This window comes from Adiantum capillus-veneris, chromosome 13, assembly GCF_014529385.1.
Source record: "Adiantum capillus-veneris isolate H3 chromosome 13, ASM1452938v2, whole genome shotgun sequence".
Taxonomy (NCBI): Eukaryota; Viridiplantae; Streptophyta; class Polypodiopsida; order Polypodiales; family Pteridaceae; genus Adiantum; species Adiantum capillus-veneris.
In genome coordinates this window covers 111,498,488-111,570,576 of record NC_140943.1, presented here as the reverse complement: position 1 = coordinate 111,570,576, position 72,089 = coordinate 111,498,488, and the positions used below count along the sequence as shown (strand labels likewise).

At 42.9% G+C, this 72,089-nt stretch overlaps 2 protein-coding genes and 1 pseudogene across 3 annotated transcripts; 1 reads left to right on the top strand and 2 right to left on the bottom strand.

Annotated features, from left to right (window-relative positions):
• Positions 1-18,295: 18,295 nt before the first annotated feature.
• On the bottom strand, positions 18,296-19,290 carry LOC147444656 (uncharacterized; annotated as a pseudogene).
• A 993-nt stretch (positions 19,291-20,283) lies between these two features.
• Positions 20,284-59,634, top strand: LOC147444655 (dynein beta chain, ciliary protein). The gene is made up of 3 exons (XM_086527190.1): positions 20,284-20,469; positions 58,927-59,054; positions 59,152-59,634. Exons 1-3 carry the CDS (start codon positions 20,322-20,324, stop codon positions 59,416-59,418), a joined length of 543 nt encoding a protein of 180 aa, XP_086383316.1. The 5' UTR covers positions 20,284-20,321; the 3' UTR covers positions 59,419-59,634.
• Positions 59,635-61,789: 2,155 nt separating this feature from the next.
• LOC147444654 (uncharacterized) lies at positions 61,790-65,743 on the bottom strand. Of its 2 annotated transcripts, none has more exons than XM_086527188.1 (4): positions 65,262-65,743; positions 63,834-64,383; positions 63,377-63,564; positions 61,790-62,427 (listed from the first exon to the last, which is right to left on the bottom strand). In XM_086527188.1, exons 1-4 carry the CDS (start codon positions 65,457-65,459, stop codon positions 62,095-62,097), a joined length of 1,269 nt encoding a protein of 422 aa, XP_086383314.1. In that variant the 5' UTR covers positions 65,460-65,743; the 3' UTR covers positions 61,790-62,094. The 2 variants fall into 2 exon arrangements, with proteins under 2 accessions (XP_086383314.1, XP_086383315.1); XM_086527189.1 differs by having other exon boundaries at positions 61,790-62,394; positions 65,262-65,739.
• Between the last annotated feature and the right edge of the window lie 6,346 nt (positions 65,744-72,089).

The window sequence follows — 72,089 nt, the reverse complement described above, 5'->3', positions numbered from 1 at the left end:
GTGATTTTTATTGTAAGATAAGTTGTACTAGTTGTGAATGATTCTCCCTCTAATGCAATAATGGTGTCATAAGTATCTTCTATTTTAAGTACATCTAAGGGATAGATGTTGCTAAGTTGTTCTTTAAAATATTTATTGTTTAAACTGAGAATATCGTCCATGTATCTTGTAGTATGTATAAATTGTGTAGGTTTTTTGTATGTCTTAGAGTTATGTAATTGTTTAATATACCATTTGTATTCAAAGTAAGCTAAATAAAGGTTACGTAGTACTGGTGAACAAGAGAATCCCATAGGAATCCCTTTTTGTTGTTTAAAACAGTTTGTTCCAAGTTGGATAAAACTATTGTTGAGTAGCCAATGAAGGTGAATTATCAAACTAATTTGATTAAAATGAAGATGGGTATTGTGCGTACATCTTTAAACCCAAGTTGGTTCTTTGATGAGAACGATAGCAAAATAATGGTTTTTTGCTCTATTTCTAAAGGCAAGATCAATCAGCTCTTCTAAGATCGAGAGCAAGTCGTAAGGTCCAAAAATAAGAATGTTTTCGTAGCATTGTCTAACGTCTGTTGAATAGACATGTGTAATATGTTCTAGGATTAGAAATAGTTTGATACTATCCACTTGTTTTGAAGGAAGAAATGGGAAGCATTTTGACACTTTAGGAACCATTTCTAAAAGAGTGGACTCACTAAACGAGCATAAGTCATGTTGAAGATTCTTAACAGCTTCTAGTATCGCCAGATTGCGACTGAAGATACTGCTTGTCACATTGACTGTCAGAGCAGCCGGTGTCATAATGAAGGTTGGGTTGAGTCTGCATAACTTTTTGAGAAAATTGGTTAACTCTGCACCAGAGGAGAAGAAGGTAGCAAGTGACTGTGTGTGCAGTTTTTGAAGCAATGGAAGCTATTTTAAATCCTCTTCTAAAAGTTTAAGTCCTTCTTTCTTGTTTTTAACCAGAGCTACTAAGAGTTTGTTCCAATCGTTAAATGAAAGAAGTTGTAGTAAAGAACCATGAGAATAATTCTCTAAACTTGTTGATCCAATAATAAGTTTAGATGCAGCTGCATCTTCAATGCGCCGTAGAACATAAATACTTGCTTTAGAAGAAGCACTCGACTGGAAATTCCAAACCAAGGGCCAAGGAATCGATTTGAAAAATAGATAAATCATCATAAATTAGAGGAAAGTAGAAAGAAAGCTAAAAAAAGGTTTTTACAACCAAATTTGATTTTTTTTTGGCAATTCTAGCAAGGAAAGGTTTGTATCTATTTGCTGGAAACATCAAAGGATGCCTAAGGGTATGTTTGTACAATTTGGCACATGCCAACCTCAAAAATTTTATTGATAGCTTCTATATTTTTTGGGGAGTTAAGAATCCGCATTTGGGCAGTGTATTGTAGGGTTGAGATATCTGACAAAAAATGGAGTGGATGAAAAATTAAAGAGGTAATACATACAACCTTTAAACCAATCAATCCTAGGATATAATAACTGTCTATATGTATCCCAATTAGATAATCAGGTCAACACCTAATAATCTAATTTTTACGTATCTTTGCTATACTCCTGGACATAAATTGACAAAGCAGTTTTATGCTATTGTGCCTATGTGTGTGTGTTGGAGTAGTAATCTATATATTTTATTCACAATTTGAACAGTATATTCAAAAAGAGACATGACAAAGATTAATAAAAGTGATTACATACATATTTTTTACCAAAAAACTATGTACATTTGAAATGGAGTTTTTATGTTTTATTACATCTAAGAAATAAAATAAAGTAGCAGCAATAGAAGAAGTATCCTTGCCAACAAACTGTTCAAACAACACTTGAATTCAACGATAAAAGAACTCGGAATCCTTACCTGCAGCCATCATGCAGACAAAAAAATCGTCAGCAATTTTGTTTAAACATGGAATGCAGATATAGGGCGGATCCGACAGTTGTCATCCATGTCCCTTTTGTCCTTGCATTCAAACAATGTTCAATGACAGCCGTGTATCAAGGAGTACTCACTAAAGATTAGTTTGAAAGTGTAAGAGGGTGAAAGCTTGGTAAAGATCAGGGATAGGTCCTTTTTTTAAAAAAAACCTGCTACTTAACTAGCCAAAGAGCTTTAAAAGGACTAAGCTCTTATGGAGATACAAGCAAAGATTTAAGTAGGCATTTAGAGAATCAAATTGAATTAAAACATACACACTATCATTGAAAATGTACCAGTATGTAAGTACCCTTCTATGAACATCTGTGTTTGTCTAAGAATTAGATCTATTTAACCACTTTAAATATAGTCTTATTTGGTTTATGAGTCATTTTAATAGTATATGGCAATTCCCATAACAGAAAGCAGTGAAATTGCTACTTCTATTATCAAAGATAATATATGCCAGTAGGGAAATGAAATTTTCTTTAGCTTGTCAAGATTATGCCAATCTATGGATTTTTTTATATACTAGAAACAGGTTTGAATGTATAAAACTAAATAGAGATTTAAAAATGAAAATTATATTTGGTTCCTTACGAAGCCAAAAACTAAAAAAATGTGAGGACATAATCCACCTGAGGGAGGAAAATTAAGAGTATAACCGCAATTAGCAACGAGTCTAAACATATTTAGGTATTTTCTCTCAGAAGTAAATATGAGTATCGACATAAAAGGAAATTCAAATTTTTCTATGTTCCTAGGTTACAGTCGGGCTAGTAATGCTCTGATTACACTATCACTTTTTGTGTTGACCTTTTGTCTTGTGTTCCCTCCTTGCACCAAGGTGGAAGCTCAAAGTCAGTCGCAAATTAGGCGCAATCCCACCCTTTGCTCTTCCTACAACCTTCTACGTTTCTTGCAGCTTTCCACATTGGCAACTACAACGACACTTGAGTGCCAGCCCATGTTTCCATTCGGCTACAAATGGTGGTGAGCAGACCAACTAATCGGACCACCTGTGCATGTGCCCTCCCCTATCTAGTAGGAGGAATCAACGATCTAACATCTTGGAAGAGAATATGAAGGAAGGATAAGACTTTGGAATGATATTTCCTCCATGTGGCAAGCAGTGAGATTTCAAAGTTTTTTTGGGCACATCAAGCAGTTGCATGCCTAGTAAAGCACCTAAGAGTCTAGTCTCTGCAAGCCCCATGTAAGAGAATGAAAACGCTTAGTAGGATCACTTCCCCCTGTCATTGGATCTTCACGAGGATCAATCTCCTTGTTGGGTGGAATTGCGCCTAGTCTCAAAGATCACCATTCTCAACTGGAATTTGTAAGTGTAAAAGGTCAATTGTTCCTTTGCCTTCTCCAGGTCAACAACACCACCAAGCTTGATGTCTCTCAACTTTAGATCAAGCATTTGAGTGCTAACAAATGGTTTTAAGTAACTTGATATTACAAACCAGCTTATTAGAACCCACTCACTACACCTCTGCCAACAATAAATTTTTCCATTCTAACTTATTGTATAGAACACACCCAAGAGTTTAATAATAGCTACAAAATCAATAAACTTAGGAATTCAAGCTTACTATAGAGTTCAAGAAAATTGGGAAGGACTGTCAAAGGAAAGTGACTAGGTAGGCTTGAGTTAGGTATGTGTGAACCTGGCTAAAGAGACCAAGAATTAGCTAAAGGCAACCAACCAAAGTTACAACAAGAATCTATTCGTGAATCAAAGAGAAGTACAAAAATACACACCAAAAGGGATTACAAAAGCAAAGGACTCCTTCATTCTACTGGGTACCAGGGCTTGCGCTAGCCATTAGTATGTAGCAGGCTCTATATCTACGATATTGGATTATCCTCAAAGACTTTGGAATGTTGTACTACTCTTAACATCCACTGAGAACCCTCAAAATCCAAACAGATGAAATTACTATTCATCTTTTGATAACAAGCTTTGAATGTATGCATAAGATCATATGAAGCCTTCTTCAACTTTTAGACATGATCCTCACATTCATGAATGGAAAAACTAGGGGGTCATTCTAGGGTAGAGGGGCCAGTTAAAAGATGGCCCCCTTTTTAGAGGCATGTCTTACCCCACAATTTTTTACCCGTAGACATGAGTTTAGAGATAGCAAGCCATGAGTATTTCCATGGATAGTGCAACTTGGCTGATTTATTGATCGTCTGATTTGTGTTCGATCTCCATTGGCAGCATTGCCTCTAACTAGGCCCTCGGCAATTTTGCATTCGGCCCTGCTTTTTGTTGCACGCAAAATCACAAAACAACATCGTTCTGTGTCATCCGACTGATGCTCAAGATGGCATCTTTGTTGGAGATAGCTGCTATGCAGAGTTTTCAAATGCACATCTTGTTCAAAATTGGTGTAGCAGAGCCGCCACAATTCATTGGGCACCTCTAAACTAGCTCCTCTACCCTACATACTCTTCTTCCTCTAAATCAACATTCAAAAAAGCAAACTTGACATCCATCTGATAGGTAGATCATTTATAGTACACAACAAGTGCATTCACACGATGTATATTAGTGAATCATGCAAAAAGTCAATAACTTCCTTCTAAGCACAACCTTTAGCATCAAGAGGATCCTTGTACTTGTTTAAAGAACCATAAGAACGAGCCTTAACTTTGAAAACCTGCCTCACACAAATTGACTTCATATGAGGTGGATAAGGGACAAGCTTGCAACTATCATTGTCTTCAAAAGACATCTCAACTATCATAGCCTCATGTTACAATCATAATAGAAAAGATTTTGTGTATTGGCTTTTCTCTATGAAAGATAAAGACACAAGTACGATGGAAAACCTCAAAACTTAGGAAGAACTAGAATATGTCCATACTAATAAATACCAGCTAGCTAATTGACTAATAAAAAATGCGTCATCATGTGGCTCTAATAGGTCTTGGTTTTGTAGTTAACCTTCTCCATCATCTCGACTTAACCATAAGAAAGAATTGAGGAGTTATGGTCATCCCTAGAAGCTACATGTGGGGGCTATATGAGTTCTTTCTCAAGATATATCCTACCTATCAATCTATTGATTCACTTAAAAAAATATTTGGATGGTCTTAGTCTCTTATTTTAGTTTTTAGCCCTCCAAATGATCATGAAAAAAAGTGCATGCTTCTTAATAGTCTTGTTATAGAAGGCCACTTTATGGCGACTTTCGCTGCAATCAAAGATGGTCGGAAAATGAATGTGAAGAAATGGTTGTGGTTCTAATTGTGAAGATGGGAAGGAATTATCACACTTGAGCAATATTTACCATCAAAGCTCCTCTCCTCAAAGATGCTAGGAAGTGCACATTCTGTAAGAACCTTGGTCACACAATTGATCAATGCTTTAAATTATTAGCCAAGTAGTAGGAGAAACAACATCCTAATCTCATTCCTTTGACAGATGAAGAAGAAGCCTCTCCTTTAGAAAATGATCAGGCCATGATCATTACAACGGACTCGCTTCCTAGTGAGGAAAGTTGGCCTTGAGATTAGGACGTTTGCAATAAAATCAAAGAACTTTTCCTTCCATGGTTTTTCCTATATAAACTGCATCTAGTTGTTTTTTGTATGACTTTTAGACATTGCCCATACTTTATGTATGTGGTAAGATTTCTTAATGCACTTCCATGAATTCTTCCCTTTGTAATCAATAAAATCAACGTTAGATGTCTCAAGGGATGTAAAAATCTATGGCAGTTTCTATCTAGGGGGGAATCCTTCTGTAGATTTTCATTTTCTTGAAGGTCATGGAAACTCAACCACTATATTTGGAGTCCATGACTTTTGATTAGTCTTTGAGCCATGCATGGTGCTTCCAAAGCTCCTCTTAATTTTGAATCCTTTTTTTCACTTTTTGTGTCATCCCATAGGTTAGTTTCACCTATGTGATGAAGAGGGAAGGTTAGTTTAAGTCTCAACTATCTTACACGCATGCTCCTCGCTGACCTAAGTAGTAAGGTCAATGAAATTGTCTCTAGGGCTAAGCCTCAATTGTCTTACACTCATGCTCCTCATTGACCTAAGCAGTAAGGTCAATGACATCGTCTTTAGGGCTAAATAAGCCATATTCTCATTGTACATTATCTCTCCCTCTCTTATTATTTATTGTTATATTGTTGTGTTACCTTCTTTATCTCTTCTTCTAGTAATCCAACAATGCCACCTTCTTCACTACCTTGTTCTTTCTTTCCACAACATCATTCTGCTAGGTGATATGGGAGAGAATGTTGACTTTAACTTCCTCTAGACAAATTTTCCATCTCTTTTGTGAGAAAGTGGTTGAGTAGGGAAACCAATGTAGCCAAGAGTAGAGAAATTGACATAAACCACAACTTCAACCTAATATGAGGGAGAAAGAGAGACATGATGCCACCTCCTTCACACTCTTGTTATTCCACTTTTAAACAACACCATTTTGTTGAGGTTTGTAGATGAGATATGTTTGCCTTTGATATTTTTTAGATGAGAGAAATCAATCAATAATCTAAAAATCACCTCAGTTTTCAATTATTAAGATAGAGACTATAGAGTTAAATTAGTTTTCAGCTTTGATTTATCCCCTCTTAAAACTGAGAGAGTGCATCAGACTTCTTAGCAAGCAAAAATACCTATATCATTAGCTAGCTTGATGTTTTGAATGCCATCATTGAGCTTCACTTTTCCACGAGTATGTGCATACATAGAGAACCAATCTCTATGAGGTGTCACATGAAAACTAGCTCAAAAACCTATGACCAATTCTGATGAAAGCTAGCATCTTTCGCAATAAGAGCATTTGGACTAAGATCTATTGTAAAGACTAGAAATCTGAGAAAGTTTGAACCTCAGGTATATCTACAATCTTAGGAGACTCTTGCACATTGAGATCCTCAATCTTAGTTTTTCCCTTACTATCATTGTGAGACTTATTGTTGTCTTGAGACTTTTTCTTGTCTCTTTGCCATGTTCGACAATCTTTCTTTAAATGTCCTTTCTTGTGGCACTGGTAGCACTCGAAATTGTGCAAAGAACCTCTAGATTTTCTTTGAGAATTCTCGCAATCCTTACTTTTGACATGCTTATGAGTGCGACCTCTCTGACCTTTGCTACTAGCAACATATGCATCATCTTGATTTGTAGGCTCTGTATCTCTTCACTAAGTAGACTGGAAACTGCACCATCATAGTCCAACTTGCCTTCACATGCATGATTTCTAATGGCTATGCAAAGTATATCCCATGAAGAGGGTAAGAGCACAATAAGAAGATGGACAGTTCATTGTCAAACTCCAATCCTTGTGATGTCAATTGACTAAAAAGTACATTAAACGCATTCAAGTGCGAAAAAATTGTGTCACCTTCTTACATACGAAGCTTAAAAATATTCTTGATCAAAAGTAAACTTTGTTACTTGTACTTTTGCTCTCATATGTATTGCATAGCTTGTAGATTCATCCACTATGATGAAATACATAGATTCAACTAAGCAAACTCGGAAGGGGGGACGGTTAAGGAGCGAGCTCAGCGAAGCGAGCTTTGGAGCGAATTTTTTTATTTTTTATTTTTTTCATCCCACCACCACTACCTCCCATTGCCGCCCCTTAGCAACCATCACCACCCACCACCCTAGCCCACCATTGGTGGTTAGTAGTGCTAACTTACTACCACCATGTGCCGCCCCTACTCCCACCACCACCGCTAATTGCCGCCCCTCTCTCCGGTGGAGTAGCCAAGGACCTCTCTCTCTCTCTCTCTCTCTCTCTCTCTCTCTCTCCTGCTGTCTTCCCTATGTGCATGTGTCTCTCTCTTGCCTGCCACCCCTCTCTCTTGTTGTCTCCCCCTCCCACCCCCTACCCCCCTCCCTTCTCTCTCTCTCTCTCTCTCTCTCTCTCTCTATCTATCTATCTATCTATATATATATACTTTTCTATAATGTTAAAATTCTCCTCTCTTTCTCTCTGTCTCTCTAAAAAAACCTAAAACATTAGCGATTTTGCTAGTGCCTTTCGTTTTTTTTAAAAAAAATCAGACCCTCTCACCGCTCCCCTTCTCTCCCTCTCATGATCCCTCCAACCCATTCCCCCCTCTCTCTCTCTCTACAGCCCACCTCTTTCCTCTCTCTGGCCCCCACCTCTTGCTCTACGTCCGCCCTCTTCCCTAGCTCCGATCCCCCCCTCCCCTTATGTGTGTGTGTGTGTGTGTGTGTGTGTATGTATGTATGTATGTATATATATATATATGTCCTCCTATCTTGCTCTCCCTATCCCTCTCTCTCTCTGCCCCCCTCCACTTGCCACCTCTCTCCCCACCCCCTATTCCTTTTCTCTCTCTTTACTCCCACCACACCACCCCCCCTTGAGTCCCTCCAACCCAAGAGAGAAATGAAACGAATGGAATGAAATGTTGTATTAAGGATTTTCATAAGGTAAAAATGACATATGAAACCAAACTGATATAGTCTTGGTGGATATAATACAATGCATGGGTACAAAGGAAAATGAGAGAGAAAGAGGGGAGAGAGAGAGAGAGAGAGAGAGAGAGAGAGGGGAGGGAGGGGGGGGGGGGGGGGGGGGGGGGGGGGGGGGGGGGGGGGGGGAGGTAGATAGATAGATTTGTTTATCGTATGACATATGGGACCAAAGTTACATGGGACATATGGGATATGACATATGGGACCAAAGTTACATGTGATATAGTATTTGTGTCGCTGATGAGTGATTCTTGATGGTCCAAAATTGAGGTGATGAAAGTCGCAATGGAGAGGCCACACTATGGCTGGGAGAGGAAATTGTGTAGGTCTAGGTCATGACTGAAAATGTGAAGGAAGCAAGTTTACATGTGACCAAAAGCTGAGCACTCTAGAAGTGTGTGGTATTCAGACTCTCGAACTTGCAGTGAAAGGGGGGGGGGGGGGGGGAGAGAGAGAGAGAGAGAGAGAGAGAGAGAGAGAGCGGGGGGGGGAGGGGAGGGGAGAGACTGTGAGAGGGGGGGAGTGGAGTGTAGTTTTTTTTTTTGTAAGGGAAAGAAAGGGAGAGAGAGGAGTGCTTAGGCCCCCCAAAAAAAAATAAAAAAAACCATGCAAAGCAATAGAGGTTTTTTTTTGGGGGGCCTAAGCACTCCTCTCTCTCCCTTTCTTTCCCTTAAAAAAAAAAAAAAAAAAAACTACACTCCACTCTCCCCTCTCACAATCCCCCCCCCCCCCCCCCCGTGTGCCCAAACCTTCCCTTCCCTTGCGGACCCCTCTCCCCCCTTCTCTCTCTCTCTCTCTCTCTCTCTCTCTCTCTCTCTTCTTCTTTCTCATTTTATTTTATACCCAGACATTGTATTAGATCCACCAAGAATGTATCATTTTGATCGCATGGGTCATTTGGGCCTTTTGATGACAGTTAACATAGAATTTCATTTCATTTGTCATTAGGATTGGAGGGGCTCAAAAAGCGACAATGTGATAGGAGGCAGAGAAAAAAAAAGGAAGATACAGTGGGAGAGAGATCGATCGATAAGGGGAGAGAGAGAGAGAGAGGAGAGAGAGAGAGAAGGGGACGGCAAAATTATGAGGGAGAGAGGTGAAGTGTATTGGTTTTTTTTTTAAAGAAAGACGGGCTCACCCTGTACCCCCCCCCCCCGCGCTCGCTTTCTTTCTCCCTCCCAGTCTCCTACTCTCTCTCCACCTGCCACCCCTCTTCTCTTGATATCTCTCTCCCTCCCAATGCCCCCCCTCTCTCTTCCCCTCCCGCTATCACTCTCTCTTTCTCTCCCCCTCTCTACAAAAAAACGGAGGCACTAGAGATACTGCTAGTGCTTTGTTTTTTTTAAATAGCTCTCTGCACCCTCTCTCTCTCTCTCCCTCTCTACCCTTGCCACCCTTCCCTCTCGTCCTAGTGTGTGTGTGTCAGAGAGAGAGAGAGAGAGAGAGAGAGAGAGAGAGAGAGAGAGAGAGAGAGAGAGAGAGAGAGAGAGAGTCTACCCTTGCCACCCTTCCCTCTCGTCCTAGTGTGTGTGTGTGTGTGTGACAGAGAGAGAGAGAGAGGGAGAGAGAGAGAGAGAGAGAGAGAGAGAGAGAGAGAGAGAGAGATAAGGAAAGGGGTTATAGAGCAACTAAGAAAAGAGAGAGGAAGAAGGGAGTAGGAGATAGGAGGAATTTAGGGAAGGGATGGTGGTTTCTAGAGGAGGAGCTAGAGGAAGGGAAGGTGGTTAGAGGAGTAGATGGAGAGAGGAGGTGGAGGAGAGGAAAGATTTTGGAGGAGGAGGCAGGGAAGAGGAGGAAGCACATGGGCGGCACGAGGAGGAAGGGGAGGTAGAGAGGGCGGCACTCCAAAAAAAAAAACTCGCTCTGTTGAGCTCGCTCGAAGACCTAACTCCTCGGAGGGATTTGCATCGCCCCCCCCCCCCGTTCACATAAAGGTGGCATAAGAGATTTAGCTTGGGGAATGTTCACACGGTAGCTCCAAGTTTGAATTATCTATTAACAAAAGGAAGTATTAATTATCCAATCATAAAAAATAATTAAGTTTGATTATACTTGAATACTAGAAAGCCAAAAAGGCAAATTGCTAAACTGATTTGAGATTACAAACATCAAAACATAAAAACCATGGTGTAAATCCCAACCCTTATTACAAGCGCTCAAGTGGAAGTTGATAACGATGACTCATCAGACACATCATCACCAAAGACTTGTTGTACTTTGTTCTTAGCATATTCTTGATACAAAGATCTTGCAAGATTTTCGTGGCGATTAGCACCTGAACCAAGGTCATTCGCCACTCCTCCTTGAACACCTCCTTTATCGCCTCTGCAAGCACACTCAATTGCCTCCTCTGCCCTTGTGGAACGAAGAGCTTGAATTTCCACCATAGAGCTTGTTGTGGTTCTTTCGTATTCTTTGAGTGAATTGCCAACAAGTAGGCTAACTTCGGCCTCACGTGCCCATTCCATATCAAAAGCATCACCGTGCCGTATACAAATAAATTGTAACACGAGGCATGCTGCCACCAGATCAGGCAATTGATTTAGATCCATGTCACATCTCTTTAACAAGATGTGAAACCTTGCCTTTACCATGCCAAATGCTCGCTCTACTAGCATTCTTGTGCTAGATTGTATGAAATTCCAATGAAACTTCTTGTGCGATAAGCCTTCCTTGCACCGTTTGAAGGACATTGACATAAATGGTCGAGCTAGATAAGCACAATCACCCACCAAACAATAATTCCCAAGCTCACCTCTAGCAGATGTCTCACCCAACTCACTATGAGTGAAGCTCAGGGAGTCATGGATTGACCGTGACCATCCAACATCATAGTTCCATATGGAACAATCTGCTACCACTGTTAACTGTAACAAAATTGAATGAAAGCCTTTTCGGTTGAAGTAATCCACATGGTTCTCCTTTGGTGCAATGATTGGAATATGTGAACCATCAATAGCACCAACAACATAGGGTATTCCTTGGAGGGCTTCAAATTCACTAGCCAGCTTCTCGAAGCAGGATGAAGAAGGCCAACAAATGTAGACATCTCTTAGACGCGATTTCATGATGGCCTTGCAAAAAAGCAAAAATCTAGGACTATGCCACATGATGTGCTCTTTGCACACCCATTCAAGTCACCCAAGACCTCCAAATGTGTGCTAGAAGCTAATCTGAGCATCGCAATCACACATGTGTAGGAAGGTCAGATTTCTAACCCAACTCACTACGAGTGAAGCTCAGGGAGTCATGGATTGACCGTGACCATCCAACATCATAGTTCCACATGGAAAAATCTGCTACCACTGTTAACTGTAACAAAATTGAATGAAAGCCTTTTCGGTTGAAGTAATCCACATGGTTCTCCTTTGGTGCAATGATTGGAATATGTGAACCATCAATAGCACCAACAACATAGGGTATTCCTAGGAGGGCTTCAAATTCACTTGTCAGGACAAGGGCAAGGCCGGACTAGACAAGGGCAAGGCCGGGCTAGGCAATGTGGAAAGGGAGTCCAACTAGGGCAAAGGGCTAGGAGCCATGCTATATAGTGGGTGGTTGGGAGGTGGACTCCGAGGTTCTAGTTCCCCTTGTCTAACATTGGTATCAAGAGCAAGGTTCCTATTTTTGGGAAAGGACAGGAGTGGTGTTTGAGAGCCACAGAAAACTTTGCATGCTTTGCATGCCAGGGTTAAGAGCACCGTGGAGCTCATCCCCTGTGAAGAGGACGACGAAGAGACTGCGTGGGCAACCCCGCTTGCGAGGAAATGGGTCAAAATTCTTCCTGCACCAAAGCTTCCCCTCTCGGGCTTGACGGCATCGTGCGGCCCCTCTGAGCACTTCCCGTGCCTGTGTAGCAGATGCTTTCGACCACCACCCAAGGCGTGGTGAGCAAAAGCTCACACCTCGCGCTGCCTGCGAGCCGCCATCTCCTGTGTTGAGTTTTTTTTCATACTCAGTGGGCGCCCAACCCTTTCGATTAGTGGGCACCCTAAGTTTTTTCACAAACAAGGGACGGTACCCACAGCAGGGTACCCCCCCTCCCTCTTGTGAAGCTTCGAGCGAAGCTTGGCATACCGACAGGGCCAAGCAAGGGCAAGGCCGGGAAATACCAAGCAAAAGTTCATGTTCTGCTGCGTATACTGCATATAATTTCTTCCAAAAATATATTCAAGTCGTCTTCAAGTTATCCAAAATACAAAGACCACTGCAGTACGAGTGCTCAAGGCAAAGACACCTACACTATCAGACTATTTTCTTGGAAACCGGAGCAAGATTACATCCTCAGCGGCAATTGGAGCACGAACGAAACTAGCAAGGCTAATTACCGATATCAACGGGATTCTTTATCGGTATTTACCGGTTGCGGTACATCATGTATTTTTCTTGTTATTCCGTGCACTACACTGGGTCGCCATGGATTCAGATATCAATATGACTTTTGATTTCGAGCAAAATACACCTGATCCTACCCATGATGGCTCGCGGCCGGATGCTCTCACGGAGAGTGCCCGCAATGCTACAGTAGGTGACGACACTTATGAACTACTCGATATTCAAGAATTTCATGCACTTCAGACACGCATATCAGTCATGGAAGGAAATTTTTAATCTTTAAATGAAAACGTCACTAAATTATCAACGTTAGTGATCCAGTTAATGCAACACTAGTCCAAGGGTCCTATTGACATGCACATGCATGAGCACGTTGCTACACAAGGGCAAGGCCCTTCTGATCATGGACAAGGTCCATCTGCCGATGCTTTGCACACTCTCACTGCAAAAGAGGTGGATGAGTTGTTGAAAAACACCAAACCACCAACGTTTAAGGGAGAAGACCAAGACCGCAATAAGGATGCAGTGAATATCTTTCTTAGCAAGTGGGATGGAATTCACGCCTTACGGCGTACTCTGGACGCAGTCAGAGCACTGCAAACAAGTTTAACTCTTGAAGGCAAGGCCTACAAATGGTGGATGTCTCTCAAGGAGAAGAATATCATACCACAGAGTTGGGCAGCTTTTGAGACTATGTTTCACAAAAAATTATTGCCTACAAATGAGGCAGATCGGAATTGGACGGCTTGGGACACGTGTTCCATGTGCCAATACCCATCATTACTTGAATATATATCTCACTATCGGGATGTTATCCTCAAGTTGGAAGGCTTAGATACCTTTCGGCAAGTACGGGGGTTTATACATGGTCTGACACCAGAGCTTAAGAAGCACGTCAAGACCCAAGACCCTAGTGAAAGCACATATTCACGATGATCTAGATGAAAAGAAATCACATCATAATCACGTGCCTGCTAATACACATGGTAATACACGCACACAATATGGGCACAATAAAAGAAAATTTATAGTAGCCAATTCAGAAGCATCTGAAAAACCCAAGGGGTCCAAAGGTCCTCTCTCTCATGAGGACTTTGATAAAGCTAAGAAAGAGAAATTATGTTTTAATGTTTAGGAAGCTGTCATGGCAAAAAGGATTGTCCCAAGGGGAAATCTGCTGCTCATGGCAAGGAGAAAGCAGTGCACACGGTGCAACTGCTACCTCGTGAGTCTTCCTCACGATTCTCCACAATGGAAGTAACACACACCGAGGTGGTGCATGAATGCTGTCTCACAGCTTCCATGTGGCAATAGACCTTTGGACCACATGAGTTAGTACGTATGCACGAATCTCTGCAAGGGCACAAGGTGCGCATCTTGGTAGATGACGGTGCTACTCACAATTTTATCAATTACGGATTGGTGAAAAAACTCAAATTGCCTCAAACTCCGAGTAACCACCGCTACAAGGTAGCAACTCATGAATGGACATGATACCGAAATCTGGGATACTCAAGTCCGAGTTGTTCCGTTGGAAGTACAAGGTTACTTCACATCCTTGGATTTTCAGGTTATGAACATGGAGAGGGCAGACGTGGTCCTTGGTAGGGAATGGTTGCATAGCCTAGGACCATCACTGAAGCATAGCTATGAGCACAACAACTTGATATTCGAATCCCATGGCGCATATGTGTTGTTATTAGGAGAGAAGGATGTACCTTCTTCACTATTAATATGTATAGTTGAGCTTATGAAGTTCGTTTCTGATAATGAAATAGATCAAGTTTTATTGGGTTACTCATTGTCTCATTTTGTCTCTAACATTAAATCTGTTGAACATTTCTCAACTCCGCATGCTTCTCTCTCATCTCTTCCACCAATGGATACTTCCAAACAAGCAAAAGTTGCTAGTGAGTTACAAAATTTATTAAAGGAATTTCATGATGTTTTTCCTAATGATTTGCCACTAGGATTACCGCCGACACGATCGATGCAACATAGCATCGATGTGGTTGCAGGCAGTAAACCGCCCTACCGTATGAGTTACTTTGAAGCTGTTGAGGTGGAATGTCAGCTTGCTGACTACCTTAGCAGAGGGTTTATCCAACCCAATTCTTCACCATGGGCTTCTCCTATCCTATTAGTGAAGAAAAAAGACGGCAGTATGCGCATGTGCGTAGGCTACCGTGGCTTAAATGCGGTTACTGTTAAGAACAAGTATCCATTGCCACGCATGGATGAGTTGTTCGACAAACTCACTCACGCTTGTATTTTTACAAAAATAGACTTGCGGTCAGGCTATCACCAAGTCCGTATTCGATTGCCTGATATACCCAAAATTGCATTCTAACAAGGTTTGAACACTATGAGTTTTTGGTTATGCCCTTTGGGTTAACCAATGCGCCCGCAACATTCATGACACTTATGGATAGTGTCTTGAAGCCGTATTTGGGCAAATTTGTTATTGTTTTTCTCGATGACATTCTAGTCTACAGTGCTTCGGAAGAAGAACACTTACAACATCTGAGGCAGGCATTCGAATTGTTACGAACAAATAAATTATATGCCAAGGAATCTAAGTGTGATTTTCTGAAATAAGAAATTCACTATCTTGGGCATGTTATTTCAGCTAATGGGCTATATATGGATCAATCCAAAGTAGATACAATCCGCAGTGGCCTTCTCCTAAAAATCTAGAGGAGTTACATATTTTTTTACGATTTGCAAGTTTTTATCGAAGGTTCGTTAAGAACTATGCTAATATTGATGTTCTCATGACGGATCAACTGAGAGGCAAAGGCAAAGCTTTTCATTGGGGACCCGCTCAACAGCACAGTTTTGATACGCTCAAGGATGCATTAGCTACAGCTCCCATACTAGCTATTGTAGATCCTTTGAAACCGTTCGTTTTGGAAACGGATGTCAATGACCGTGCTATTGGAGCAGTCCTGTTACAAGACGGACGACCAACTGCATTTGAAAGCAAGAAGCTTGATGTATCTCAACAAAACTACTTTGCTTATGAGCGCAAACTCTATGCAATAGTGTCTGCCTTAAAAACATGGCGGCATTATTTGTATGGTGCTCAGTTTGAGATTGTGTTTGACCATGAAAGCATTAAATGGTTTACACAACAAACGGATTTGAAGGGTTGGAAAGCCAGGTGGACCGAGATTCTTCAGGAATATGATGCCAAGCTTCGGTATCGTAAAGGACGATACAATGTGGTGGCTGACACTCTAAGTCGTATGCCGGAGATCAATTCTCTCTTGTTCACGGAACTTTGTAGTGAATTTTTGGATTCTCTAAAAGGCAAGTATGAGCATGATGAAGCATATTCCAAAGTGTGGATCCATGTACAAATGAGGGATCCTTCTCACTCCAATGATGGTAGTGTAACGTTAACCTCCACACATAGTTCTCCTCTATCGAGTGATGAACTACAGCGATGGAAGCATTTCACCATCGACAATGGGTACCTACTCCATAAGCGGAGAGTTTGTGTACCGACGGACATAGACATTCGGCACCAAATTCTTTATGATTGGGTCATGATAGTCCAAGTTCAGGGCACCTGGGTATTAGAAAGACTTATTCTCTCGTACGACGACAATTTTACATGGCTTTGTTCAAGCTTATGTCTTGCATTGCCAAAAATGTCAAGTTAACAAAGCAGAGCGCTTGAAAGCAGGAGGACTCTTACATCCTTTGGAGATTCCCAATGGAAAATGGGAAAGTATCTCTATGGACTTTATTGTGGTTTACCAACCACTGTACGAGGTCATGACTCGGTATGGGTGGTCGTAGACCGGTTGACTAAACTATGTAAGTTTATTCCAAACAAATCAACGATTAAGACTCCAGAACTAGCCAAGTTATTTGTGGACAATCTATACAAGTTATATGGGTTGACAAGTAACATTGTCAGTGATCGTGATCCCAAGTTTAACATTCATTTTTGGAGGGCTGTGTTCAAATGATTGGGTATACAACTAAACCTTAGTACAACTGATCATCCAGAAACAGATGGTCAACTGAAAGAGTTAACCAAGTGCTAGAGGATATGCTAAGAGCATACGTTAGCAAGAAACAATCAGATTGGGAAGAATATTTACCTATTCTCGAGTTTGCTACAATGGTGCTAAGCATGTCACCTCTGGATTTAGTCCTTTTCATGCTCATGTATGGTTTTCAACCTAGGTCACCTGTTACAGTGGGGTTGGCAACCGAACATCTCCAACAGGTTAAGGATTTTCTCCAAGACCACATGGATATGCTGAAACTCGCTCGTCAAAATGTCCGACAAGCGTAGGATCAATATAAGAAGTACGCCGATGAGAAACGTCGGCAAGTTATCTTTGAAGAAGGGGAGGAAGTATTTTTTTACGTCTGCCAGAACATTCAGAAAGTTTGAAAACTGGGCCAACACCTAAATTATCTCCAAGATATTGTGGACCTTTCAAAATACTCAAGCGAGTAGGTGATCGTGCCTACAAATTATTGCTACCTACACATTCTCGTTTTCATTCGGTGTTTCATGTAAGCCCTTTACGTAAGCGGTTACATGGGGACGACAATGTCATTGACCAACAGATTTTGGTTGATTTCGTTGAACCTCCTACCTTACCGCATGAACCTGAACGCATTCTCGACTATCATGATTTACGTACGCGTCATCATGTACGTCAACAAGCCTTAATCAAGTGGAAAGATCTACCTGAGGAAGGCGCCACTTGGGGAAACATTAGTGTTCTTAAGAAGAAGTTCCCCACTTTTGTTTTCGAGGACGAAAACTGTTCTTTAAGGGGGGAGTAATGTCAGGACAACGGCAAGGCCGGACTAAACAAGGGCAAGGCCGGGCTAGGCAGTGTGGAAAGGGAGTCCAACTAGGGCAAAGGGCTAGGAGCCATGCTATATAGTGGGTGGGTGGGAGGTGGACTCCGAGGTTCTAGTTCCCCTTGTCTGACATCACTAGCTAGCACTATCATTTCTCTATGACCTAGGCATAATCAAAATTAACACCTTGTTTTCTTTTTATTACTTCACTATTACTAATCCGTCAGTTGAGATTACGGAAAAAAGGGAAGAAATCTGTTTGGAGAACAATTTGGGAGAGAGAAGTAGTTGAGTGATAGGTGGAATGAGAATTAAAGTGGTGTCGAAAACTTTCGTCACATTTCATCTCTATTTCGAGGGGTACTTAGTGACAACAAATACCGCAAATTACTCTCCATGTCATCGCCTAAAGTTATCAAATAAAATGAGAGGTTTCATTACTGAAATATCTCAGTCCAAGGAAAGGTGGCTACCGAGGGTTTGAATCTCTCCCTTTCCTTCCTATTTCAATTATACTTTCTTTGGATACTTTTGTCTATTCCTTGAAATGTAGTTGAACAATTATCTTGGAAAAGATGATCGAAATAAGAGTTTTAATTTGTTTTTGGATACGAATAAAAAGAAGTTGAAAGAATACTTCAACAAGTAATACGAGAAGATAGAGACATTAAAGGACAAAAGCTTTGAAGACCATAGGAGTAGCTCGTCAGTTGTTGTCATTATTGGCATGCTTAAAGAACCGTGCATGATACGAAAGCTAGCCAAAAAATCCAAGTGCTTGTTTTCAAGCGCCTCTTACCGGTTGGAGTTATCTTTCAAGTGGTCAAGCTTTGTTTGCCCTTTGTGCCAATGACTCCTCGACCTTTGGAGTAGACCGCTTGTCATTGGTGGTGGCTATGGCTTGACTTTTGATTTGGGAGGCTTTGGAGTCTTCTTCCCCTGGTACCTCACTCATGTTAGTATTTTCGTGGTGGTAGAGGAGGCATGCCGAACATAGTTCTATCATGATAGTACTCATCTACTGCATCATACCGTTTACATGTGTATCCTCTATCATTGCCAGATGTAGCTTTATCAAGTCTATATTGGCCACATACAGAGCTCCATTTTTTGCAGCATGCCTCTATATCTTTATCAAAGTCATGGTATGTGGAGGCCAACCGTGCAACCACTTTTGCCCATAGATTGACCCCCTGCTTTTGAGGATTGTTGAATTCCTCGTGCATACCCCCCCTCACATGGATAAGCTGGTCGACCTAGATGTCCTTCCATTGACCCTTGGATTTTTGGATGCTGTCTTTGTCATCTTCGAGCTCCACAATGCCCTTCTTCTTGGACACCCTCGCCTTCTTTGATGGAGCCGTCGATGCAATTTCTTGCACATCCTCACCACCCAAGTGTAAAGCTTTCTTCCTTGATGGCTTTGCACACCCTTTAGTAGATTTAGGATAGGAGGGGTTTGGGCTTGGACCACTCTCTACATGTGTAGGCTTATGGTATGGAGGTGGAGCGCATGGTGGAGGGGGACTTGAATAAGAAAGGAGAGGAGGGTGATAGAGACATTAGCATGGTCGTGAAGCTATGCGGGGGCATTGTGAAGGGGGGTGGTGTGAAGAAGTAGTAAGAGGGTTGGGAGAATACATATTGGGAAGCATTGTCATCCATGTCCTTTTGAATTTCCGAATGTATAGATGGGTCCATGATTCCTACATACTCAAAGAGTTCAACAACATAGTTTAGTTTCGGTTGATATCTCTTTGATAGTCAGTTCAGAGAGAGAGAGAGAGAGAGAGAGAGAGAGAGAGAGAGAGAGAGAGAGAGAGAGAGAGAGAGAGAGAGGTATTAGGAAAGGGTGGGAGGAGAGGTTGATGCAATATTTGGTATGGCAAAGAATTTTCCTAGCTACCTCAAAGTGATGATCGCCTTCAATGACCTATAATAAAAAGGGGAGAATAAATTACACATTGCATCAAGGGGAAACAAGTGTAACAAATAAAAAAACAAAGTGCAACATTCCATTGCTTTGCACAAATGGGAAAATAACCTTCTTGCTCCTGCTGCCCCGCTGTTGATCAACAAAGGTAGCCCATCCAATGCACAAAGTGCATCAAAGAAAAGCTCAAGAGAGGGGGGGGGGGGGGGGGGGGGGGTGTACTAATTGAATGTAAATGTTCACAAAAAAGAACGTTGAAAAAAGAAACAGTTGAAGAGAAACGTTCAAATATTGGAAGAGGCTCATCCCATGGGGAACGTGGTATAGAGATGGGCGAGGGGGGGGGGTCGCAGGTCCTCTAGTTCGACGTTCTCTGCTGCCGTTGGGTCGTGTGAGCCTGCCCTATCTAACAAAAAATAATATCGATACGCACAACTCCAGATGGATGGAGCCTGGGGATTGAACTCAAGGCCGTAGATCGTGTCGTAGGCTATCATAGGGTGGGTTCAGACTAGGCGACGGAAGAAAAATGCAAAGGGGCGTTGATCTTCCACGACAAAATTTGGTTGGTTGGAGTTGAGGAACTCTTCCACCGGGCCCTCCATTTTTCTTCCGACCCCCGCCCCCCCCCCCCCCCCCCCCCCCCCCAAGAGTTGACGACCTCTCTCAGCCCCCTTCACTTTTTCACTTTTCCTCCACACTGTTCACACTAGGCGGCGGCACATTTAGGAAAGCTTGTTTCTTCCGCCGGTCGAGTCTAAACCCAGCCTCCCGTTCACGTGATGGGCTCTTGAAGAGAATGGGCCAGGCATTGAAGAAACTTGGAGGCGGGCGGAGCTCCTCGCGCATACTCCCGAAAAAACCTCATCAGCAAGCTGCAGAATCTAGATTTCAGGACCCTACGCTCAAAGGACACCTTCCGGGCGATGTCCATCCAGATCGTCCTTGTAAGTTATAGACCTGGAGTTGTATCGCTCATGGGTGTTCCTGTTTCTGTGTGTGTGTGTGTGCGCGCGCGCGTGCGCCTGCATACTACCTTTGTAGATTGTACAATAGATACTGCCTAAGCATGTAGACATCAGACACAATTAATTGGTGTACCATTCAAGCTGAAGAGAGGTGAAATAGACTACTGCCTAAGCACATACAATCCATTGTGGTACCTGGAGACACAGGCTAAAGATATCTATAAATTGAAGAATGGATTCGGTCATCATGCAATGGTTCATGCCATCATCCAGCAAGAGTAATGGACACCCTTGCAAAGTAGGCCCATGAATATAGCCAGTGATCCTTGAAGAGAGCCTTTTTCTCCCTTCCGTTCATTCAAAATCGGCTCATCCCTCTCTTTCATAACGAGAGTACAAAAATATATTGTATTGAATATAGATATATATCACTTATCTCAAGACAAACAAATTTGAGAAAGAGAGAAGAATCAAGTTGACACGAGTCGAAGAGGGTGGTCCGCTCCCTGAAAGAGCAAGAAGTCTTGAAAGCCTAGAGACATTGCCACAATTGTGTAGAGAAGGGTGAAGGAGAGGAGCCGGGAGCACAGCGGAAGAGGAAGATGAATACGCACACACACTCATACACACATACCATAGCCACACACATATGTTGGAGGGGGAGAGCAGACACACACTGTGTACTCCCTTTCTTTCTTCTCTGTCTTATGTACTTAGATATAATACGCACTCTACTTTGTGTTAGTGACTCACACATGTGTATAGCTTTACACTTAGGGTTAGTAGCAGTTAGTGATGGGCGGTCGGCCACATGGCCATTAAACCTAACATTCTCCCACTTGATGGTCTAATGTGGGAGACCATAAGAATGGAAGAGAACCACCCTTGACCCAATACCCATCAACTCACGATAGTGCTGAAACCGATGGTTGGAGAGACTTTTAGTGAGTGCATCCGTTGTGTTCTCTGACGTAGGAGTCTTCACTAAATCAAGGCTCTTGTTTGCCAGGCAGCATTTACGATTGAAGTGATAACGCACATCAATGTGTTTCGTTTTGGAATGAAACACTGGATTGTTAGCGAAGGCAATAGCACACTGACTATCACAATGAAGAATTGGTGTACATTGCTCCAATCCAAGATCTTTTACGCATAGTTACCCGGAACGGGAAATTGAAACGGGAACGGGAACGGCAACATGCATGAAATACAATTCCTTGTTTCGGATACTCACGTCTGAAACACGGAACGGGGATCGAGAACGTGAAATTAGGATGGGAATGGGGAACGGGGACTTGAAAATGGCTATTCTTTGTAACTATGCAAATTTTACTAGGCGAGCAAGCCAAATAGCTTCTTTGCATGCCTCACTCTATGCAACATACACTGCCTCTGTGGTAGAAATGGATGTACAGTCTTGAAGAACGGATCTCCAAGAAATAGCAGAACCAACAAATGTGTAAATGCAACCTGTTATTGATTTACGATTGTCAACAAGCCTGCATAATCACTGTCTACAAATCCTTGAATGGATAACTCTCCACGACCATAGCATAATTGTCTTTCTGCTGTGCCACTCAAGTATTTGAGAATCGACTTGACAGCATCCCAATGCTTTTTACCAGGGTTAGACATAAATCTACTGACAACTCCGAGTGCATGTGCAATGAGCCACCATGGCATACATGATATAACCGGCCTATACAACGTAGAGGGCGGTACTATTTGAATTACCTGTTAACTTTACACAAAGCACTGAGAAGGGAAGAGAACACAGCTATGTCCAGCGACTAGAATATCACTGCGCACACGAGACCGACACCCTATAGGCCCCAAAGACTGGCGTCCCTTTCGGTATTTCTTTATTCAAATTAAGGTAGACGATCTGACCACTTAGTACAAGCTTTCACAAAGCTGTCCAAACCTGGCGAGGACTGAAAACGCAGGTTTTCGACCTGATTTCGGCAGCATAACGACGCAAAAATCCCTGTAGGTCAAAAGCACCTGTCTAGGACGGATTCCCTCGCTATCTGGAAGCTTTCTGGTGAGCTGTCACAGAAATTCAGCGGGTTGTACTTCTCTGTTTTTCATTGCCGGGTGCCCAAAAGCCTGTACACGCATCCCAAGGCTCTCACGAGGCTTCCCCGGTGTTCCTTTGCAATTTAGGTGCGAAACCCTAAACCTACAGAAAAACACAGCAGGCTGTAATTCCCTGTTTCGAATCGTTGTTAGCAGAGCGAACATGCCTGCGCGAGTTTAAGGGCTCCCGCACGCAATGGGACAGTTCCCCTGTGAATTGGACAAGTTTTCACGCGAGAAAACTCTCCAAACTCGCAATCTTTCGCGATGGACTTGTGCATACCTGTGGGGAATTAGCAATTAGCTAATCCGGTTCCTGTTCAGAAGGCTCTTCCCTTGGCAAACACGCATAAACCCCCAGAATTGTACATGTTCATCTGAGTAGCCCAACTAGTGAGGCATTACCATATGTGCCAAAGGGGAGAGAGAGATACACGAGAGTGAATCATCGCGCTACATGAGACAGAGGAGAAGGCAAGCTTTCCATTAAAGCTGTAGACATGCACCCACTGCACACACACTGTAGGTCACTTATTCTCAAAAATCAGCCCCCTCTCTCTCTTGGGCGCCTCCTCTTGCTGAGGTGTCCTGCAGGAATGATCTCCTCTTGCCAAGTGTTTAGTTTGCCCCTATGAGTTAATTCCCTAGTTCCCACTGACTTATAAAGTTATAAGTGACTTTCCGAGTGGCCCAGACTTCATTTGGCGCACACAGGCTTCCATACTCATCAGAATTCAGTGCTAACTGGCCCGACCAGTCCCAAACTGACCGACCCAGACTCCCGATGTGAGAAACCTATTCGGCCGCAGCCGTTTCACACTGGCCATGCAATGTCCACTTGCGTCTTTTCAAGGGTTCCGGGGAAAACAAGTAAAAATAAAAATAAATAAAATTATCTAGTACTTATTTATGGAAGGCAATAAGAAAAATACACCTCTTGGTGGCACACCCCATCCTTGAAATACTGCAATCCACCTCGCTTGCATGCCAATAATACCTTGATATCACACATATTCTATGATGGGAATCCAAGATATACATGCTTCCGGAAATGTAGCGTTGGACGATTAAACAATCCCACTAACCTGGCTACGACACATATATCAAGCATAGAAGTCTTCTAGTGTACTCTCAAGCACAAACTTCTCTAGCTAAATTCTGTATGGAAAGAGTAGATACAATTGCTTAACTACTTTGTTGAGCATCATAAACCATGCTCTTGCCTTGCTCCAAAAAGGCTACATCAAGTCATTGTGGGTTCCATCTGAAAGGCTTCAAGATACAATTGCAATAGCTGAGATGAATCAACCAATTCAGACTCTTCTATCCATTTGGCATCCAAGGATGGATAGTTCTTGAATTTCACCAAATTGCGGCTTGCAACTTTTCCTCTAACCTTTCTTTCCTTATGTGCCAATATCTGTTCAGGAACAAGGATCTCATCCAATTCTTCCACTTCGGGTTGTTCCTCATCAACCATGTTCTCTGGCACATTACCAACAAAGGGTCTTAGAAGGCTGACATGAAAAGCATTATGTATTTTCCAGCCTTCTGGTAGCTTTAACCTGTAAGCTACATCGCTGATCTTTTCTGAAATCTGAAAAGGACCATAATATCGCATACTGAGCTTAGGAAACAAACGTTCCTTGCCTTTCCTTTTCCTTAACTTGGCCTTTTCAAAGCGCAAAAGCACCTAATCACCAAGTGAAAATACAAGTTCACGACGGTGACGATCAGCAGCTTTCTTTTGCTTAGCCCGAGTCTTCTCAAGAGCAATCTTTATCTTCCTGTATGTTTCATCCATATCTTGCACATACTTGTCTGCCTCAAATATCTTGTCCTTAGTGTGCAAAATGGGCGGGACTTTCTTCCCTCCCTCCACTATCTCAAATGGTGCCTTACCTGTTGACGTATGCACAATGTTATTGTAAGCATATTCCACCAATGGAAGATGGTGTTCCCAAGTCTGACACATAACATTTGAGCAGGTCAAAGACAGTAGAATTTGCCTCTTCTGATTGTCCATCAGTTTGCGGATGAAATGAAGAAGAGGACTTTAGCGTAGTGCCCATGTTCTCAAACAATGCCTTCCAGAAAAGACTCGTCATACGTGGATCCCTGTCACTGACAATTGACTGAGGCATCCCGTGATATTTAAAGATATTGCTCATGAATATCTTGACCATGTGTTCTGGCTTTATTTTCTTCCTCACAGGAATGAAATGGGCCTGCTTACTGAACGTACAAATGATAGTCCAAATCCCATCATTGCCTGTTTGCGTCCTTGGAAGATCAAAGATAAAGTCCATTGCTATGCTTTCCCATGGCCTATCTGGGATCGGCAATGGCTGCAACAATGCCGGCTGCTTTTGCCTGTCAAATTTGACTTTTTGGCAAACTAAGCATGATCTTACAAACGTATCAACATCTTGACGCAAAGCTCGCCGATAGAAGAATGCCTCAACCCCTTTCACTGTCGCATCAATTCCACGATGGCCAACATAAGGTGGAGCATGACTTTCGATCAAAATCTTTGGCCGTAACTGTTTAGTAACGCATAACTTTCTATGCATCATGAGAAAGTCATTCTTAAGCATATAGTGCTCATGATGTTGCCCATCAACAAGCTGGTCATAGATCCTTGCAAAATCTGAATCTTCAGCATATTGTGTCTTCATTTCATCTAATCCACAATGGTATGGAATTGACACTGTTGAAATTTGGGGCTTTCGTGACAACGCATCAGCCACCACGTTCTTTTGTCCTTGCACATGCACAATCTGAAAATGGAACATTGACAAGATGTTTGCTCATCGCATGTGCTTCTCAGACAACTTCGTCTGTATGAGAAAATATCGCAAGGTTTGATGATCCGTTTGGACAACAAAATCAGCCCCTAGCAGATAGTGTTTCCAACTAGTGAGAGCATGAATTACTGCCAGCAATTCTTTCTCATAGACTTGCAAGTTCCTTTCAGTCTTCAAAAGAATTCTGCTCTCATATGCGACTACTCGGCCATTCTGCATTAGAACTGCACCAAGACTATGGCCACACGCATCACACTGAACCACAAAAGGTTTCGAAAGATCTGGCAAAATGATTACCGGATCTGAAGTCAGCTTCTCTTTCAAGTGTTTGAACGCTAAAATTTCCTTGGCTGTCCACTTGAAAGTAACTCCTTTTCCTTGCAGTGCATGGAGTGGAGAAGCAATCTCAACAAAATTTCGGATGAACCTCCTGTAGTAGGAACATAAGCCTAGAAAGCTTCGAATGTCATGTACTGACTTCAAGTTTGGCTGTGACCTAATTGCTTCCACTTTAGCAGGATGCATGCGTACCCCATCCTTTGAAACAATGTGCCCAAGGAAGTGAATCTCTTGCAAAAAGAATTCACTCTTCTTCGCATTAATGAGTAGCCTGTTGTTACGTAACTCATTGAAAACTGCAGTCAAGTGATCCCTATGCTCCTCTTCAGACTTCGAGTAGACAATCATGTCATCAAAGAAGGTACCCACGAAGTTTCTACGTGGTCTTAAAATTTTGTCCATCATTCTATTAAACGTGGCAGGAGCATTTGTGAGACCAAATGGCATAACAAGAAACTCATAGAGACCAAATGTTGTCCTGAACGCAGTCTTATGGACATCTTCTGGCCTAATGCGTATCTGATGGTACCCACTCTTTAGGTCTATTCTTGTAAACAATGACGCTTCCTCAAGCCGATCAAGAATGTCATCTATCCTCGGTATGGGGAACCTGTTCTTGATGGTATTCTTATTCAAGGCGCTATAGTCAATGCACATGCGCCATGAACCATCCTTCTTCTGCACTAAGAGTACAGGCGAACAAAAAGAGGATGAACTGGGCTGAATCAACCCCTTCTCTAAAAGCTCGTTGACCTGACTCATAATCTCTTTCTGCTGGGCTGCACTAACCCTGTATGGTGGTCTATTTGGTGGACTAGAACCTGGCACAAGATCTATAGTATGATCCTTAGGTCTCTCAGGAGGTAACTCCCCTGGCAAAGAGTCCGAAAAACAATCACTGAAACCACTCAAAAAAGTTGACCTGTCTTTATCTAAGGTAGACAAATTAGATACAACTTGAGGTACTTCTTTTGCAAAGATCAAGTACGCAAAAAGATGATTCTTTATTACAGATAAAATAGCAGAAGCAAAAACAACTTGAACAGACTCGCCTTTAAGCTTTACATCAAGGACACGAGTCTTTCCTCTATGTACAAGGGTAATCTTTTTGTTGTAAGTATCCACCATAAGCTGCAACCTGTAACACCATGGGATACCCAGTAACACACCACAGCCCTCAAGTGGCATAATATGAAATTCTTCCGCATCCACATAGCTCTGAATGTGCAGACGAAGCTTCCCCAAGATGGGAGTAACAAGCTCTGAATGACCTGGGCATGCCAAACCTGCTTCCCTTGTCATACCCATCTCCTCTGCACGAATGCCCAACTTTGATGCCAATTCTGGTGATATGAAATTTGCACGGGCTCCTGGATCAAAGAAAACCAGCACTGTCTGGTCTCTAACTTTGCCCCAAGCTTTGCGCAGCTCCGTGGCATTTGTGTTTGGCTGGTCTGCAACCAAATCTGGAACAAGTCCTGCACTCGGCTTTGGCTTCTTCCCTTTATGGTCTGACTTGTCATCCTTATCGTGTGACTTCTTCTGTGGGCATTCATTTGCAAAATGTCCTTCCTGTTCACAAATGTGGGATTTCTTGGTCTCCCTAAGAGCTTTCCTTTCTTCAAAAGTTTTGCCAGAAAAATGCCTTTTTTGTTCTTGTTCTCGTCCCGAAGAAGATTTAGACTGCTTCTTGGACGTATCACCTTCTTCAGTGGAGGGCTTCTTTGTGGGAGGTTCAGAAGGCTTTGTTGCAACATTGCCTTTGGCTGAAAACCGTTTGCCTTGGGACCCTTTTGTGTGGCTATTAAATCCATCGGAATCTCCCTTCGACAGATTGCTGGCCACTCTTGCATTCTCAATCAACTGAAACATATTCATGACAGTAGTCTTTGTGTAGTAGTCCTTGATTTTCTTGGGCAATCCACAACAGTACTTCTCAATCTGTTCTTACAATGGCACAAACCTGTAAGAGGTGACTGGCAACAGTGCGGCCCAAAACTGTTTATTGTACTCTTCCAGATTCGCACACTGTTTAGCATTCAACTCGTGCCATTCTGTCATCGCATCTACTTCAAAAGTGTTTGTCAGCCATGCAGGCGCAAAAAGCTGTTTGAATTGAACCCATGTTGTTGGGGCTTGACCCTGGTTCAACAATGCGGTCCACCATTAAAGCGCATTCCCTTTCAAGAAAGTGGCAGCCTTGCGTATCTTTGAAGATTCTGTGAAGTTTCCTCCAGCATAAGCTGCATCGAATTGCTGTATGAAGGTCAAAGCCTTCAATTGATCCTCAGTTCCTTTGAAAGTTTCAAACTTCACTCCTTGCCCACCTTCCTTGTAATCCTTAGGCTGACTCAAAGGAGCCACATCATCATAAACAAGAGCCTGTAACAGTGGTGCTCCATGATTGTTCATTCCAGCACTCGCATCAACTGTTTTCCCTGTCGTATCTGCATTTTGTACATATGGCTGTGAAAAACCAGCCATACCAAATTGTGTTCGAGGCACTCGAAATTGGCCATAGGCACCCTGAAAACCTGGTTGGACACCCATGTTGGCGTACATAGGGTTACCCATGCCTGTTTGCATTGTCCCGAACACATTCCCTGGCATAGAACTTGTGGAATGTCCAGCCATAGCTTGAAACACTGAACCACCTCCAAAATAACCAGGATAAGTAATTGGTAATGGAAGGGTCTGACGCATAGTCTGTTCATTGCTCCCTTGACCATTCACAAACGGTTCCTGTCCAGCTAAAAGCAAGTTGCTTTGGATCATTGGACACCGCTAGTTGCTCAACCACATGGGCTTTCCCTCGAGCATCATGAGTCCTCTGCGCATTGGAAATCTCCTTTTCTTGCAACGGCTCAGTCATACCCTGTGTAGGAGGCTGAAAACCTTGTGTCGGAGCCTGTAAGAACTCCTGCATCCTTGGGTTGTTAGCCAACTGCTGAAACATGTCCATGCAGCAACGCAGTTGAGTTCTAAACAACCTGTCCTCTTGTTGAAGAGTTGAAGGAATTTTCTCTGTGCCATGTGAGGAAGATCCCTCTTCAGGTACTTGGTCTCTCTTCTCTGCCATAATGACAAGCTCTGTTTTGCTTTCACCCACAACAATCCACGTTGCACTTTTTGAAGAAAAAGTGACTATCCCGTCGATGGAACCATATAACTAGCCTATACAACGTAGAGGGCGGTACTATTTGAATTACCTGTTAACTTTACACAGAGCACTGCGAAGGGAAGAGAACACAGTTGCGTCCAGCGACTAGAATATCACTGCGCACACGAGACCGACAGCCTATAGGCCCAAAGACTGGCGCCCCTCTTGGTATTTCTTTTTTCAAATTAAGGTAGACGATCCGACCACTTAGCACAAGCTTTCACAAAGCTGTCCAATCCTGGCTAGGACTGAAAAGGCAGGTTTTCGACCTGATTTCGGCAGCATAACGACGCAAAAATCCCTGTAGGTCAAAAGCACCTGTCTAGGACGGATTCCCTCACTATTTGGAAGCTTTCTGGTGAGCTGTCACAGAAATTCAGTGGGCTGTAATTCTCTGTTTTTCACTGTCGGGTGTCTAAAAGCTTGTACACGCATCCCAAGGCTCTCACGAGGCTTCCCCGGTGTTCCCTCGCAATTTAGGTGCGAAACCCTAAACCTATAGAAAAACACAGCAGGCTGTAATTCCCTGTTTCGAATCGTTTTTAGCAGAGCGAACACGCCTGCGCGAGTCCCAAGGGCTCCCGCACGCAATGGGACAGTTTCCCTGTGAATTGGACAAGTTTTCACGCGAGAAAACTTGCAATCTTTTGCGATGGAACTGTGCGTACCTGTGGGGGATTAGCAATTAGCTAATCCGGTTCCTGTTCAGAAGGCTCTTGCCTTGGCAAACGCCCATGTTTTGTTCTTTGCAATACTGGACAACTCTCTCTTCATAGCATGCTTCCACTAAACCAAGAAGACTCACCACTATCTGTCAACAAAACAAAATCCACGCTTGGAAAAAAAGGTTCTGGCGGATGCGAGACTCTTTGAGGTCTCCGCGGTTGATCAGAACTTGTACTAGCCTGTGTAGTAAGTGGCTCGGGAGCTGTCTGGACAGGAGGTGATACATCGAAAAACGTCACTTTCGGGAATTCAACCTCTTTACTTGGCTGTCTATGCATCTTAGTCTCATTAAAGACAACATCACTGCTACAGATCACTGATCGACTTTTCGGATCCCATAAACGATATAGCCAAATTGACCATCTACACCATAGCCAATGAAGATGCATTTCCTGGACTCATGATCTAGCTTAGCACGCAACTTTGGGTACATGTACATAAGCTTCACAACCAAATGTGTGGAGTTTTTCATAAGACAAAATATGTCCCAAGGTTGGATGGTACGTACGTACGTACTGGGTCCGTACTACACGTCCGTACAGTACGGATCCGTACCGTACGGATTCAATCCGTACATTTTATTTTTTGTGGGTGGGGGGGGGGGGGGGGGGGGGGGGGGGGTGGTTTGGGTTTCTCCCTCCTCTTAGTTTTATTGCTATTATTGAAATGTGATATTGTGTCCCAAGTTCGTATCATGGACCATGGTAGGTCACTTGATTAATGTTTAATACCATATAAACATATAGAGTGATATATTTGTAGGCTTCTCTCATGAAATTCCTATTTTCTTCCTAATTTTTAAGGGATTTTTACCAATAGTGCATATTTTTATGTACCTTAAACCTCAATCCATACAAGATTGTCACAAACCGGTGACGTGGCATGGCTAGCAGTACACACACTCAGGCAATCCCGGATTTCACGCTGAAAAGGCTGACGTGGCACTGCCATACGGACCTCCGCAAATTGCGGCGCAAAAAGCGGATGATGACGTGGCAGTTGTACGGCAGAAATCTCCGCAAATTGCGCTGGGAAAAAGCAGCGGAGAAACCTACGCAATGCTTGAGAGAGAGAGAGCTTTTGAGTAATTGCTTTATTTTAAATGAAGCTTTTGATTTTTTAGCTTTTGGGGCTCTGCTTTTAGCATCCCTTGTAAACCTTTATAAGTGTGGGCAGGGCTCCCGCTCTGCAAAGCATCTGGACGCAGAGTCTGAGAGTGAGACCCTTCCACTCCCTCACACTGTCACCAGTGTGTGACTACTATCTATCCTTTTTGTTGATTTCTTTCTTATTATCTATTTACTTTCACTTTTTGGAAACACCCCTCGGGAAATCTAACTGCCCTGCATTGCATAGCTAGTGTGGAACTGTCCAGAGGGAGTCCAGGCCTGAGGGCAAGAGAGCACTAAGGTTGGACAAGGACTATGGTTAGCCAAGTGGGGTCATTGACTAGCCAAAGTGGAATCCTTTGCTACAGAGGCTACATTTCAGTTTTGGATGTGGCCGCAGTGTACAAAGATGGTCGGATGACCTAGAAAGATATAATGGCAGCATCTCCTAAAATTTAGGGAACTGCTATTTTGGGACCTGAAAATGTGTTGGCGTCATTACCTCCGGAATGACAAAGGGAACATTTTCTTACTCTGCCGTGAAGTCAACTGGGCAACCGGTTGGGATATTTTTAGGCGGCAACCCCGAAACGGGAAAATGCTTGTAAATGTGCCAAGTGGCACATTCTGGTGCACTTGCCTTATGCAACAAGAAGTGGCGCTGAATTTGAAGAGGGGAGAGCCTCATTTTCAGATTTTGTCACAGGTTAAGAGCTATGGAGTGCTTGCTTTCCCTCTTATGCACAGTGCGGTGCCAGGAGTGATGCCCTGCACGCTACGCACTGCCCTCTCTCTCCCCTTTGGCAGTATGTTATGCCCCTCTAGTGGGCTCTTCATTTGACCAATGTACAGTTGTGTGGGTTCATGCGCGATTGCCGAGGCAAGAGCCTCTTGCACAGGTACTGGATTAGCTAGCGGCTAATCCCCCCGCAGGTACAGGTGAATTCGGAGAGGTTTCACGCCAGAAATCTCATCCGATTCAAAGGGCAAGTAGCCCTACAGGTGCGGGAGCTCGAGGACTTGCTACGGATGCGACCGGCACGCGAAACGGAGCCCGAAACAGCGAATTACAGCCTGCTGTGTATTTTTGCAGGTTTAGGGTTTTGGCCCTAAACGGACCCTAATACCCCCAGGAGGTTCGGGGACGCAAGGGGACCGCTGTACAGGTGATCTGGCGCATTTTCAGGGCTGAAAACAGAGAATTCAGCGTGCTGCAGATTCTCGCCAGGTTTGGCAAAGTGCCCGTATGCGTCGGGAAAGTCATTCAATGCGTGGGAATACTGACCGTGAAGGGTTCTAGTACAGTTATGCTGCCGAAATCGGGCTGGAACAGTGGAAATTCAGCCGAGTTTGTGCAGGGCAGCTTTTAGGGAACCACAGCGTTTATTCCCTCTTTTGAACAATAAAGAAATACCGAAAGGGGCGCCTAAGTTAGGGGCCAATCTGGTGTCTGTCTACTCATACAGGTGCAATCTAGCAGCCTGTATCCCTCTCCCCTTTGTTCTGTCTTGAAAGTACAGGTAAAATAGATGACTAATAATGGGTGAAAGATAAATCAAGGTTTGAAGTAAAGTCTACCGCCCTTTTTGGATTGAACAGGCCGGTTACACACACAACCGAACTGGCCACCTTACCATGTGAGCCGAGCCTAGAATGAAGAGATTATGAACCAAGTGAAAGACCTCTTGGAAAAGGGTCTTATCCAGCCGAGTACTTCACCTTACTGCTCTCCGGTGGTGTTGGTTTTGAAGAAAGACGGATCTTGGAGAATGTGCATTGACTATAGAGCTCTCAACAAAATCACCATCAAGAACAGACTTCCGATTCCTAGGATCGATGATATTCTTGACCGACTATAGGGATCCTCGTGTTTCAGCAGGATTGATTTGAAGAGCGGATATCATCATATCCGAATCGCGCTGGGAGATGTCTACAAGACAGCTTTTCGGACGACCTTCGGTTTATTCGAGTTTTTGGTGATGCCTTTTGGGCTTACCAATGCTCCAGTGACCTTTAACCGAATGATGGACAAGATTTTCAGAGAGTACATATCTTTTGTGGGCACTTTCTTTGATGCCATTATTGTCTTCTCCAAGGATGAGGCAGAACATAGAGAACATCTTCTACAGGTCTTTCAGGCATTACGATATCCCAAGTTGGTGATTAATGCAAAGAAAAGCGATTTTTTCTACCCGAGATACACTTTTTTGGACACATCGTCTCTGCAGCAGGAGTGCAGATGGACCCGGCCAAGATAGAGACTATCCGTGATTGGCCCGATTTGAAGAATGTCCATGAACTTAGAAGCTTCTTGGGCTTATGTTCTTACGACCGGCGGTTCATTAGAAAGTTTGCAGAGGTTGCTTCCCCTTTGCATATCTTGACACAGAAAGGAGTCCCTTTCTCGTGGGGACCCACAGAGGTGACTGCCTTTCACAGCCGCTAAGGGAAAAGGTTCTAACAGAATGCCAATGTCCACCTTTTACGGGTCACCGCGGCATTGCTACCACCTTGAAAGGTGTGGAGAGATACTTCTTTTGGCCGGGACTCAAGAAGGACGTGGACGATTTTATACGTAGTTGCTTGGTATGCCAAAAGGTCAAGTTTGACAAGCATAAAGCATAGGGATTGTTACAACCTTTACCCATACCCACCCGCCCCTGGGAAAGTATTTTATTTTTTATCTCCCGAGAACATAGAGTGGGCACGATGGTATATGGATTGTTATTGACAGATTTAGCAAGCAAGCTCATTTCATTCCAGTGAAGAAAACAGTCAAGCCGGATCACTTAGCGAGACTGTTTGTGGCCTAGATCTTCAGATTACATGGCATGCCTGAGACAATTGTCTCCGACAGAGACCCCAGATTCACGAGTTTGTTTTGGAAGGCTATTTGGGAGAACATTGGCACGCGACTGCAGTTCTCGTCATCTTTCCATCTGTAGACAGATGAGCAATCTGAGCTTGTAAATTCAGTCGTACTGGATTTGTTGAAGTCTTCTTCGTTGGATCAGAAGACTACACGGAAAAGGTTTTTTTACCTTTGGTGGAATATGCCTACAATAACACGATCAACTCTGTGCTGGGGAAGGTGCCATTTGAGATTATTGAAGGTGCTACGAAGGTTCCACCCTTCCTAAGCACGAAAAATAAGATTTTGTTTTGAAGCCGATCAGTTCATGAGGGACTTGGACTTGGTCCGGAAGGCTTTGGAGAAATCTCCGGAAAGACAGAAAAAAGGCAGCAGATCGACATCGTCGTGATTTGAAATTAAGGAGAACGATTGGGTGCTCTTACATTTTGAGAAGGTACGCCTGAGAACGAACGGCTTTTTCCAAAGCTTAGCATGAGATGCTATGGACCTTTCCAGAATTTCGAAAAAATAAATGATGTCTCCTTTAGACTGAAGCTGCTCGATACTTGGAGGATTCACAATGCTTTTCATGCGAGTCTCTTGAAGCCTTTTAAAGGCGATGTGCCCGATGATCGGGAGCCAGGTGAGCAACCCGATGTGGAGGAAAACGAGGAGATACTCGTTCTAGAACAGATTTTGGTACATAAAGAAAGAAAAGTAAAGGTAAAATGATAAGGCGGTTCTTGGTTAAATTCAAGAACTATCCTGCAGTGGATGCGAAGTGGATGGAGCAGAAGGACCTGATAGATACTTTTGAGATTGTGAACCTTTACTTGAAGCATTTGGTTTAGCATAGTCTATTTTGAATTGCACCCCGAACTCAGCTAAGCGGAATTTGGTACAGTGGGTATGCATGAGAGGGGAGTCGCTCTGCTCCTTTGTCAATAGATTGCCCCAATTTTTGATACTAAAGTCACTGATGTCTCTTTTGAGTTTCAGGGATACTGTGAGCTGACAGAATTGTGTTGTATGACTTTATGAACTAGCATTCCTGATAATATGATACTGATTTGTTCTTGACTTGTCTGAGTGTAGGAACTGATAGACGAAATGACTGTAGTATGTCGGTCTGAAAGATCTCGATAGACATGATTGCAATATGGATTAGTTAATTGGGCATCTATGAGATCCTGAGTGGATCTAGATGCGATTGCTAAATACATTGCCGATTAATCATGGTCTGAGATCCGAATGAATTTTGAATGTTATTTGTCTTGTGATGTCCTGTGATGTGACCGTCGATTGGTACATGTGCTAGATGTGTGTTCCTAGTGCGTCGGTACTAATAGTCAGTGTCTGCTAAGACAATTTATGGCCTCTATTTGTTTTGTAGGCATAATCGAGGGCGATCGCAATGCTTTCAAGGGGGGGGGGGGGGGGGGTATGTCACAAACCGGTGACATGGCATGGCTAGCAGTACACACACACACCCCGGCAGTCCCGGATTTCACTATGAAAAGGCTGACGTGGCACTATCGTATGGAGCCCGCAAATTGCAGCGCAAAAAGCAGATGATGACATGGTAGCTGTACGGTAGAAATCTCCGCAAATTGCGTTGGAAAAAAGCAGTGGAAAAACCTACGCAATGCTTGAGAGAGAGAGCTTTTGAGTAATTGCTTTATTTTAAATGAAGCTTTTGATTTTGAAGCTTGTAAACCTTTATAAGTGTGGGTAGGGCTCCCACTCTGTAGAGCATCTGGACGCAGAGTCTGAGAGAGACCCTCCCACTCCCTTGTACTTTGAGCACAAATTTAATACAAAAAGAAATACGAAAGGGGCGCCAATCTTTGGGGCCAATACCTCTTGGCACGGAACTCCGTAGGGTCGTGTCGAATCAATTGTGAACTATTTTGAAGTGAATTTGTGTTGTGTTGCGGTAGAATCTTGACTTAGAGTGTCCAAGTTTGTTACAGACTGCGTACCTTACGTACCGAATATGTACATTATTTTACGTTTGGTTTCACCTTGTTATGTCATGACCATAACTCCAAAGGTACACGAAAATGTAATGAAGCATGTGGTGATCTATTGATCAAGTACATGACTGTGTATAATGCTTCAGCCCAAAACGCTTGCGGTAAATTAGCCTGTCATTCGTTCCGCAACAGCATTTTGTGCAGGGGTATAAGGAGCTGTAAACTGACGCTTAATTCCCCTATTTGAACAAAAGTCTGTAAACTCTTTGGAGACATATTCTCCACCATTGTCTGAGCGCAAAGCTTTCAACTTATGTTCAGACTGAGTTTCATCACGAGATAAGAACTTCTTGAAGCAAGAAAAGGTCTCATCTTTAGACTTCATGGCGTAGACCCAAACATGCCATGTTGCATCGTCAATGAATGTAACATAACAGGATGCACCACCATGGGATTTAGAAGGCATAGACCCATATAAATCACTGTGCTCAAGCTCTAAGGGTTTTCTTTCTCTATCAAAAGAATGTGTACTATGTGCTTTCCATATTGACAGCGCTCACAAAAGGGAAAATCAGAAAATGACAAAGACGGTAAGTAGCCCAAACGAGAGAGTCTCCTAATCGGCTATACCACAAAGCAACGATTGGCAGCTCGGTTACAGAAAGAACAGTGTTTTCATCAGATACATAAAAGAGGATAAAGTAAACCAACTTTAGAACCATGGGCTATAATAAGATGACCCTTCGCGACACGCCAAGACTGTTGATGAAAAGTGACTTTGTAACCCAAGTCAACCGAAATCAGATTGCATGTCAAGGTTGGAAAATGACGCACATTATGGATGATAAACTTCACCCCATTTGCCATAACCATGGCAATATCACCTACGCCAACAATGTCACAAGAGTAACTGTCACCAAGTGTAATAGAGTCAATGGTTTCCTTGTACGTAGTAAACCAACGCCTATGAGCTGTGACATGCAACGAAGCACCCGAATCAAGAATCCATACAAGGTTGTTTCCGTACGTGCGTATGGTCTGGTTCCGTACCGTATTGTACGGTATCCGTACGGTATCCGTACGTACTGTACGATTCCGTACGTACCCAGTGTTTTTTTTTTATAAAAAAAATGGAAAAAAAATTAAAAATTTTGCCGATGGTGCCTATTCCCCGTGGTCGGACTGGTTGGGCGAGGCCTTTAATAAGTTCACCTATCCTATACTAGTTATTATCACAATAGAGAAGTAGAACAGAGTCTCTGCACAGTGTCTGTATAGAGACCAAGGAAGGATTTTCCGCCACCGATAAGGTTCTCCCTCCGTCCCTCCCTCCCTCCCTCCCTTTGTGTTTGGAGTCTGCAAGGAGGCACTCTAGAGTCCTGACCTCGCGAAAGATTGTAAGTGTTGTATTCAACTTTGAAGTGTGCGTTAATTGTGTTGCAGAGTTATCTAGTGGTTACTTAACTCGTGGGGTGATTTTAAGTGTTTTTTGAAAGTTGTGGCTATGTTTAAGTATTGTGCGTTTTTAAACTAGATAGGTTGTATATAAATTTGAAATTCTTTGTATTTTTAGCTTTTAAAAAATATACTACGAATTTTACGTACCTTATGGCCCAATCCAAACGGTACAACGTACAGTATGTACCGAACACGTACCGAATACTACGTACCTTACAACCTTGAATCCATGTATGGATGCTTTTACCACTAACAAGGAGTTCAACTGGCATAGAACTTTGCAAAGATAGAGTTTCCTGTGCATCATAAAAGACATTATTATTTTCAGTCAACATATTAATGTCTTGGGCATCACTGTCATCCTAAACTATGTTCAGTTCTTCAATCTTAACCGAACTCTTTGGTTTCTCCTCTTTATCATCATGATCTTTGCCTTTACCTTTGCCCTTCTCTTTGTCACGCTTTCAAGCATAACAATCCTTCTTTATGTGACCAAACTTATCACAATAATGGCATTGAACATTGCGGCGACCACGAGACTTTGATCTACTCTTTAATGCATCTGTGTTGCCCTCTTTCTTGGACTCACGTTGCGAAGAACGGGCCCTTACGTTGCTTATCATCCCGTTGCACATAATGAGCTTCGTTATAATGCGAGCTAGTCATGGTCTTCGGATGCATCTCCTCTGACAAAAGTGCACTAGTAACATCATCTTATTTTATCGTACCATTAGGAGCAGAGTTACTAAGCGCTATGCAAAAGATATCCCAAGGGGGTGGCAACGAATAAAGCAAAAAGATTGCTTTCATCTCATCATCAATGGTAATGTGTTGTGCACGAATCTGGGCAAAAAGAGAATCAAAATCATTGATATGGTTTGCAACGCTAGCTGACTTCTTCATACGAAGGTTAAAAAGCATCATGAAAACTTTATTGCTAGCCGTATCTTTTTCGTAAGTGTCGCATAATTTTTGCCATAAAGCATGAGCAGTCTTGCATTCTAACACTGAAAAGTATACCGACTCACCAAGGTGCAGTCTAATCGTAGACCTACGTAGCTTATCAAGCTCCTCCCACTGAAACTGAGTCATGTGCATATCTTCAGTTCTAGCCGCATAGGCAATAGGAAACTTTTGCTTCTTTTGGATAAGCACATCATACATTTGGTTCTTCCAAAGCTGAAAATTAGTGCCATCAAACTTCTTTGTCATAAATGTCACGGTCTTTGCTAGCAGACATGGTGACAAAACTACTTAAAGATTATGGGAAAAGTTCGGCAGAGTCTCCTTTGTATTTGGGACTATGTCAACCAAAATACGAGACAAAATAACCAAGTATGTCACTCACAAAGCATAAAAGAGGGCAATGCCTCTCAAAAGCACACTGTATAGAGAGCTCTAGCTACCTGTATCACCGAAGGTATCTCCACATTTGAGAATACCCAGCTCAATGAAAACCTCACGCTATCGATCCTCAACAATATAGGTTATGCAGCAAAACCTATAGCCAAATCTCAGAAATGGCTATCATCCAAACCAAGTCTCAAAAATAGCCGGGACTGTCGTACTAGCCAAAAGATGGCTCCACAAAAGCGTACAACAGCAATATCCACAAAGACATACAAGTCTGTCACGATGCTCAAACAGGCGCCAAAAGCATGTCCATGCAAAGAAATATTCCTGTGGGAGTCAAACTGCTCTCAAAAGAGCTCAAACACTGTCAAAAGTGCCAACATATGCATGTACGCCTAAAAAACTTCTCCCCTCCCATTGGAACTAGAATATCGCAAGCACTGAAACTTGTAGCTTGTGAGTCGATGCCGATGCCGTAGCCGAAGCCGAAATCGAGGCCAAGAAGCACAGAGGAAGCTAACCAAGCCGCTCTATGTACTTGTACCTATAGTCGAAGAAGACAATGCCGTCAAACTCTCACTCTGTGTGTGTATGAGGCCACTCCGAAAGAGGCTATACACTCCCGAATGAGCTGTGGGCTCTCGTAGATGGAAAAGACTGCAACAATGGTACTTGTAATGGCTATGGAAGCTCTGCAGCACAAACTACCAAAAGAGAGCTGAAAAATGCAGTTCCTAAACTGTAGCTCGAATGAGGTTTCTGATGGCACGAATGGCTCCGAAAGGGAGATAAAACTGCAAGATGCTTGTTGGAAATGCTCTCGAAATGTTGAATTTGCCGATGCCGGAGTCGGAACCTTGTTTGCACTCTTGAAAGTGCATGCGCACGGAAGCGATTTTTGGGAATGAAACAACTCTGATACCAAATGAAGGAGAGGAGTCGGGAGCACAACGGAAGAGGAAGATGAATACGCACACACTCACACCCACCACCATAGCCACACACACAGGTTGGAGGGGGAGAGTTGACACACACTGTGTGTCCCCTTTCTTTCTTCTTTGTCTTATGCACTTAGGCACAATACACACTCTACTTTGTGCTAGTGGCTCACACAAGTGTATAGCTGTACACTTAGGGTTAGTAGCAGTTAGTGATGGGCGGTCGGCCACATGGCCATTAAACCTAACAAAGGGTCATTACTGGAGGATATGTTCTTTGTGGAAAGCGGAGTCTTTAGCAGTGATGTACATACTTGGGCACCCCAAGTCGGAAATCTGGCACGACACTCTAGAGAATCACTTAAAACACTTCACGACACTTTATTATAGTTCAATAGAGTCGACACTGCTCGACGTAGTTCCGTGCCCAGAGGTATTGACCCCAAAATCTGACGTCCCTTTCGGTATTTATTTTCATATTAATGCTTGAGCAAAGTACAAAGTTCGGGGGTCCTCTCTGCTCAGTTGCTCATGAGCAAGTCTGAGTTTAGGGGGCCCTCTCAATACCTATTTAAAGGCCCCAAGGGCTCTCAAAAGTAGTACATCAGAAAAGCTTCAAACTTAAAAGCTACTGGCCCAAAAGCGGCCAGCAAAAAACGTGAAAATTCGTACGTTGCCACGTCAGCATTAGTTAGTGCATGTCGCGGAATTTTGTACGGCTGTCCATGTCAGGCATGTCAACGCGATTTGCGGGTCTGTATGTAATAGACTTGGACACTCCAAGTCAAGAATCAATCATGACAGTACCAAATAACCACTTCAAAACAATTCACAGATCACAATAGATTTGCACTGGCCCGGCGGAGTTCCGTGTCTAGAGATATTGGCCCCAAAGACTGGCGCCCCTTTCGGTATTTCTTTATGTATTAATCAATGATCAAAGCATAGTTTTTTCATGCAGCAACCATGCGTCTCACTCGGGCATAAGCCCGATATAAGCCCGATTCAGACCCCCCGAAGATTCCATACGTGGAATACCATACAACACTAAAAAATTAGTGTATATATATATATCTCATAACAAATAGCAATTAAAATTAAAACACTAGACTCTAGAGAGCAGCCCAAAGCAACATAATGCATTAAAACATCATAGAAAATGTAGAATCTAGCTAAATCAAGGAGTCGAGAGCCGAGAAACAGATCAAGGTCTCTGATCAATAGATACATCAATGAATCATGATCATACTAGATGGCAAAATATGGAGCCTCCAGAACCAACAAGACTGTATACTGAGTACTCCAAAATTCAAATGACAAAACACAAATAGAGCCTAGAGGGTGGAGTCCAGCCGCTCGATGCTAAATAGTGAATCCAAAACATAAGTAGAGCTAAGAGGAGTCAGGACCGAAGCTAGAGCAAAATGCAATGAGCTCTAACTCTCATCAAAGGCCACCTCCTCATCATCCTCATCCTCATCCCAAGCCTCATCCTCAGCAACGGAGCATGAAGTCCCAATATCAATGTGTAAGGTGCAGCGGAATGAATGTTGTATTTTCTCAAGATTAGTGATCTTTATTGCTCAAGGTTCCTTTTAGTTCTTAGGGAAAGAGAGAGCTTTCCGTCTTATGGAGAGTGCTATGATCACGAACAAAGTGAGTGGATATTGTGCGTGCAAGTGAATGAGACTGGGAGAAGGAGAGAGAAGAGATACGACACCCGAGAGGTTGTAAAACCCTCCTCCGAAGGCCCCACTCTCGTCGGCAAGAGTGGTCTACTTTGATTGCACAAAGGTGTACAATGCGTATGCAATGGACTGAAGCAATTTGGACTATGCCAATGACGACGACGGTGACGACGACGACGACTTGATGGCTGAAATCTGTGATCTTTTAATCTCTGAATTCAGGGCTGTTTTGGTGGCTGAAATGACTGTTTTGGCTGCGTTTTCTTGGGCTGAAGTTGGGGGGACTTCTGCAACCAACTGGGGGCTGATCTGCTATTCTTCCATAGGCTGAAGATCTCTGTTTTCAATGCTGAATTTGCTGATCAAAAACGCTTTGATTGCTGATCCAAAATGCTGAATGTTTGCAGATCTGCTGGCGTTAGTACCTGGCTGAAAACGCTGGAAAATCTCAGCATGGCTGGCATTAGCAAAACGCTAATGGCTGATTTGGGTCATGAAGTCAAACGCTGATGGTGCGGTTGAGGCTAAGGGGGAAACGCCAGGCAATGGACTTGATGGCGATGCTGGAGTGTAGGGGAAAACGCCAAGGGAATGGAGATGGCGATGGTCTAATGCTGAGGGGAGGGGTACTGCTGAGAAGTTGCCTGTTGAGCGGGAAGCTCCTGTTGCCTCTTCTGCCAGAAAGTGCTAACTTGGGTTTGCTTATATATTAACTTAGCAAAATTGCCCTACCTACTTTTGTTGGAAAGTCACTTAAAAATAATAAGTGAAAATAATCAAAAATAGGAAAATAAGCTAAATGCACTGGAAAATTCCCCTAACTGATGCTAATGGATTCTGATGGGAATTCCGATGATCATGCTATGTGCAACCGGAGGATATGCATCTATGCTAAGTGACTGGGCATGCACGGTCTACGAATAGACTCACAAAAGTGCCAGATCACTGCTAATCTAAACTGATTGAACTGACGGGAACCCTGCTATGGTGTAGCTTGTCCATGGACACATAGGGTTGGGATGTGTCACGTGACACACTGGGCATGCTAATTGGAAGAGACTCCATCACATCATCAGTGCTCTGTGCAATAGCCTCCTGAATCTCCTGCAACTCAAGCAAGCGCTCCTCATCCTTCTCTTTGTTAAGCATCTCCAATGTCACCTCCATTCTCTCATAGCCGCACTCTTTGATCTTGCATAAGAGCCTCAAGTTGGTGTGTATATAGACAAGCTTCTCGGTATGAGCAGGAAGTAGCCTATTTCTTCTCTTGGTGTGAATGAGAGAGAAGGTGCTTCAATTTCTCACATGGAGAGATACATGTCCCTTGAGAAAGCACCTTAAGTGCAAGAGTCTGCAATGTGGGCGTGCAAGCCCCAAAAGTCTCGCACCATTTTACACCCTCTTGCATTCTCTTTGGATCCTTTGCAATAGGATGAACAAATGACTTTCTTTCAGTGAGGAAAGTGTCCAACTCATCAATGAGGGTACCCTGCATGGTCAAATCACCCTTGGTATACCTGTCCAAAAATGTCATCCACCCATCATGAACCTCACTATCATTGAATTGCCCTCTTCCTCGCCATATAGGATGCAATAAGTATCCCACAGCATGCAATGGTGTGTGCATGATATTCCATTTATCAATGCATAGGTCCTTGATCTCTTGCATCCTTGCCGCATCAATACCTTGCATGTTTTGAATTTGCTCAACCATGCGATCCGTAAGCTCATACACAAGCCCCATGGTGGCTCCTTCCCTATCAGCCAAACGAAGTATCTTCAAGATGGGAGCACAAATCTTCAAAATCAACTTGGCCTCTTGCCGAAAGGATGCATTAAACACAATGTCCGAGACCACTATGGCCTTTGCAGTCCTGGATGCCTTCATTTTCACAAATTTTGCATCAATCATAAGCCTACGCACACCTTGCATGCATCTCTCATCCACAAGACTAGCCAACATGATGAAGTAGTAGGCAAATCGAGTGGCCGATGGCTTCAACAATTCCTTCTTGCTAAGCATTCGAAACAATGCCAAGACAGTGGTCTTCCTTGTGACAAATGTGACAACCTTTGTTACATCTTCAAGAATTTTTGCAATCCAAGGGAGCTTCCCAATATCCTCAAACAAGAGGTCCAAGCAATGGCATGCACATCTCGTGAAAAAAATGTGTTTCCATTTCTCTTCCACCATTTGTCTGGCCCCAACACAATTAGTTGCATTGTCCATGCATACCTGCACAACATTGGAGGGTCCTACCCCAATAATCACATCCTTAAGCTGCTTGAAAATAAATTCTGATGTCTTTGTCTCCCCAGATGTGTCCACAAATTTCAAAAACACAGAACCATGTATAGAGCATGCAAGAAAGTTAATGATAGACCTGCGTCTAGTGTCAGACCATCCATCACATACAATTGTGCATCCATGTTTTTTCCATTTCTCGCGCACACCCATGATCTCATGACCAATGTATTTGACCTCATCATTTGACTCTGTCGTGCGCAAAGCATTGTATGTGGGAGGCACATAAGATGGACCAACTTGTCCAATTGCCTTGACCATTTCCAAAAACAAAGGACTCTGCACTTTCCATTCAGGAATGTCCTCTCCATAAAAAAACCTGCGCAAGGCTTGATCTGCTTGCTTGCGTGCTTGCAAGCTAAATGCACTTGCCAAGGGCCCTTGTGCAACCTTCCTCTTCTTGCTCGAGGACCCCACATTTGATTTGGAAGCCGAAGTCCCAGTGGCACTTACATGAGCACTCCCTGATGCATGTGTACTCATTGAGCCTGAGGCAGAGGCATTACCTCTCAAATCATTCACCAAGGCATCTACAAATGCATTTGGGTCCTTCCCATCATTCTGTACATCTACATGCAATCTTGTGACCACCTCTTTGACGTCCTCTGGCACACTGTCACATGGACCTACACCATAGCCAAAGGGACAATAAATGTGCACGAATACGGGAGGGACCGCCGTCCCAAGTATGCCCACAATACTTGCATTTACATGTAAATTGCCCTTTCTTTTGAGGCTTCAATTGTTCTACATACTGCCATTCGGGACGCGCTTCACTCGGCCCATCTGGATTCTGCAAACTTGCAAGGTGCATACTGCAAACCTTGACAAAGTGGAGGCCTCACGAGTAACGGAGGGCGTAGGTGAAGAATCAGCCGCGCGCGAGAGAGTGTGGGGGCATTGGGTAGGGCTCGCGGTCTCGAGTCCTCTCGACTCTCAAGCTTCGATGGGGACTCTGTGTGCAGAAACGGCAACGCTGCAAGTTTTAATAAAATCGCGCAGAGATGTTTTGGGCCACATTTGAGAAATTGGGGGAATTTTGCCAGCCCATCAAAAATGCCCTGCTCACGTCCGGAAATGGATACCATGCGGCAACCATACGCGGATGCGTGAGGAAGCCCGATTGCCCAATCAGACGCGTCTGGAAAAAACTATGGATCAAAGTACAAGAGAGTAGTTAGGGTTTCACTCTCAGACTCTGCGTCTAGATGCTCTTAAGAGTGAGCCCAAAACCGCTTATTTAAAGGTTATAAGGGTTGCCAAAAGCAGAGCCCCAAAAGCTTCAGTTCCAAAAGCAAAGTCTTTTTTTTTTGTTTCCCTCACAAACTCACTTGAGTTTTTTAAAAAAAGCAAAGGAATTTCTCTCTCTCTCTCTCTCTCTCTCTCTCTCTCTCATGCTCAATTGCTAAGCCAAAAGTTGCAATTTCAGTGCCGTAAATTCCGGAAATCCTTGCTGCTGCCACGTGGCATTTCAGCTGCCAGAATTAGGGTTTCAGCCAGCAGTTAAGGTTAGGTTTCCAGAATTAGGGTTTCTGCAGATTGGGGTTTTGGGCAGGTTTTAGGGTTTCCAGAAATTAGGGTTTCAGCAATTAGGGTTTCTGGCAGAAATTAGGGTTACGGTTTCTGCTCTTGGTAGCCACGTCATCACTTTGTGACATACCCCCCTCTTGAAAGCATTGTAATCGCCCTCGATTACGCCTGCAAAACAGACAGAGGCCATAAACCATCTTAGCAGACATTGACTGTTAGTACCTACGTACTAGGAACACACATCTAGCACATGTACCAAATTGACAGTCACATCACAAGACATCACATGACATTCAACATTCATTCGGATCTTAGACCATGATTTATTGGCAATGTAGCTAGCAATCGCATCTAGATCCAATCGGGACCTCATCGATGTCCAATTGACTAACCCCTATTGCAACCATGTCTATTCGAGATCAATCAGACCAAAATGCTGCAGTCATTTCGTCTATCAGTTCCTGCACTTAAAAGAAGTCAAGAACAAATCAGTATCATAATCAGGAATTCCATTTCATAAAGTAATCTAGCAGAATATTGTCAGCTCTCAGTATCCCTGAAGCTCAAAGAGATATCAGTGACTTTAGTATCAAAATCAAGGCATCTGTTGACAAAGGAGCGGAGTGACTCCCCTCTTTGTGCATCCCACTGCACCAGATCTCCGGCCAAGCTGAATTCTGGGTTCCATTTGGAGTAGACTATGCTAAACCAAAAGCATCGAGGTAAAGTTTCACAATCTGAGGAGTATCTGCTAGGTCCTCCTCCTCCATCCACTTCGCATCCAATGCAGGATAGTTCTTGAACTTAACCAAGAACCGCCTTTGGACTTTACCTTTATTCTTCGTATCCTTATGTGCCAAAATCTGTTTAGGAACAAGGATCTCCTCGTTTTCTTCCACTTCGGGTTGCTCATCAGGCTTCCCATCATCAGGCACATCACCCTTAAAAGGTTTCAAGAGACTCACATGAAATGCATTGTGAATCCTCCAAGTATCTGGCAATTTTAATTGGAAGGAGACATCGTTTATCTTTTCAGTGATCTGGAAAGGTCCATAGTATCGCATACTAAGCTTTGGAAAAAGCCTCTCCTTTCCCTTTTTCTTTCTTAGGTGTGCCTTCTCAAAATGTAAGAGCACCCAATCATCCTCCTTCAATTTCAAGTCGCGACGATGGCGATCCGTTGCCTTTTTTTGTCGTTCTTGAGACTTTTGCAAAGTCTCACGAACCTTGGCAAAAGCCGTATCTAAGTCTCGCGTATATTCATCCGCTTCAAAGATCTTATCTTTCGTGCTTAGGAAGGGGTGGAACCTTTGCAGCACCTTCAACAATTTCAAATGGCGCCTTCCTCGTCGAAGAGTGTATCGTGTTATTGTAGGCAAATTCCACCAAAGGTAGGTACTTTTCCCATTGAGTCTTTTGATCTGAGATATAAGACTTCAATAAATCTAGAACCACCGAATTTGCAATCTCGGATTGCCCATCAGTCTACGGGTGCAGTCTGCGGGTGGAACGATGACGAGAATTGCAACCGCGTGCCAATGTTCTCCCAAATTGCCTTCCAAAACAAACTCGTAAATCTGGGGTCTCTATCGGAGACAATCGTCTCAGGCATGCCATGTAATCGGAAAATCATCGTGACCATTCTGTGTTCTCGGGCATTGCAATACTTTCCTAGGGGTGGGTGGGTATGGGTAAAGGCTATAACAATCCCTGTGCCTTATGCCCGTCAAACTTGACCTTCTGGCATACTAAGCAACTGCGCACAAACTCTCCACATCCTTTTTGAGTCTCGGCCAAAAGAAGTATCTCTCTACCCCTTTCATGGTGGTAGCAATGCCGCGGTGACCCGTAAAAAGTGGACAGTGGCATTCAGTCATAACCTTTTCCCTCAACGGCTGTGTAACGCACAACATGGTTTTTCTCATCAAGTAGCCTTCCCGAATGGAGTATCCTGCTATTGTCTCCCCATCGCGTATCCATGTGAAAACGTCTGCAAAATCTGTATCTGTGGCATACTGGTTGACCATATCCTCGAAGCTCCTATGATGTATTGCGGAACCAACGGTTTTTGAGACAAAGCATTTGCCACCACATTCTTCTGTCCCTGCACATGGACAATCTGGAAGTGAAACTGTGACAAGATGTTCGTCCACCGCATCTGCTTTTTCGAAAGCTGCTTCTGTGACAAGTATTAGCGCAAACTCTGATGGTCTATAAAGACAGTAAAATCCGCTCCGAGTAGGTAATGCCGCCACTGAGTAAGAGCATGGATAACCGCCAAAAGCTCTTTCTCATAAATCTGTGCTGTCGTCTCCGGCCTTGAGAACAATCGGCTCTCGCAAGCAATGATATGGCCTTCTTGCAATAAGACCGCACCCAGACTACGACCACAAGCGTCACAATATACTTCAAATGACTTCTGCAAGTCCGACAAAGTCAAAACTAGTCCCGTAGTCAATTTCTCTTTCAATGTTTGAAAGGCAGTCACCTCTATGGATCCCCACGAGAAAGGGACTCCTTTCTGTGTCAAGATATGCAAAGGGAAAGCAACCTCTGCAAACTTTCGAATGAACCGCTTGTAGTATGAACGCAGTCCAAAGAAGCTTCCAACTTCATGGACATTCTTCAAATCGGGCCAATCACAGATAGTGTCTATCTTGGCCAGATCCATTTGCACTCCTGCTGCCGAGACAATGTGTCGCAAAAAGTGTATCTTTGAAGCAGATGATCTCTGTGTTCTGCCTCATTCTTGGAGAAAACATTGATATCATCATAGAAAGTGGCAACAAATAGTCTCTACTCTCGAAAAATCCTGTCCATCATCCGGTTAAATGTCTCAGGAGCATTGGTTGAGCCAAAAGGCATCACCAAAAACTCAAATAACCCAAAAGTCGTCCGAAAAGTTGTCTTGTAGACGTCTCCCCGCACGATTCTGATATGATGATATCCACTCTTCAGATCAATCCTGCTAAAGCACAAGGATCCTTGTAATCTGTCGAGTGTATCATCGATCCTAGAAATCGGAAATCTGTTCTTGATGGTGATTTTGTTGAGAGCTCTAAAATCGATGCACATTCTCCAAGATCCGTCTTTCTTCAAAGCAACAACAATGGAGAGCAATACGGTGAAGTACTAGGCTGGACAAGACCCTTTGCCAAGAGGTCTTTCACTTGGTTCATAATCTCTTCATTCTGTGCTCGGCTCACACGGTAAGGTGGCCGGTTCAGGGGCGTGCTTCTAGGTATCAGATCAATGGTATAATCTTCAGGCCCTCTAAAAAGCAATCGGCATGAGTGTGGAGAAAAATCTTGGGGTTCTTTTATTCAGGTCAAAACATATTCGACGTTTATTCATCGTTCAGTTCTCTCCCAAAAGAATGAGTAAAGAAACTGAAGTTCATCAAGTACAATCTCTGAGCCCTTCATTTGTCAAAGTCGCTTTCTCGGCCCGGTAGTCAACCACGGCGTAGCTCTTGTGGTACCAAGGGATTCCGAGTAGAACGTCACTCGCGTGCCCTAAACACCCTTGTCATTGCAAACGAAGTTTGCCAATGCTCGGTGTAGTGGCAACATCCCGTATCCGGGTGCCAATCGAACTACCTCCGCCTGTGGCGTCAGGCTGTCGGGTGTAATTCCAAATCGAGCCGCCAATTCCAAGTGAAAAGAAGTTGGCCTTGGCTCCTTCAAAAGAGCTTCTTGATCCTTCGCTTTGCCCTAAAAGCGGCAAAGTTTGTACTTTCATTCATTTGATTCGGTGCAGGTCCCACACCATGTGGTACCAGTTCTACTTTTTATCTGCCTTTTCTCCCACGTCTCTCAGCTGCTTTAGAACTTTCTGGCCTTTCTTCATCTTGTTCATTCGGTGCCTCGTCAGGGCACTTCGCGGAGATATGTCCATTTTCCCCCCATCCAAAGCACTTCCCCTCCCTGATGAAGCGAGCTCTCTCCTGAGGAGTAAGCTTGGGTCGTGCATCCTTCTTTTCTGGGTTCCTCTTTCTCTTTCTACTTTCATTCTGTGAAGTCTGTTCGGCTCGTTGTGTCATGACCTCATCGGTGGGGTAGATCAGACTGCCAGAGTGAATGGCAAAGCCTTGTTTCGCATGACTGATCAACTCCTGAATAGAAGCTGACTTCTGTTCCAAGCAGTGATCTCGGATCTCTGTAGGTAGACCTAAGGTAAACCGCTCAATCTGTTCTCTGAACGAGATCTTCTTGAATGAAGAGGCGGGTAGAAAAGAGCTCCAGAATTTCTCGCAATAAGCATCCACTGTATCTCGCTTGGTCATCCGAAGATGGTTCCAAGCAACTCATATATCGTGTTCATACTCTTGCGTCAGCCAAGAAGAAATAAAAAGCTTCTTAAATTTCAGCCATTTAACTTGCGCAGTCTTGTTTAAAAGAAGCGTGGACCACCAAGTTCGAGCATTCCCCGTAAAGTAAGAGGTAGCTCTCCGAATCTTGGAGTGCTTTGAGTAGCGTCCTCCTACGAAAGCGATGTCAAACTGCTGTATAAAAGACAAACCTTCGAAGCATCTTTGTATCCTGAAAAAGTATCAAATTTGATCGATTGTCCACCTTCCTTAAACTCTCAGACTTTCTTACTTTTATCTTCCAGAAAGTCATACTGGTTGGCTTTATAAAAATTCTTATTGTTCGCATAAAAGTTTCCGTCATCAGAGTTTGAACTGTCTGTAGACGAGTCCTCTGTAGAACTGTCAGTCTCACTAGGCGAGATTTAGACCTCTTTGCCTTTTTCTTGCCCTTTCCGAAGTGTTGTTTCTTGCTTCGCTTTTTGCCTTTTCTGTCTTCTTTGTTCGAATCTGAAGAGCTAGAAGAACTGTCAGAAGAAGAAGAAGAAGAAGAACTGGGTATCAAAGTGAACACGCTTCTTCTGTTTCTTTGCTTTATCAAATGTCGACTGAGGACCCAAATAACCCGGGAAGTCGGTGCCTTTCTTCTGCATTTTGCCGTGCTTTTTAGCTTTCTTTTGCGCGTCAAAAAGCTAAGCAATCCGTGCATCAACCACCTCTTCTAGTTCCTTCTATGAATATTGCTTGTGATCAGAAGGTTTCTTGAGAGTGGGTTTCGGGGGTGGTGTAGTGGTTTTTTGCCACTGCGCATGCACTTCCTGAAAATAAGTCTTGCTCATATATTTTGCCAATTTCGGATCCTTCGCACAACTGAGCATCATCTTTGTTGCATCGCCGATCAATTGACGACGCGTCATCTCTCTTTGCTCCTCCTGAGTATCGGTAGCCACGTCATCACTTTGTGACACTATCCGTACTGACTGTTGGCCGTACAGCATGCCACGTCATCATTTGGTGACATACCCACCCTCTTCAAAGAATTGTTATCGCCCTCGATTACACCTGCAAAGTCAGACATAAGCCATAAATCAGTTCAATAGACATTGTACCAACGCACTAGACGACACAAATCAAGTACTTGCACAAAGACGACAGTCATCGAATATTCACATCACATTTAGATCATATCACATAAAATCCATCGGACCATGATTCATGGCAACGTGTTTAGCAAGCGCATCTAGATCCACACCGGATCTCACTCGTGTGGGATTAACTAATTCTTATTGCTATCACGTCCATAGAATCTCAAGACCGAAATACTGCAATCATTTTGTCTTTCAAACTGCACTCAAACACAATCACATGAGTGAATTCAAACTTCAAAGTTCAAACCTTGACAAAGTGGAGGCCTCAGGGGCAACCCACTGGTAAAAGGAGAGCGTAGGTGAAGATGGAGAACTGCGGGAGAGAGTGTGTGGGTAGGGCTCACGGGCTCAAGCCCACAATCAACCAATAGGGTCACGGCTGTGCAGAAAGTGCAGCGCGGCAGACTCCATAAGACTCGCGCAGAGGCGTTTACGGGCAATTTTGACCTTTGGGAGAAAAAAATGCCACATCGTCAAATCGGCTTGCCAATGTCCGAAAACACCAATCAGACGACAATCTCATGCGGGCGCGTCCGGAAGTATGGTTGCCCAATCAGACGCTTCTGAAAAAAACTATGAATTTGCCAGTAACCTCTTATAGGTTTGTGCCATTGTCAACAATTGATAGGACATTCTAAGCAAGGGTTTGCTATGCATTTCGGTAACTTGCCTTATCCAACCGATCAACTTTCGACAAGTGATGACAGAGAAAGAGGAAAGAAAGATACACGTCCCCTACTGACAGAGAAACAAAAAGCCGAATACCTCAAAATGGGGAAGTGCTTTGACCGTGGGGAACAAGGACATATATTTGCGCAATACCCAAAAAGGCACAAGAATAAGAACGACCAACATACTAAAATAGAACTAGGCGAGGGGATACTCGCTCCAAAAGAGATACTTGAAAGGAAACTGTAAGGGATACTGATGTGCTTGCAGTATTCTGCTTTATGACTTAAAATAAAGAACTTTGAAATGGAAACTCCCGAAGGAGACTGTGAAATTAATGTTTTTTTTTTGGGATCTTGTTATTTGTGTACAGATAACAAGTGAAATCCAGGATGCGATGGTGAGAAAGTTGCATATGAATGAACCCGATCACGATTCAAGATAAGAATCATGCATTTTGAATGATGATGATGAATGATATGACTGGATACTACGGTGAGCGCATCAAGAGTTCCCAAGGGATGAGATGGCTACACAAGGATAAGATGACTAGACTGAATGATTGAAACATTGTGTTCATTATGAACTAAGTGTGTGATTTGTGAACTAGAATTCCTAGAAATGAATTTGCCAGATGGGCTGAGTGAAGCGTCCCGAATGGCAATATGTAGAACAATTGAAGCCTCAAAAGAAAGGGCAATTTACATGTAAATGCAAGTATTGTGGGCATACTTGGGACGGAGGTCCCTCTCGTATTCGTGCACATTTATTGTCCATCCCTGGCCATGGTGTGATAGTGTGCCAGAGGACGTCAAAGTGGTGGTCACAAGATTGCATGTAGATGTAAAGAATGATGGGAAGGACCCAAATGCATATGTAGATGGCTTGGTGGATGATTTGGGAGGTATTGCCTCTCTATCTCAGGGAGGTGCCTCAGGCTCAATGAGTACACATGCATCAGGGAGTGCACATGTAAGTGCCACTGGGACTTCGGCTTCCAAATCAAATGTGGGGTCCTCAAGCAAGAAGAGGAAGGTTGCACAAGGGGCTTTGGCAAGTGCATTAGCTTGCAAACACGCAAGCAAGCAGATCAAGCCTTGCGCAGGTTCTTTTATGGAGAGGACATTCCTGAATGGAAAGTGCGGAGTCCTTTCTTTTTGCAAATGGTCAAGGCAATTGGACAAGTTGGTCCAACTTATGTGCCTCCCACATACAATGCTTTGCGCACCACAGAGTTAAATAATGAGGTCAAATGCATTGGTCATGAGATCATGGGTGTGCGCGAGAAATGGAAGAAAAATGGATGCACAATTGTATGTGATGGATGGTCTGACACTAGACACAGATCTATCATTAACTTTCTTGCATGCTCTATACATGGTGCTGTGTTTTTGAAATCTGTGGACACATCTGGGGAGACAAAGACATCAAAATTTATTTTCAATCAGCTTAAGGTTGTGATTATTGGGGTAGGACCCTCCAATGTTGTGCAGGTATGCATGGACAATGCAACTAATTGTGTTGGGGCCGGGCAGATGGTGGAAGAGAAATGGAAACACATTTTTTTCACGAGGTGTGCATGCCATTGCTTGGACCTCTTGTTTGAGGATATTGGGAAGCTTCCTTGGATTGCAAAAATTCTTGATGCAACAAAGGTTGTCACATTTGTCACAAGGAAGTCCACTATCTTGGCATTGTTTTGAATGCTTAGCAAGAAGGAATTGTTGAAGCCATCGGCCACTCGATTTGCCTACTACTTCATCATGTTGGCTAGTCTTGTGGATGAGAGATGTATGCAAGGTGTGCGTAGGCTTATGATCGATGCAAAATTTGTGAAAATGAAGGCATCCAGGATTGCAAAGGCCACAGTGGTCTCGGACATTGTGTTTAATGCATCCTTTTGGCAAGAGGACAAGTTGATTTTGAAGATTTGTGCTCCCATCTTGAAGATACTTCGTTTGGCTGATAGGGAAGGAGCCACCATGGGGCTTGTGTACGAGCTTACGGATTGCATGGTTGAGCAAATTCAAAACATGCAAGGTATTGATACGGCAAGGATGCAAGAGATCAAGGACCTATGCGTTGATAGATGGAATATGATGCACACATCATTGCATGTTGTGGGATACTCGTGTATGGCGAGGAAGAGGGCAATTCAATGATAGTGAGGTTCATGATGGGTGGATGACATTTTTGGACAGGTATACCAAGGGTGATTTGATCATGCAAGGTACCCTCATTGATGAGTTGGACACTTTCCTCACTGAAAGAAAGTCATTTGTTCATCCTATTGCAAAGGATCCAAAGAGAATGCAAGAGGGTGTAAAATGGTGGGAGACTTTTGGGGCTTGCACGCCCACATTGCAGACTCTTGCACTTAAGGTGCTTTCTCAAGGGACACGTGCCTTTCCATGTGAGAGAAATTGGAGCATCTTCTCTCTCATTCACATCAAGAGGAGAAATAGGCTACTTCCTGCTCATACCGAGAAGCTTGTCTACATTACACACCAACTTGAGGCTCTTATGCAAGATCAAAGAGCGCGGCTATGAGAGAATGGAGGTTACATTAGAGATGCTTAACAAAGAGAAGGATGAGGAGCGCTTGCTTGAGTTGCAGGAGATTTAGGAGGCTATTGCACAGAGCACTGATAATGTTATGGAGTGATTAGCATGCCTAGTGATATTGGGACTTCATGCTCCGTTGCTGAGGATGAGGTTTGGGATGAGGATGAGGATGATGAGGGTGATGATGTCACAAGGAGGGCACCACGTGCCAATAGAAAATAACAGACTGAACAGACTTTTAGCACTTCAATAACAACTGAACTGAGAGAGAGAGATGACACGCGACACGAAGTGGCGGAATTCCACCCCAGAGAGTGTTGGCCCCAAACCTTGGCATCCCTTTCGGTATTTCTTTATATTGCATCAACACAGTATAAGCCGGTACTCCAGACTCTGCACCTTCTCCAGGAAGCATGCCAGAGAATGAGCCCTAACCTCATATTTAAAGGCCCTTGGCCTAAAAAGCAGTTTACAGTAAAAAGCTTTTAAACTTAAAAGCATCTGATCCAAAAGCAAAGCCAAAAAGCTGCCAGCGTAAATCACGGAAATCCGTACAGCCTGTCACGTCATCAGCCAGTGCAAAACGCGGAAATTTGTACAGCCTGCACGTCATCATGTCAGCGCAATTTTCGGAATTTTGCCACGTCATCAGTTTGTGTGTGTGTGTGTGCAGGTCCTCCTTTATTTTAATCCTTTTTTACTCGGGGCCCCATCGGACGGGGTCCCCATAAGTTGGGAGGACTTCTTATGTTACTTGTTCTTCTTAGGGTTTAGGTCCCTCGGCCGGCATCTGTAAATTGGCTCCATTCTATAGGGCTTTGACACGTCAACAGTTTGTTACAGATGATGAGGAGGTGGCCTACGATGAGAGTTAGAGCTCATTGCATTTTGCTCTAGCCTCGGTCCTGACTCCTCTTAGCTCTACTTATGTTTTGGATTCACTATTTAGCATTGAGCGGTTGGACTCCACCCTCTAGGCTCTATTTATGTTTTGTCATTTGGAGTACTCAGTATGTAGTCTTGTTGGTTTTGGAGGCTCCATATTTTGCCATCTCCTACTTTGCTCTAGCCTCTAGTATGATGTATCTATTGATCAGAGATCTTGATCTGTTTTTCGACTCCCGACTCCTTGATTTAGCTAGATTCTACATTTTCAAATTTCTATGATGTTTTCATGCATTATGTGGCTTTGGGTTGCTCTCTAGAGTCTAGTGTCTTAATTTTAATTGCTGTTTGTTATGATATATATATATACTAATTTTTGCTTTCTAAAAGAAACCTTAGTGTTGTGTTGGGTTAGGGAGACTTTCATTGTTTTTAGTGCATGATGGAGACTTACTTCAAATGTTTATTTCACTTTCATTTCATATCCTGACATGTCTTGACTTTTTTTCATTCTATTGTTTTAGAATGTTAAAGTGAAACTTCACTTGCATAATTCTAGTAAATTCTATGGATACACACACACATATATATTAATGAGTTTTTTTAATTTCACATTTCATTTCACAGACTCACATGGCTTGACTTTTCTTATATTCTATAACTTAATTCTAGTCAATATTCAAGAAAGTTTCTTTTGTTCAACGGCCGTCGACCGAGTTTCCTTCCCACAAAGAAGCCAATCGGAAATACTAGCATAAATTTAAAATTTGAAGGATTTTTGAACTATTTTCTCACATATTTCACCAGTTCTTCTTTCCTTTACCATGGTTTACAACCAGGTAGTCTCCATTTTCAACCGGCTCAAGGCTAAGCTGAGGCAATCCTTTCTTGAACACTGATTCTACTTAAACTCAACCTAATGATTTTATCACGTTCTAAGTATTTTAGAAAGCCACTGTGATTCTTCCACTTGTTTAGTGCCGTATGGTATTCCACGAATGGAATCTTCGGGGGGTCTGAATCGGGCTTATATCGGGCTTCCATATCCGCCCGAGTGAGACGCATGGTTGATGTATGAAAAAACTATGCTGGCAATAGTGCGGCCTTGAACTGCTTATTGTACTCTTCAAGATTCGCACATTGTTTAGTATTCAATTCGTGCAAAAAGTTGTTTAAACTGGACCCACGTTGTAGGGGCTTGTGAAGAAGGTGGCAGCCTTGCGTATCTTCGAAGACTCTGAGAAGTTTCCTCCAGCATAAGCTGCATCAAACTGCTGTATGAAGGTGAAAGCCTTTAGTTGATCTTTAGTTTCCCTGAAAGTTTCAAACTTCACTGTCTACCCACCTTCCTTGTAATCCTTAGGTTGACTATTTTCATAAACTGGTGCCCGCAAAAGTGGTGCTCCATGATTGTCTATTCCAACACTCGCATCACCTGTTTTAGCTGTCATATCTGCATTTTGGGCATATGGCTGCGAAAAACTAGCCTTATCAAACTGTGTTCTAGGCACTCGAAATTGACCATTCGCACCCTGAAAACTTGGTTGGACACCCATGTTTTCATACATAGGGCTAACCATGGCTGGTTGCATTGTCGCGAACACATTCCCTGGCATATAACTTGTGTAGGCCCCAAAGACTCGCCCCCCTTTCAGTATTTCTTTATTCAATTGAAAATAGTTGATCCAAACACTTAGATCAAACTCTCACCATGCTGTCCAAACCTGTCAACGGTTGAAACTGCAGTTACATGGGTTCAGCATGCACAAATTGCCCCCGTTCCTGTACTCCTTGGATGCACCTTCCCTATCTATCACACGACTAAGATCACTAGACTCATACGTCAGGATCGGATTCAGCTAGATACCAAGAGCACATGGATACAGCCGATACAAGAGTTGGGCACGAAGATGGCTTTCTATAGAGAGCATCTTCTCCAAATCACGGAGGACGGATTTGTGACTAGGCCTGGATATATGGATACACTTATCTCATGGGATACGGTGTGCTATTGGCCAGATACGCACATCCTTGCATCAGCTTCAGATCAAGACTGGTAGATTTCGAGGAGTACCAACAGAGGCCAGGAGATGTCATTTATGTCATATCGAGCCAGAGATAGAGCTACACTACATATGTCACTGCCCTGTGTACTATGAGATCCGTGGCCGCTTTCATTGCTTGTTCAGAGAGGGTTTCGGACCACTTTCTAGAGTCATGAGATACCTAGACCAGAGATGCCTAGGCTTGTTTTTACTCGAGCTGCGCAAACATAGGGAGAGCTTGCTGGGGACATCGGGGAGAGCCAGTCTCAGAGGCAGATCACAGATTTCTTTACACCAGACAATGAGCAGCCAGAGGAGTGCTCACCTTCAGATCACACCGACACCAGAGGTACGTTGATCAATCGGGCGATTGAGCTAGGGAGAGCAAGACGACCACGATCATTGGGGGCTTCATAGTACCGGAGGAGGCTGCAGTAGAGGATCCGGATCACCCTAGCTTCACATGGGAGGCGGCCAGGCAGAGTACTGACCATGGAGGATTATAACGAGATTCGCCACCGACCAATGAGGGATTTCCTCTACCCCCCCCCCCCCCCCCCCCCCCCCCCACCGCCCCTCCCTTGATCCGCCTACCATTTGTATATCACCCATGTATCCATCGTACCATTGTATTAGCTCTCATTTCCCCCTTTTTTTTATAGTTGTACTGACATTGTACTAGATTCACCACTTGTAGCTTTTCGGTCTCATAGGTCACTTTGGCTATATCATTTCATTCTCTCTCTCTCTCTCTCTCTCTCTCTCTCTCTCTCTCTCTCTCTCTCTTGCACTCACATGAATGCCTGGCGGTCGGAGGGGCTCTAGGTAAATGGGAAAGTATTTCTATGATTTCATCACAAGATTTCTTAAAAATTTAAGAGGGCATTAATAATTTGATTTGGATAGTGGTGGATAGGTTTACTAAAATGGCAAAAGTGCAGACCTACTCGAAAGTATGTGAAACACCTGAGCTAGTTGGGTTCTTTGTTGAACATCTTTACAGGCTATATGGACTATCTGCAGATATATTAGAGCTAGTTGGGTTATTTGTTGAGCATCTCTACAAGCTATATGGCCTATCTGTAGATATATTATCAAATAGCGATAGAAAGTTTTTGGAGGGAAGTCTTCAAAAAGTTGGACACTATTTTGAGTATGAGTGCAATTGATCCTCTGCAATCTGATGGTCAGACAGAGAGAGTCAACCGAATTTCAGAGGATATGTTGTGCTCTTATGTGAGCAAGAAACAGATCAATCAGGAGAATTATCTACCACGTTTGGAGTTAGTTTACAACTTCTCAAAACATTTGGCCACAGGCTTTACACCATTCAGGTTGATGTATGGTTTTCAGCCTAGATCTGCTATTGCCGTAGGGTAGAGAAGGAGAAGATTCAGTTTGCCAAGAATTTCCTTGGAAGACATGAATGACTTGCTAATGGAAGCAAGAGAAAGCATTCATATTGCACAAGATCTTGCCGAGATGTATGCTAACCAAAGCCGTAGACGTGTCACCTCTGAAGAAGGTGAATTAGGTAAGGAAACCAACAAAAGAAGAAAGTGCTGCGAACTTTTCCCACGGTGTTGTGAACCCTTTATAATCCTTTAGAAGATTGGGAACGTAGCTTACAAACCCGGGCTGCTCGAGACTTCTCAAGTGCATCTCATGCTCCACGCTTTTGAATGTGGGTATGAACCATAGTCACAAGAAAACACGCTGTTGCAAATTTTAACTTGTTCCACAGAGAGAGCCATTCTCATATGGTTTCCGGATGACACCAAAAAATGTTTGTGAATTGGGTCCATGTCGAGCACTTGTATGCATTGTCCAACCCAATGGTGGGATGGTTTGAGCTTCTTTCCAAGTTTTTAGACACATTTCCTTTTTACTCGAGCTTTTTGTTCTCTTTCCAAAGTGTTGTTCGTTCCCCAAGATGTTCCCGCTCCCTTGTTATTATGCTCAACGGATTATGATCTTTGTGTTGATGTATGCTTGTTCCTTTTCACTCCAGCTTTTTGTTCTCTTTCCAAAGTGTTGTTCGTTCCCCAAGATGTTCCCGCTCTCTTGTTACTATGCTCAACGGATTATGATCTTTGTGTTGATGTATGCTCGTGTGTGTGTGGTGTGGATGTGTGGGAGCATAAATTAGTACCTAGTTTTACACCCTCTTGGGCAGTGACTACGTTAGTGGGGATGTCGTAGTATTTAATCAATACTACGCATGATGGAGCTGATGGTTATATTGTCTTGTGGATGGCGACCATGAGTCTATACCTCGTACTTTCCTTTAAAGGTGAATCTGGGCTTATCCTGGATTCATCTAGTTATATATGCTCAACGGATCATGCCATCTTTCAGTTGTCATTTGTTGTTATTGCTGGAATATGGCGAGCAGCGATCTCTGCTCTCTCGAATTGCAATGTTAGCCTCAACGGCATTTTGATCTCTTCATGAAAAGGCGTTCATTGCCAATATTTTCTTTCCTTCTGACAGATCCATATGCTACCCCACAAGAGGAGGAGAGAGAATGGGACAGATCAAGTCCTACCTATTCCAAGATGGTGAAAGAGCTGGCAGGTAGTGTGGTTGCCAAGGAAGCTAAGGATGGTGATGTGGATGAGGTGAAGTCTTTTGTTGCTTGTCTTTAGTTAACATGTCATTATTTTTACCTGATACTTCAAATTATAATATTGTGGTGAATTTTTTGATGGCTATTAGCATACATATACAAGAAGACCACTGCCGAAGATTAGAAACACCACAACTACAGGCGTTGATGAAGATAGTCCCGCTCCTCCTGGAAAACTAAATCTGAAACAAATTCGGCAAGTTTTTCTCTCGTATCAAGGTTTAATCAAAGGTGAGAAGCCTATGAGTGCTGAAGCTCTTGCTAGAAAATATAATGTGGATGTTGTACTACTTGAGAGGGTACTTAGGCTCCATGCCATTCCGGATTGGAAAGGTGATGGACAAAAGGACAATTGATCTGTCCAAAAGGTAGAGTGGTTCATTTTAGGGCTCTTGTTAACATTTCAAGAATTCTTTCTGAGGCTACAGTTACATCAAATTTGTGTATAGAGAAATGAGCCGAGCTCTGAGGACAAAGGATGTAATCCTTTTTGGATTTTGTCGTTTGTAGCCAGATGAGAAAGTTTTGACAGGCCATCAACTTGTTGTGTATGTAATTGTGGTTTGGTACTACACTGGTTTCTTGCCTAAATACTTCTCAGATTATAAGTCATGCACCGTTGATGTCCCAGCCATACAGGTGCTTTAATGTGGGCAAACTGCAATCTTGATGTGAAGCAACTTTGACAAAGGTCAATGCAGGGTTGTCATAGTACCGATCGTACTTGCCTAAATACTTCTCAGATTATAAGTCATGCACCGTTGATGTCCCAGCCAAACAAGTGCTTTAATGTGGGCAAACTGCAATCTTGATGTGAAGCAACTTTGACAAAGGTCAATGCAGGGTTGTCATAGTACCGATCGTACGGTAAAGTATGGTATGGCTCCTAAGGGAAAATACAGCGTATTGCAATTTATATCGTATGGTATGGCATGTTTTTTGTTAAATATCTGAAGAACCATTTATATCATAGAGTGTGTCACATCACATGGTCGCAAAGTAAGCCGTATTTGTATGATATAGGCATTAGTACACTGTATGGAATCAGTTATAGCACATTGTGTCAAATTTTACCCATGGAGCCATCTACATGGGAGTAGCATGACATCAGCTTCACCAATAAGCATCTTTTAAGGTGGCATTCTCATCAGCTGGGTTTTGGTAGGGAGAACAGCTACATTTCTTGAAGTTGGCTGTTGAGGAAGGAATTTTGAACATTACAAACAATTTGTGATGAGAAAAATTAATTGATTAGTATTATTTATCATGATTATGTTTCAATGTGTGATAACGCTTAATTGCTAAATTAAAGGTGTTCTTCGTGGACTATTTTGTATGTCTGCTTAAGCCAAGGTGTTGGAAAATTTGGATATTTATCAAGTTTTTAATCATTTAATCAACAATGATGTGGTTGGATTTTGTGGTGCTATGGGTGAACATTTCTTTCTTAGATGTTGTTCACCCTACCCAATTTTAATTTTTCTGGGAGTGCATTTTCATATTGACAGGGTTGCAACTGCTGACTTGACTTGAATTTGATGCTCAGGTTGCAGAGTAAGTATCCCTCACCACTGTAGGATTGCAGCAACAAGCTTCCATCAGCTTTTTTACTGCATTTACTCTTAACACTGAAGGCGGTCGGAAGTTCTTAGAAGTTGAGCCAATAATGGCTAAATATGTTTGCTTTCCATACTTTTTGCATATGGTTGATACTGAGCTGTTGGATATTTTTAATGAGTGATGACGATTACCTTCCCTTCCCCTTTCCTGGTGAAGAGAGCCAAACGTGCCTACAAAAAGCGTGACTGTTGCATAAATCTTGTTGATTAGTGCTACATGGCAAGTGAATAATGGCAAAACTATTATTTTCCGTTTCTTGTGAGGGACGCATATATTAAGCATCATCTTAGGTATATGTAGGCCACTAGGAAATATAGTTGACATTTGTTTTCCTATTTCTATAAAGAGGTGCATTGAGTCGTGGGTCACTCTCATATCCTCTCATGTAGGCCATCGTGACATTTCACCTTGTCGTGACAGTCAACAGCATCATTCCATCCTTGTTGGTGGTATGTTGCTCCAACTTCGCGGCTGCTACTCGTGGGCATGGTATGTTAGTCAATGTGGTTCACAAGAAAGAAACCATGGGCCTATCATGGTCATTCCACAAAACAAGACAATGCAATCATCCCTTACCAGTATCCCAAATCTCATCCCTTCCCCATCTCGCAAGTGACTATTTGAAGCTCCCCTCACTCAGAATGCATGCTTAAAATTTAATGTGTTCAAATGAGTATTGTGTATGAACCCCAACCCAATTTTCAGTGGCACTCACAAGTGTTCCAGATTTCTTTTTTCTAAAGGTCATTGGGGAAAAATGGTGATGAAACAAGAAAGGTCCCAATGACATACAATGTCTTTCTCGCAAGCAAGGAAGCAAGTATAAGAATGTCAGCTATGGATTATCATGCACTAAGGAGATAGATATGAGCTCCCAAAATATATATGATATGGTGTTGCCTGTGTTTAACAGTGAGAATATGAATTGTAAGTCCTAACGAAGCACATGTGCAGCCTATGCATGTTCCAAATGACAATACAGATCAGCCATTTTCCAATGCATGGAGCCCCTAAAACCATTGCTTTTTGTTTATGATTAAAGATTATCATAACTTATTGAGGCAATCTCTATGAAAATTCTGCACATCATTAGAAGCACCAAGAGCATGAAGTAATTAAAACTCATATTTCATTGCTTGCTAGATGACCCACCACAAAGAGCTCCCTTGATGATACACTTTATCGAGAGCTCTAACCAGCCAAGCTCTTTCCAGAATTGTTTGATTGCAAGGCGGAAGGGCAAGGTTGTACACTGCTCCTTTTGTTCCACAGCATACAAACCAAGCCTAATAGACAACATGAGAAGAGTAGCAGGCAGCGGTCTTTGTACAAAGATAATGCTTGTACATTGAAAGTTCATTCTCTCACATTCATACCAATGCAACGGCAAGGCCCCTCTCCTCTGCCCGCTGTCAAAAATCAATCCCAATTCTTCGCCGCTTGGGTGGTGGTGCCATTGTGGATTGCATATGTGGGGAAGCACCAACATCAGGCACTGTAGGAGCATCATCATGCTCGAGTAAGCAGTCAATGTTGAAAGGCTTCATAAATTTTCCGCCTCCCCACCACCCTCTTGTTGATTTTAGAACAGAAGACGATGTCGGAAGATGCGGAAGTGATGGCACTTCTGCAGGACCTTGAGCAAATATCGACTCCTCAATTGTATTGCAATCAGCTTGCCATTCATTGTCTCCAAAATTCCACGTGTCTGTCTGAAAAATTATGAACAATATCAACTTGTAAGCCTGCATGTGTCAACGTCAATTCAGTACCTTGAAGCTGAATTCACCTCTAAGAAGTGGAAGTTAATGTTTAATGGTATTTGGCAAAAGACAATATTCCATCCGCTCCCTCATGTATAGATACTAAATAACAAGGGACTTTAACCCATGTACATAACTACATTTGAGGATTAAGCTAGAAATGCTAATTAGCATAAGGGATTCGCAAAGCACGAATCCTCTTAAGGCTCTCATATCAATTGTAAGGTAATGGCGGAGGATTGAGTAAAGTGCAATTCATGATTAACATAATCATAAACACATACACAAGAGAACGGAAATGAAAGAGACTAAGACAGCCCCCACTAAGCCATCAACGCCCAATAGTAGGTGTATCAACATATGCTCTCACACATACACAAAGGTATACACTCTTCATTCATGCAAGAAACAGAGAGCACAATTCATGAGGATTGCTACTGTGGAGCTGCAATTCCACAATGCCATAAGTGAAGACTAATAATTCGAAAGACCTGACATAATTAAATGAAGCTAGGACAACACGACCACTCTTGACAGTTCGATTCTACCCCTCACTTGGTCTGGCAAAAGGTCTGTCAATAACACTACCAAAGAGAAACATGATTTCGAGTGTTATAAATAGGACTACGTGTCATGTTATATATCAATAAAAAGTTAATGAGAGATTCACAATGAGTCTAGTCTCAAAATTTTTATGTGCGCTTCAAAAGCTTTACAAAATGCCCATTCTTTTGTTGATGAGTACAAAATGGGTAGAAAAATTGTACCACCAAAGGATGCTTTTAAACATAAAGATGCTCGAATATGACGTATAGAGATGCTTCACAAGTGCATATACTCGCACATATTCTCATGCATGAGGGGGCATTTTCTATGACAACACAAATCAAGTACATTTGCAATCCAAACTGCACATTGGAAAACAAAATACCTTTGGAGGTCCACAATCTGCATAGTTGCGAGTTGATGATGCATCAGTGAAGATTAAAAGTTCATCAACCCTCCATCCCGGAATGGTCTCGGTAAAGTATTTTGATATGCTACTTTTACCACCAAAACCATCCCCTCCTATTTGATTTGCAACGGCACAGCTGGCGTTCATATTGTTAGTGCACACACCTGGGTGAAAGCACATTAAAGGTTAGAAAATATTGTGTCCAGGACAATGCCAATTAGCATAATTTTTAGATGTACTAAGTAGATTCAAGGATGCACTACATCACGATGATCTCAATGATCTTATATCATTAAAAAGATCTAAAAATAAGAAATCTAACTCCACAAAATTTTGTTTTGATTTGTAAAAAAATTACCAGATGCCCATTTCTTTTAACATAAAATTGCTACCTAGCGTAAATAACACGCATAGTTAATGTGCTTTTACCCACCTGCTATGCTTGGGTGCGGGTGCATTTCCCAATTTGAGTTAAACTGCACCTGGTGGCTGAAAGGGTCCTCCGGAACTTGAGCAATCTTTGAAGGTAAAACAACCATGGCTTCTTGACTGGGGGCAGCCACTTGCGAAGATTGGACTGTTTTTTCAGACTTTGAAGGTGATGCATTGGTAGTGCCACATCCCTCTCTTTGATCATAAGAGATGGGGCTCGGAGATTGTTGAGCCATCAAAGATAACGACGGTGCCACCCTCAAATAAGACTCTTGTGAGTCTGTCGATCCACTTCTGGGAAGAGGGGGCAATTTGGGAGAGCCAAGTTCAGAAATCTTTGCTGTAGAGGAGTGTGTTTGTGATTCGAGATGAGCCTGCACACTTTCTGCACTCTCGTTAGTGATCGGTGCTGCTTCAAGGGCCACCCTGATCCCTGCCACTAAGAAACGCTTATGTTTCGCTGTCAGTGCATTTGCTGAATGTATAGAATAATCGCAGCTGCGGCACAAAAGAGCTCGGTCCTCCAAGCAAAAGAAAAACCCAGCCTTGTCCTGACAATCAAGACTCAAGAGTCATGTAAGAGAAGAGAAAAGCAATTTTAAAATTACAGACGAAAATAACAAAGAATTCTTCATTCCTCTCACAGATATGTCTAGATATACAGGCAGTGTATGAATGTGTCATATGCCTTATCAACTACCTTATTTCTATAAAGAATGATGTGAAGGATGCTGAGACCTCAAAAACAACAAACATCACAATTAATACAATATTCATGATCTTTTACTCGCATATCGATTTTGAAATGCTTTGACTGAATAAGTTTTGTGACAAAGTTATGACAAGATTATCACCTTTATCATGCATAGCTTGGACAACAGCTATGACATCCCTACTCACGTCGTCAGTGCCCAAGAGTAGTGCAGGTTTGTATAGAGGTCATTCATGCTTTGAATGTACTTTATAAAACCAACGAGTTGAGTTTCTATCACCCTCCGGAGGTGATGGGCATACTCAGCCATGGTAAAGGCTAGCATTTGTCAAGCTAGAGCAAAAATACTAGAAGCGCTAGAGATCAAAACATCAAAATAGTGTGTTCCTTTAGCTAATGTGCCCAGAGTGATTCCTCTCCTCCTCCTTGAAAAGAACGACAATATCAATGAAATATTACTCCTTGGCAACAAAATCAATGAAAACACAATAGCAATGAATATGGCTCATAAACTACTAGTACACCGCCCCATTGCAATTTGCCAGTGCCCCACATATGTAATGAGCCACTACCCAATAAAAGTGGCTTCCGAAAATCTCCCGCATTCAGAAAACAGTACAAACTTGAACTTTCAATGTGTGCTCTTGCCTGCCACAATTCAATGAAAATCTGTGCTTCTCCTAAGATTTTTTTGCGAAACAGAAAATCAAGACAGACCTGACATATGTCGCAGCACGTCCGCTGCTCGGCAGTGGTGGCGTAGAGAAGGCTCACTCGCTGGTGCTTGCTTGCCAGCTTGTTGGCTCCGTGTATCCTCCCATCACAATCTGCACATAATGCCGCCTCATCTGCACAGCATATCACACGCGCCTCTGCCTTCTCGCACACATCGCACTGTACCTTCATCGCACGCATCCACGCAGAGAGAGAGAGAGAGAGAGAGAGAGAGAGAGAGAGAGAGAGAGAGAAGCACAGCTATGAAGGTCAACCAAGAGCATACAGCTTAGACGTCGCTAGTGCCATCATGCAGGCACACGCCCAGAGAGCGTATGACCGTGTGAGAGTAGAAGACAATCGTAAGCGTGGCCATTGGCCGTGTGTGTGCGTGTGTGTATTGAGAGAGAGAGAGAGAGAGAGAGAGAGAGAATCCTCCTTGCAGAAGATAGAAAAGAAGATTCTGTAGTAGATCTGCGCGGACCTCCCTCCAGGCTCCCATTTGCCCAAATGTCCAAATATTTAATCATTAATGTGAACCATCACGAACGTGCACTTTCTACCCTCGCTTCACCTCAGGTAACACACAAATTTAATGTAGGATGGACATGTCCACACACGAAATTCTATGCAATCGCAATTCTATGCAATCCCAGGCGCAGCCGTCACATTAACCGGCCACAAATTGAACCTCCTAAACCCGGGCAGTGCATGTTGGCTTGAATATAAAATCATTAAAAGGAGCCAAAGTGCAACGTGTGTGTGCGGGTGACTTGGTTAACCCATGTCACCCAAACCCTGAGCTGCAAGGTTGTGGGTTCAGACTAGTTGTCGGAGCCCTGAGTTTTTGCGTTGCCCGCATTCTCGTTTTGCCTTGATTTTCGTGCTGCCCGGCCTTAAGATCTCGCCTTGGACTCTCAAGCTGTCGATCCCCTCACCACCCGTCATTAAATGTTGTGTGTCACTTAGTCCCATGGCTCGCCTTACACTATCTTAGGTAGGTTCCACACAAAGCGGTCACAAGCCTTTGTACTTGAGAGCGTTGCGAAGGAGAGAGAGTGGGCAGAATTGAGCAAACTCGGCCAAAATTGGCAGAATTGGCTCATTGGGGCATTTTTTTCAAGAGCAGACAAATTCCTCATATGTCAACATAATGATGTCTAACCTAGTAGCAGAAGCAAGGTGCAATGGATGCAGGTGTGATCATGTTCGCTACTGCATAGTAGATGTGGCGGGGCTTGTCGGTAGGTTATTGGCGCACGCAGTGATGTAGGCAAGACTGGGCGCATAGGCAGGTGGTAGCAAGGGTTGTGCAACACCAGGTTGTCGGGAGTGGATAGGGACCGCATGGTGCGGATCTCTTCTCTAGACGACTTTGCCACATGATGCAGATCTCTTTCCCAGGCAATCGGAGCCAGTGTGGGGCGGTGCAGATCATGGCTCTTGGTCAAAGGTGCTCTTTGCTTATGAATCACTCCGCAAGCACGATAGTAGCTCTAGCTTATCGCTGCAGTTAATTTGATGATTTCTCTGACTTTGAATACCTGCCTCAGCTGTCATAAAAACTAATATCTACTACTCCCAAATGATTTTCTCATGTTAAGCTGATCATTTAATATGGGGAAAGGCCAAAGTAGGGGAAATATTGGACACATGTCAGGCTCTTAGCCCAGTTGCTCCCAATCTCCCCTCAAATCCTATTGGATGGCCATAGAGGTGAACCAATGAGAATGAGGATAGAGTAAATTTAGTCTAATCAATTTAAAAATGCTTGATAAAAGAACTAATAGAAATTAAGCTCCCTAGAAGACTATTGGACAGTCTACCAAGGGTCCAATGAGCATCCAGTAGCCCAATGGCTTGCTTGAGTCCTATTGGCCAGAAGACAAAAAGGTCCAATGAGAGTTTATATGAATTTTAATTACTAAGGCTCTCACAAAAGGGGCAAGGGGGACGCATCTCACAAGGCTATCAATTATGCTTCTAATTTATGATTGGCTAAGCTTTGCAAGAGCCAATGAGAGGCCAATGAGAGGCCAGCATGAGCAAAAAGAAAGAGGGGTCGACCAAGAGAGAGAAAGCTTTGCATTTTTAATCTTACACACTTTGCTACACACACACACACACACACACACACACACACACACACACACAAGTTATGTGTTGAGCAAGAACTCCATCTCCTTCTCCAAGCATTGAGAAGTAGAGGCCTACACCAACAACTCTTGGCTATGGAATGCAAATCCAACCAAGAGCCAAGCTTCAATGGCATGCTCATATCCTCTACCATGCTAATTACTAAGCTAAGCTATGCTATTAGAGTGATTATGTGAGGAGAATACTTCTTTCTCGTAAGATACATCTTCTTCCTCTCAATCTATCCTCATTCCCTGCTAGCTCTCACCATTTTTGAAGGTGTGTAAGGTCTTGGGACTGAGGCTAGGGACACTAGGTGTGTTTTTCAAGCATAATTTGGTTCATGAATCTTCCATCTTCATGGTACCAACTAGTTTTGTCAAGGAACACAAAGATTGTATTATACAAAAGTCTCCTTTGATGGGATAAGCTATAATACAAAGTCTTTATGGAGCGGGGACCGGCTCCATGTAAATCCAGTCCTCCACCGTTGTCAATTGTTCTATTTCTCCCTCTTTTCAAGTTTTGTCAATGCCAAATTAGCTTGGTGTAAATTGTTATGTTGCTTTCTGAAATTAAGTACTCTCTCTATGCTCATTAGGAACTTGTTCTTAATGAAATATTCACTATGTTATAGACTTCTGCTACACACAAATTACTAGTGCATTAATGTTACATCAGCTAGCCTCCCTAATGTGATGGGAGAGTCTCCAAGTGTCTACAACCCTCTTGCAATAGCCATGTGCACGATCTGCAAAAAATAGCAAGGTATGTTAGCTTGTTTGCAAATGATCGTTGATGCATGTGCGCATAATCCCATCCGCTTGATGACATTCAGGAAAAGCCATCGATCCAAGCGGATCTCATCCACGTGCGCTCTCTCTCTCTCTCTCTCTCTCTCTCTCTCTCTCTCTCTCTCTCTCTCTCTCTCTCTCTCTCTCTCTCTCTCTCTCTCTCTCCTGAGAAAGGGTTCTTCAAATCTTAAGCCCTTCCCTTCCCCTTCATCGCCTTCACCCTTTTCTCTCTCCTTCGTTGTTTGCTCAATATGATGCTACCCCATTACATGGGAAATGCCTGCCTTAGAGCTTATTGCCCATTTAAGACATACTTAGGAATTTTGGGAATTATTCAAGTCCCATTTCTTATAATGCTACTCAAACACTTGATTATTCTGTGTAGTTTGAGGTATCATCTATCTGTAGGCACACTCAATTCAATTTCTTTTTTTTCTAGATAGCACTCTCATTTTGTTATACCTTAGCTGTTTGAGAAGACCCATTACTTAATAATATTGTCTTGCCGATGATTGTTAATTAGTTCAATTTGTGACACTTGGAGGTCTATCGTGAGTAGTTTGATCCTTGTTACCTACTAAAATAACTCCTTTCTGTACGAGTTTATTGGATACAAAGTTGAGAATTTCTTAAAACTAGTGGCCTTCTCTTAGGAACAAAACATAAATTTGGTTCCATCTCGGGGTGAAAAAATGAATTTATAAATATAAAAACTAACCTACTTAACATAGAGATTTTAGATATGATAAACACTTTCTAAAATACCAAGCGTCTATCATGGCATGTACAAAAAAGTGTGCAGGCTCAAACTTAAGTTTGAGCCTCTATTTAAGTTTGAGCCTCTATCATGGCTAGGTGGAAAAATGGTAGAGGCTAAACTACTATTAGGTGTAGAAGAAGGCATGGAGCCTTGAACTTAAATTCGAGCCTCTACCCTTGCTAGATACAAAAAGGGAAACATATGTGAGAGAGAGAGAGAGAGAGAGAGAGAGAGAGAGAGAGAGAGAGAGCTATGTGAGAACCTCAAGACAAGATGTAATAGTAGGTGAGATTCTTTCCAATCGATGCATGCTACCTAAGAAGCAAGGCAAGAGCATTTTATGATCAATATACAGAGCCTTGGAGAGCGGGCATAGAACTTGTGGACAAGCATTGACGATAGAGAACAACCTTGGTGTGATGCCTTCACAAAGAGTCCTTACCACCTTCAATATGTGACTGCCCTCAAGCCAAAGAAGCGCAGGAGTGGCCACCCTTGGTGATAGCATGTAGCAGGACCAATAGTACATGGATATCGACATGCTTAATCTTGAGCTAATTTAACGTCTGATGCTTTGGAGTATCCGTGGGAGGCAAGCAGGTGATGAAATGTGCAAGAGTATCACTGCTATTGCAAAGTAGGCTGAGCCTCCTACAATGGCAATAGTGATTGACATCATTTGAAGCCACAAATACATAGTCAATACATATACCAACCACACAAACCCACCCTCAACTACAACCCCACATGAAGCAATTAGTAGGCCTTCACAACAGACAAATTCAAGTTGAATGAGTGGAAGTGGGGGGAGGGGTGTTCGTTGGGTCGGATCACTTATTGAACACAACGAGGAGCGAATGCCCCTCATGTGCACACTCTAAGAGAGAGAGAGAGAGAGAGAGAGAGAGAGAGAGAGAGAGAGAGAGAGAGAGAGAGAGAGAGAACAGACTACCACACTTGCATTTGCTGCTCATTACACACAAGAGCACAAAGTGCCACAGTCTACCAGGTGCTATAGTGGTAGCTACCCTATTTGAAGACTTTCTTTTCCTCCTTAAGACTTAGATCATTGTTTAAAGGAATATTGGAAGAATCTTGCTAGTAAAATTGTCATAAAATATAATATCTAACTTTTCCAAATGATTTTCTCATATTAAACTGATCATTTAATATGGGAAGATAAAAGGGGAACAAGAGTTAGGATATAGATATGTGCTTCTAGACCTATCTCAACAGGGGACCAAAAGGAGAAATGGTTGCATCTCAATAGGGGTCCAAAAGGAGATGGTCTACCAAAGAGCAATGTGCAATAAGTGCTTCTAGACTTATCTCAGCAGGGGACCAAGAGGAGAGACGGTTACATCTCAATATGGGTCCAAAAGGAGGTAGTCTATCAAATAGCAACGCGCATCTAATTTTGTGTCTATAGCATCTCACAATGATCTATCTTTAATGATAGATGAGTATGCGACTGACTAAGACTTTAAGTACGTAATTATAGCCTTTGCATCAAGGAAGAAAAAAGAACCTTTCACCTTGAAAGATGGTTAGCTTCCAAACGACAATAGGCTATGTGTTACTCACCCATACAATAAGAAAGTCATGTATGAATCCTATGCTTCTCATTATGCGCGGCAAAGAAGGATTCCATAATCTACTCTTTGAGGAGTAGAAATGTATTTTTGTTGGCCTACCCTAAAAAGTAAACATACCATGAAGAGTATGTTTCAAAATGTGTGGTATGCCAAAAGTTAAAATTTGACTGAGGAAAGCAACTTGGATCGTTTCAATCGACAGGCTTAACAAGAAAACACTCTATGCCTGTCAAAAAGACTATTAAGGCATATCAAACGGCAACCGTCTCCAAATCTCAAATTTTCAAGTATCATGGCTTGTCAACATCCATAGTGTTGGACATAGATCCTAGAATAACTAGTAATTTTTGGAAGGGTCTCTTTGAGAATCTAGCGTAGATCAACGTTCTTAATGCGAGAAGTACCTACCTCTTATAGAGTATGCGTATAATGGCATTGTACATACTTCTATGGGAAAAGCACCTTTCAAGGTTAAAGAGGGAATATCCAAAAGTCCCTTACTACCTAAAGTACATGGGAAGATCTTCACTACTGATGAATATAGCTGAGACTCACGAGAATCTTTTCCAAAGATTAAAGAGGTTATGTCCATCTCACAACAAAGGCAAAAAGGGCTGCTGCTAATAAGCACAGAAGATCCTTAGCCTTTAAGGAAAATGATTGGGTCTTGTTTAAGTTTCTAAAGGCTCATCTAAGGAACACTACAGACAAGAATCATACGGGCCACCAAGAGTATTATGCTAAACTAGCAAAAAGATACTATGGTCCTTTTTAAATTCTTAAGCCAATCAATGAGATGGATTATTAGTTAAAGTTTCCCAACCATTGTCTCATGCACAATGTTTTCCATGAGAGCCTACGTAAGCCTTACAAAGGAGCACCACCAAAAGAAGCAATAGTTGCAGATCCTCCAAAAATCAAAGATCAAGAAGAAGTACTTCAATCTGAGTCCATCCTATGACATGAAGACAAGGTATTAAGAAACAGTAAGATTATCCAACGATATCTTATTAAGTTTAAGGATTATCCTTTTAAAGATGCTAGAGGGATGCAAGGAACCTAGCTTAAGGATAATATGAACCTTGTCAATGCTTACAATGCTACACTAGAGTAAGCAAATGAAAATGCATTTTAAATGAACAATGTTTTTGTCTTATAAGACTCATTCTCTTTCTTTTATTGTGCACAAAATTTAAGAAGTATGCATGCTTAGGATCATGTTTGTGGTAACGAAGTCAATGGATTAGTTATCCATTCTGGAACGATGTCGTAGGGTAAAAAGGGATCATCTACTCGCTAAGAAACATGGACTAATGACTAGGCTTTATCTTCTCTACCTCATAGTCAAGGACGACTATGATTTCAAGAGAGAGGTAATGTCATAAAATATAATATACAGTTTTACCAAATGATTTTCTTATATCAAACTGATCATTTAATATGGGAAGATAAAAGGGAAACAAGAGTTAGGATATAGATATGTGCTTCTAGACCTATCTCAACAAGGGATCAAAAGGAGAAAATGGTTGCATCTCAATAGGGGTCC

Excerpts from the sequence above, each read along its gene's own strand:
- LOC147444655 (XM_086527190.1), top strand. The coding sequence starts at position 20,322 with ATGGGCCAGGCATTGAAGAAACTTGGAGGCGGGCGGAGCTCCTCGCGC. Across the intron at positions 20,470-58,926 it reads TGTCCATCCAGATCGTCCTT|ATCCATATGCTACCCCACAA; the intron begins GTAAGTTATAGA and ends TCCTTCTGACAG. Across the intron at positions 59,055-59,151 it reads AGGATGGTGATGTGGATGAG|CATACATATACAAGAAGACC; the intron begins GTGAAGTCTTTT and ends GATGGCTATTAG.
- LOC147444654 (XM_086527188.1), bottom strand. The coding sequence starts at position 65,459 with ATGCGTGCGATGAAGGTACAGTGCGATGTGTGCGAGAAGGCAGAGGCG. Across the intron at positions 64,384-65,261 it reads CGTGCTGCGACATATGTCAG|GACAAGGCTGGGTTTTTCTT; the intron begins GTCTGTCTTGAT and ends CTTGATTGTCAG. Across the intron at positions 63,565-63,833 it reads CCCGCACCCAAGCATAGCAG|GTGTGTGCACTAACAATATG; the intron begins GTGGGTAAAAGC and ends GCTTTCACCCAG.